At 41.7% G+C, this 72,089-nt stretch overlaps 1 protein-coding gene across 1 annotated transcript; it reads right to left on the reverse strand.

Annotated features, from left to right (window-relative positions):
* Positions 1–12,979: 12,979 nt before the first annotated feature.
* On the reverse strand, positions 12,980–34,439 carry LOC120051701 (zona pellucida sperm-binding protein 3-like). Its single transcript, XM_038998588.1, has 8 exons — positions 34,119–34,439; positions 33,913–34,031; positions 33,711–33,814; positions 33,298–33,475; positions 32,981–33,098; positions 32,696–32,778; positions 32,545–32,624; positions 12,980–13,053 (listed from the first exon to the last, which is right to left on the reverse strand). Exons 1-8 carry the CDS (start codon positions 34,437–34,439, stop codon positions 12,980–12,982), a joined length of 1,077 nt encoding a protein of 358 aa, XP_038854516.1.
* Between the last annotated feature and the right edge of the window lie 37,650 nt (positions 34,440–72,089).

Here is a 72,089-nt window from a genome sequence, read left to right on the forward strand (position 1 = left end):
CGCATAAGTGACTAATTTCCTGGAACTTCCGTCAATCGGCCTTCAGGTAAAAGTTGAAAATAGATATAAAGTATGAAGCGCTGATATGGCACCATCCGCATAGTAAGATGAAAAATGAACTCTTCAAGACTATAATGATGACTGGTTTATTAATTATCTCTTGGTATTTGGCTGCAAGACATTAGTGTCTCTTTGGCCCTTAGTGAGTGTTACTGCAGTATGTTATGTATGGTATTGATGGTAATAGTTTTGATCTGCAGGCACATTTTCATTAAGATGACTGGAGAGGATAAAAATGATGAGTTATGGCATTAATGATGAGGAGAGTTCCTCAAAGCAGCCATTGGACTCGAAATATTTTAAGTCTTCTACAAAAACACATGCTCAAGGGCATGGAACCTTCTTCAATAAAACATTTGTCAGTCATAGTGAAGTTTAGTACATCTCATCATTGACAAGTTTACCTTACTGGGTACAGTATAACATTTAGTTTGAAAGCTCACATTTTAGAGGGCCAGAAAAGTGAGAAACAACTCTAATGCTGCGACAAATCATGACTTAATCACTTACAAATGTAACAAAATGTGTTTGCCTAAGGTGTGGACCGTTTCCGGGTCTTAATATATCAGTTATGAAGATGCCACTCAAATCAGTTGTGTTGCAATACAGGCAGGTCTGTCTTAATTGAGCGCAGGTGGAAGATGGTGTCTGCAGTGGGATTCCTGATTTCCACTGAGTATCTGTGCTCACTCCAAGGTTGCTTCATTTACACTCAGATCAGTTTCCCCTGCTCTCAAGCCAGACAATTGAGAAGGCAGAGCTGATTATGGGAGGAAATTTGAGTTGAAGTATGAGTACTGGAAATCATAATAAGCACGATAGGCAACATGTTAACTTTCTTTAACAATATGGAAATTCACAAATAGCTAGACACTCACAAACACACCTGTCTCATGAAGGAGTAGTACATCCTCAAGATTCTCCAACACAGAAATGTAAAAAAACAACTGAAAACTTGGTCTTTCCAGACAACAAAATCTTGACAACTCTCTACACCCCATCTCGATAGCAAGGGTAAAAATAGGATGGTGCTGGAGACTGAATTCCAAGTGTATTTTTAGCAAGGGCAGAGGAGGCTCAAGGCACTGGGCCTTTTCACAGGAGGATTAGCCATGTTCTGTTCAGGGAGAAATATGGATAAGGCAGGTTATAATTGAGATTTCTAAAATACCAAATCCCAGACGGTCCGGGGGCAAGCTTTTCTGTTAGGGTTGCTATTTCTGCTTCGGAACTCGGCGACAGGGCCAGCGGGGGGTTCTACGTGAGAGGAGCTGGAGACAGGTCTGGTGGAAGAGAACGAGAGTGAGAGAGAGAGTAAGAGAGAGAGAGAGAGAGAGAGAGAGAGAGAGAGAGAGAGAGAGAGAGAGAGAGAGAGAGAGAGAGAGAGGGAGGGAGGGAGAGAAAGAGAGTAAGGGAGGGAGAGAGAATCTAGCTCTGGGAAATAAAAGCAGACTGCCGCTCCTCCTTTACCATCACTAATGAAGTTCTTCGGCACTGAAAGTCATCGTCTGTAATCCCCAGGACTCTCTACCTCGGGGACCCAAGCTACCCCCCTCCCTTTGTTGGAGGTGATCTGTGCTTCTCTCCGTCCTCTTCCTGCAGAGGGAGTTCAGCCAGACCAAACTAGTCCCGAATTCATTTGACAGGCTCCACCAATCATATGCGCGTCCCTCTCAGTAAGTGACCCCCCGCCTTTGCTTGGACCTTGCCCATCTGTCTTTTTTAATGAACCCTGCATTGTAACATTGTCCCTTACTCCTTCCAAGGGATTTGCGAGAAGGCATAAACTTTCTTGCCGATCGCATTCTCTCGTAATGAAATATTCATGGATAAAACACTGGATTATTTACTCAACAGAGACTTTTGTTTACCCATAAAGTGGGTTTCCTTTCACTTTGCCAGTGTCTGAATGCATATCAGGACGCTCTCTTCAGAGTCCCTGTCACTGGCCTTATGAACTATTTGCACACCTTGCTCTTAATAACCTCTCTCTCTCTCTCTCTCTCTCTCTCTCTCTCTCTCTCTCTCTCTCTCTCTCTCTCTCTCTCTCTCTCTCTCTCTCTCTCTCTCTCTCTCTCTCTCTCTCTCTCTCTCTCTCTCTGTCTGGTCTCTCTCCTGTCTCTTTCTCTCTCTCACACACATTTTACTTATATAATCATTCTTTTCAGGCCTCTGCTCAGTGGTTCTTTCCCTATCTAGATTCCTCTTGTCCCTGCAAAAACTCCCATCCTGTAATCAGACATTCGTCCTTATCTTTCCATCTTGTACCACTCATAGCTTTACAGGCACAACACAGTGATAGAAAAACAACATGGGTGTAGTTATCCCACATCTCCTCCAGTCTTATCAGCTCAAAAATAGGCTTTTGTTGGGAAAGAGAGAAAACCTCTCAGTCTGTGATGGGTACTGCTGCTATCAGTAGTGATTGATACATACCCATTTTACATTTACATGTAATCATTTAGAAGACGCTCTTATCCAGAGCGACCTACAGTTAGTGTATTCCTCTTAAGATAGCTAGGTGAGACAACCGCATATCACAGTCATAGTACATTTTTACTCAATAAAGAGGTTATCAGCAAAGTCAATGCTGGTAGGAAAATACAAGTGTTATTTAGCTATTTGATTACGAATTTTAAGACTCCTTAAAGGTTTAAAAAAAAATATATATACAGTATATATATTTGGATGATACATTGAATTTGGCATTACTGCTATTAGCCAATAGAAATGCATTGAATATCTGAGAGATATGAAAGACCAGGAAACAATTTTGATATATTTTTTTTACATGTATTTATCCCTTTATTTCAGGCACTAAACTATCTCCATAAATACTTACATTCATTTTTTAAACTGGTACTGGTTGTGAGGCTTGTGTACGGCCTAGACCAAAACGGTAAACGCCATTGTGTTCGTGCCAATCTCACTTTTCAAAAGAGTGGTCATAAACCGTTTAGAGTGGTCATAAACTGTTTAGAGTGGTCATAAACCGGTTAGAGTGGTCACCAAACCGTTTAGAGTGGTCACCAAACCGTTTAGAGTGGTCACCAAACCGTTTAGAGTGGTCACCAAACCGTTTAGACGCTACAGACGTTTTTGTGAGAAGACCAATTCTTGGGACGCAGCCCATGCAAAAAAACAGATATCTTTAGCTTAAACAGACAGATTTTAATGGGGATTTTTTTATTATGTTCCGCAGAAACTGTAGGCTAAGGATTAAGATACTCTTTGAAGAGGTAGAGTTCCACACGTTCTCTATCCTAGGTGGTTTCATGTACATTGATGGGGGGGTTGAGCTTGTAAAATTAAACAACTTCTTTACACAGCCTTGGTGGCAATACAGTAAGACACTATTGTGTGCCCAAATGTTAAAACCTTGGTTCCTTGTTGATGGATTATTATCGTAAATAAAAATGGTGTTCCTCCTTGAACTATTGTTGCTTTGGCAAGCTCTCCTCACTAATGGAGATCGATACTGCTGTGTCTCAGCTGTCCAAGGTAGCTTCCGCTCCTCATCTCTGCTCACTACATCTCCCTTCATCTTCATCTGTTTTGAAAACGAAAGATGTCAAGGGGAGAGAGCCCCAATTGCCTATTGTCACCAAACACCTTAAAAAAGCACTATTCCCTTAATTAGACAGCTTTTGGATGGTTTTGCAGCAAGATCTATTCTCCTGTGAGCAGTAATCAGTGCAACATATTCATACTGTTGCCAAAATATGTATTGTTTGTGGCAGTATTATTTTTGAGTTTCTGCCACATGTACTATTTTGCTTGAAATACTTGTTGAAACTATACTGAATAAAAATATGAACATATGAATATGAAAATATGAACATAACAAGTGTTGGTCCCATGATTCATGAGCTGAAATAAAAGATCCCAGAAATGTTCTATAGGCACACATATATTATTCTCTCAAATTTTGTGCACAAATTTGTTTACATCACTGTTAGGGAGCATTTCTCCTTTACCAAGATAATCCATCCACCTAACAGGTGTGGCATTTTAAGAAGCAGATGAAACAGCATGATCATTACACAGTTGCACCTTGTGCTGGGGACAATAATAGGCCACTCTAAAATGTGGCAGTTTTGTCACACAACACAATGCCACAGATGTTCCAAGTTTTTAGGTAGCATGCAATTGGCATGCTGACTGCAGAAATACCCACCAGAGCTGTTGCCAGATAATTTAATGTTCATTTCTCTACCATAAGCCGCCTCCAATGTATTTTTTTGGCAGTATGTCCAACCGGCCTCACGTGTACTCATTCTGGCCACACCAGAATCTGACTGGTTTTCTTATTTTGTGACCAACAGATGCATATCTGTTTTCCCAGTCATGTGAAATCCATAGATTCGGGCCAAATGGATTTATTTCAATTGACTGATTTCTTTATATGAACTGTAACTCAGTAAAATCTTTGAAATTGTTGCATGTTGTGTTTATATTTTTGTTCAGTGTAGATGAAACATGGCACACGCAGCAACGGTTCTTAAACTACAAAACTCTGTTGTTTTGGGGTAAGGAGCCCTGGTTTCCGTGTCTTCATCAGAGGCTGCTTGTTTTTAATACCTGATCAATCGCAGGCCGTCCTGCTGACTTCACACAAACTGCAGAACATCGCCCCAGGCAAGCCCAATCAAACGCTGCCCTAAGCACTAATCATTTTTGTTTGTCAGTTCCCCTGTTGAAAACACAGATTTCATTTACTACCCCAAAAATTGATTTCTCCAAGCCTCTTTTTTGGTCTCCAGATAAGGAGAAGAAATGATCATCTGTTTACAGTAGTTCAGTCCATTAGCTTGAGGAGTCTGTGAAAGATTAGCTAGTGTCAAGGGGATAACTCAGTGTTTGGAAGGATGGGTCTGGGGAAGACTCGGCTGGCACTGTGTCTACTCCTTATTCCTTAGCCGTCTGGGTTACTTATTTTCTTTTTAAGACATTGGAGGTAATTCTCTGGAATTGTGGTTGCTGATCTATCAACACAGACAGTTACAGGTCAATAAAAACCTGACAAAGTACAGAATTGGCCTCCACAATTCCTCTAACGTAAGTTCTCAATTTACCTTGAGTGAAGGAAGTTTTATTCGTTTTCATTATCTAAAGTGATGCTATACCGTATGTAATGCTTTGAAAAAGTAACTGGATTTAGTTGACTGATTTAGTTGGCTGCAGTATTCCAACCTCTTGCCATCTATTTATAAAACTTTGTCACTTGTCATCTAGGCATTTGAAATGTTACACTTATTTTGGACAATGTTTGTTCACCGTACTGGCTGTTTAACTCAAAGAAGTGTCATCATAGGACTTTTGAAACACTGACACTGCTTAGATCAAATCTTTATCTTAGCCTAAATATGCTTAGAGACCTGGCAGTTTTTGTTGACTGTGGTTAAAACGTTTCTGGAACAGTGTATTTACTTGCAGAGTCTAGCTAAACCCTTGAGACTGTTCTGTGTTCTCTTTAATGAAGGCCACTGAGACTGCATTGTGGGCCACATTTCATTATTCTGAAGGACAAACGGGTGCAGGCGATTAAACAATGTTTCCTGTGTAGTTAATATTGATGGTGAGACTATTTGACAAATGGCCTTACTCCCTGTGAACAGCAGGGAAAGAAAATTGATGAAAAGCTGCGCCTTGTTCAGGATTTTAAACATTACTGAAACCTGCGCAAGTGGCACCGCCTTTCTTTCTTTCATCTGAGGTGTAGTGGATTGGGCTCAGGTAAGGAAAAATACAAATTATGCTTATGCTCAATATGCCAAAACCTTATGAGTGGAATTACGCAAAAATGTTATTTTCGGTTGACTAGTTTGATGAAAAGATTTAAAATGTTACTTTGAAATTGTACGTTGTGAAAGTAAGAGATCCTTAATGTTGTTGGTTTTGTATGTTGTTGAATATTTAAAGGATTTGTTTTGAGCAGAGCCTGCAATGGAGCAGAATTTTCTTTCAAAACTGGTTGAATGACTCGCCACAGGTGAGATAAACTAAATCAAATCAAATCAAGTTTATTTTATATAGCCCTTCGTACATCAGCTAATATCTCGAAGTGCTGTACAGAAACCCAGCCTAAAACCCCAAACAGCAAGCAATGCAGGTGTAGAAGCACGGTGGCTGGGAAAAACTCCCTAGAAAGGCCAAAACCTAGGAAGAAACCTAGAGAGGAACCAGGCTATGAGGGGTGGCCAGTCCTCTTCTGGCTGTGCCGGGTGGAGATTATAACAGAACATGGCCAAGATGTTCAAAATGTTCATAAATGACCAGCATGGTCAAATAATAATCAGGAATAAATGTCAGTTGGCTTTTCATAACCGATCATTAAGAGTTGAAAACAGCAGGTCTGGGACAGGTAGCACGTCCGGTGGACAGGTCAGGGTAAACTACACAGTAAACTAGAATCACACGCCTCCAACCAAATTAATTTGAGCTATGATTAATTTAATCCAGCCATTTCTGTTTTACTTTGAAATTAAAAATCTCAAATTCAGTTTTTGTTAGTTCTTTATTTTTGATCCTGTGCAGTTGTAAATCAAACAAATACACGTGTAAACACTAAAAGTCTTTTCAATCTCAACTTTTTTGAGAAAAAATTGTGAATTGTGCATGGGTGCCAATATATTAGAGAACAACTGTATAACGTCCCTGGTGATAAACATGGGATTGTGACCATTGTGTGCCAATGCAACCTTCAGGTAATTACAATATCTTATTTTTTATTTTTTAAACAACAGATTTTCGGCTGCATCTGATAATAACTTCACAGACAATACCTGGGAGGATAATGTCTTTTGTGGTTTTGATTAACATGTCACTCGTACCTGAAAACATTTAGCTAGCTAGGTTGTTTTTGTAACATTCCCTCAGATGCACAGTCCTGATTAGACTACCAACAGAATGAGTGGCTTTAATCAGTAAGTGTGTCCTTCAGAAAAGTCCTTCATTTCAAATGCTCCTGATGAAACACAGCAATAGCCACATAACCCTTTCACAGCACAACTACAATTTATACTGGAATAATCGTTGTGTGCACTGGATATGAGGCATCAGTTAGGCAAATGACTGATGATAATGACTTGTGATAATGACTGATGATAATTCGCTGCAGTGGCCACTTTCTTGCTCCTTCACCCTCAGTATACTCCAACTGGTCATTGATTTCCATTACCTGGTTCATTGTCTCATTTCTCGCCTTTGACAGATTAGTGGAGTGGAACATTCTGCTGGTGAATTCCTAGGAGGAGATGGAGAAGGGGAAGGGGGTTAATTGAAAGGCAGTTCACATCAGAAAGCCCTCCTAGCGCTTTTCCAATACAGGCTAAGTGGGACATTGATGATGAGGAAAGGAACATTTGAGACTAGAGTAATGTTTACGTTACAGGCATTGAGTACAGGTGCTGAAAGCTCCCATCTAAGTGACAAATTTGATATTTTTCACTCACTCTTTGGGGTTATGATTTTATTCATGGAAGTTACATGTAAATGTAAGAACTTAAAGCATGTAACATGCATTAGATGTCATTGTACGAGTCGAGCAAAAGGTAGGGGAAATCTGAGGCCACTTTTAATTCAGATGAGTTTTTCCTACTAATTCACATGAGTTGACAAGAGCTAGGGTGAAACATGAAAAAAACTATAGTAGACGTTGGCTTTAATGAAGATGGAAGTGTTTGCCTTGCTTGGAAAGATGAAAAGGAGGAAGGAAGCTGAAGTCAAATGAATGTCCTTGCTAGGCGACAGCAAAAGCAGGCTCAAAATACTGATGAAAATTGATAGTGAAATGGATGATTTATTTCCTCCTAAATTGCAAAATCCTGGACCCATTAATAAACCTTCATTTACCTTGACCTAAGAATGTAAATACAGAAATTCATGCATACGTTCATGCACTATAAAAAAGCCATTTTAACCAATTGCTTAATCACCGTTATTCGGGGTGAGTTGGGTGGACTTAAGGACAACAAATTGAGCTGATGTATGAACGTTTGCTCACTCAACAAACTTTGCACACAGTGAGCTGAATGTGAAGAATTTTTTTTTAGTCGAATTACAAGTTCATATTTGCCTTTGGAAGGCAACACAGTATGTTGGATCAGCTATATGCCCAAATGTTGAGCAAACTGACAATTCTATTGCAGCTGGTTGCCTCACAATTGTGCATTTAATTCTTTCTTTTTTTTTACAGTGTGCAAACTAGTCACAAGCCTGCATGAAAAAATATATAATTCTTCTCTGATATACTGTTGGTTTACCTAATAAACTTTTTTGCCAAGGTTGTTCTTAAAGCTCAGACGGAACAGTAATTGGGCCACCTAGCTAACTGAACAAAGACTGACTGTGACAGTAGAATTTGATATTGACAATGTTGTAGTGTGGGGTTCTGTAGTTTGGGAAGCGTGTTTTCTGATGAAGGACTTCCATACATTGTATTACCTTCTAATTCTATTTCAGATGCATTTAGATGGGGGAGGCAAACTCCTTATTTCCAGTGAAAACTTTTGTTCCAATGATTTTATTCTGATGATCTGACAGGCACTTTTTTGGAGGTGTCTGATGGGAAAGTTTTTGGCAAGTATACCTGCCAGGAAATACCAAAAAGAAGAGGAAATCATTTTTTGTTGTTAGTTTCTGGTCACTTGTGTTTGTTTGTAAGAGCCATTAGATGCATAAATCAATGCCAGACTAGTGGACATACATTAAAGATGCCTTCCTAAGTCAGTATAGCATGTTATTATATAGTTACGGTATGCAACTTTGTTCACTGCCATGTCCCCAGCTTCATTGAAACGTTTGGATATTTGACAGCCCAATGCTTTTGTTACATCTGATGACTTTGAATGGCTGCCTTAATGACTGTTTATTTATTTATTTTTGAATGGCTGTGGTCCCAATTTTAATTGCCTCTTCTCTGAGCCAGCGACCACACAAACAAACAAACTCAACTGAGTTGAGTTGAGAGGCAGGCAGATGCACTGGTAGCATCCACAGCCCAATGCCCAGTGACAATACTAGCTCACGGGATTACCTCTGCCACCAGGGGGTTGCTGTCCCCCTATAATTCTCTATGGCCTCAGCACTTTAAGTTTACCGTTTGCAGGTTGGCTAGTACCTGTTCCCAGCCATTGGGTTTGGGCCGGGAGTGATTGAGAGAAAAAAAGTCAGTAACAGTTTATTATATCAACCCTTTGTATAAAAATATATCTGTGATTTTTATCTTATTACAGTATCTCTTTACAAGCAAGTGGGGGCAGCACTTTTCACTGGAAATGTACAGATGTTACAGGTTGTTGCTCTAATACAATTTGTATCAGCTATTTTGATTTTGTCTCTTTCATTATAAGACTCAATGTTTTTCCCTGTATTTTCTTACATAAGCAGCAATGGTTAACAATTAACCTTACATTTCTGTCTGTTGGAGATCCAAGCAAGGATATATTTTAGGCCCTAATTTATGCTGGGCAGGTGGTCTTTACACTGGATCACCATAAACCTGGGATTGGAGTAGCCATTGGCATGTGAAGTGTGTGCTCTTTTACGGGGCAATTAGCTATGGGGTTGACAAGTGATGAATCCCTTACCATATCCCCTCTTCACACACATGTACCTGTAAAGGATGTTACGCTGCTTACTTAGCAAGTACCACTTCCTCCCAATTTGGCTCATACCTGGCTCGAACTCGGGAACTGTGCCTCACAACCACATGTGACCGCCCTCCTCAAGCGTCCTAGCCGATCGCACCACCTCAAATGCTAGCTAATCACATATCCCCATGTGCTACACACCCACCACATGCACACATGCACGCACTGCCGGTTTCAGGCAAAAGCAACATAAGCGGTAGCTTAGGGCCCCCGGCTGCTAGGAACTCAGTCTGGTTCTCAACTTACTGTTGAGTGTTAGAATAGTAGAATACACAAGGTGCAATTTCAAAATGTGGTTGTGCATCAGCAGTTTTTCTCTTTCTATGTTAGTCACTGACAGACTCAATTAGCCATGTCAGCTAATATTTTTTAGATTGGTATAGTTAGTCTAGCCAGCTATCTAAACTTCTAGTAATAATGCCCAAATACTGACCGGGCACACAGGGTACGTGCCCAGAGGCCCTTACCTCCAGGGGGCCCACAATTGATTTTGTTAGTCATTCTCACACAGATATTATATTAACATGGCATAAGTCATTACAACATGTGCAGAATTGCAGGAAATTAGCTGTAAAACTGCTAAAATGTTGTCTCAACCCCATGACAAAAAGCGTACAATTGCATGTATTTTTTTATAAAAGTGCAAAGTTCTCTCCGCCCCATGGCAAAATGTGCAGAATTGCAAGAAATTAACTTTAAAACAAAAAACATTCTCTCCACAGGTGAAGAGGGGGGCCACTAAAATGTTTGGACATGAGATGTTGGGCCCCCTAATCAAACCTTGCTTAGGGCCCCCAAAAGGCTAGAGCCAGCCCTGCATGCATGCAGGCGCACGCACGCACGCACGCACGCACGCACGCACGCACGCACGCACGCACGCACGCACGCACGCACGCACGCACGCACGCACGCACGCACGCACGCACGCACACACACACACACACACACACACACACACACACACACACACACACACACACACACACACACACACACACACACACACACACACACACACACACACACACACACACACACACACACACACACACACACACACACACAGAATCTCCTGCAGAACTTCCCCAGGGGAGGCAGAAAGAGGGGCAGCAGTGCATGGGATTTCTCATTAGGCGAATGTCAGCCATGCAGTAAGCCACTCACACAGCCCAATTACAGAGGTGTAAATGAGACTTTGACTGACAACCAGAGGGGGAGGCCAGGAAATGGGTTGGAATTATCTCTGTGATGAACTGATGAAGTCTATTGTCTGAGGTGCCTGTTGGATCAACACCATCTAATTTGTTTAAAAAAAATCTCTTATTTTCTTACCTCGGCTGCTAGAGTGGCTTTATCAGAGCGAGTGTCTTTAACAGAGAGCGATAAACACAATGACAGACGCAACACCACAGAGGTGCAAATTAGAGCCATCGAAAAGTTTTCAAAACATTACTCAATAGCGTAAAAAAAATCTGAAAACTTTGTTAGCATACACTTAACACTGTACAAGTTCTGGGTCTACCTCAATAAATGTTCAATTGAATAATTTTGATGAAGCTTCTACTGTAACGTTGTAATAGTTTTCTATCACTACAAAAGGCAAAGCCATATAAGAGTTAATGAAGGTAAAAATGGGTTCAGGGTTGCTTAGAGATTGATGAGTTTCTTGCTACACCCACTGCTCAGTTATGAAAGTTTAAACGGATATCATTAATTATAAAGATCTTTCATTGTAATAACAATTACTCAGAACATACCAAACAAATGCTGAATGTAATTATTTTATAACCTCTTCGAAGTCCTTCACAGTATTTACTGTGAATCAAAAGTTATTAAATATTTAATTGTTTTATTTTTTGTCTACAAGTTTTCACCATGCCTTGAAGTTGAATATTGCATATGTTGAATTGAATATTGAATATTGCAACTTGTTTGTTTCAGTTTTTTCAGTTTTTGTCTGCAAATCCGTTGGACCCTTTCCACTTCTATTATGGTGGATCTGTTATGTATTTTTATGAATGTGTGGAGGAATAAGAGGTGTTTCATGGAGTTGTGTGAAATGCATCAAATAGAGCGTCAAACACGATTTGAAACGGAAATGGCATATTGGCAACATAACTGACACAAAATAAAAGCCAGCCAGATTGTAAATCCTCAATATCCAATACCTTCAGCAATACTTCAACACACACTACAAAAGGATCAACATAAACCTTTTTACGAAAATGTACAAATTGCAGTCACTCCGGACCTAAAGGCCAACTAAAGGTTTGTTTCAGATGTACACTGTGGTAACAGTACGGTTACATTCACAAAATAATAAGATTATTGTTAATAGTCAGATTAATACTGTATAATAGTTCAATTTCAACATTTACATGCTTTTTAAGAAGAATGAATTCCCTAATAATCCTGTTAACATAGACACATCTGAAATCAGGCTACCTGATGGGATTAATACATGCATCCAAAATAACATTTCTACAACAGTGGCCATGTTATCTTTGTGAAAAACTATTTGACTCTGAGTTCAGACACATAAAGTGTGTATGTGAAAACTATTTCTAAGATGCATACTTTGTTTTTCTGCTTGTGCTAGTACATGCACATATCAAATACACAGCTGGAACTCTGATGAATGCTTTTACATGTCCTAATCATTTGAAAGACTGCTCAGAAAACCAAGTGTTTTAATTGGCATATGCTTAATTGGATTATGACCTTACGCCAATTAAGATAACCAGAGTAAGGTATTTACTTGACTAATGCCATACTCGGCCTACTGCCATAATCAGTTTAATATGGAATTATTAGAGTACATTACTGACAGGACAAAGCAGCAGTGCCATGGTCCAAACAGACCATATGATTTAAAACATCCGCATACTGAAAATACCAGCAATTATTTGAGTTTGTAAAACAATGCATTCACAGCGCCAAAGCCTGCAAGGCCACCCTTTCAGAGGTTTGTAAATCAATACCATTACAGCTTTTTTTTTTACGCTATAGCTATGTCATGAGAAGGATTGGTAGATAAGTGGATGTCGGGGCTGGTGTGATCAGACGCACCTGCAGAGCGTTAGCTAATCAGTCAGGTAGCTGGGGATTGGATATAATTTCCTTTAAAAGCTATGTGTTTTGTGATGTTCGGGGCTGGGAGTTGAGCAGAGAATGTCTCTCTGTGGGGATCGGGCCCCTATGCAAGTGTCCATGTCTGGGGCAGTTGCTGTGATCGCACTGGACCGGTGTCTGCGGGACGAGAAGTCTTACTGGCAAATTTGAGTTAGGATGTGCGTGGCTGCGTTGATGATGAACTGGGGCTGTAGAGCTGAGTGGTGACCTGAGAGCAGAGGATCGAGAGGCATTGGTACAACGCACCAATCTTCCTCTGTTCCCCTTACACTACTCTTTCTCTCTGTACCATTTTGCCACGCCACTGAAAGACACTATTGTTTAGCACTGGAGGTAGGGCCATCGCTGATGTTGCCTAGCAGAGTCTGACTGGGCGGGTTCCAGGACAGGGAGCTGTGCGGATCTGGATATCACCATACAGAAATAAACATTTTATTTGTGGGGATATGTTTCTTGCCGGGTGGAGTAAAGGGGTTCACACTAAACTGTGACATGAAATTGAAATTGTGGATATGTTTCTTGCCTGGTGGAGTAAAGGAGTTCACACTAAACTGTGACTTGACTCAAGAATGAAAAATGTGGAGTTTCGTATTGGTCCGAAAATACAAATTCCCAAAATTCTTCGGGGTCTTTAATGATCGACATTGTTAGCATATTGCATCTCTGCGAAAGCTTCCACCAAAGAGAGTATAATAAGTACAATTTTGACACATTTATTTTGGTTTTGTTGACCTCTATTCTGTCAGGGTCAAGAAGTATGCCTTCTCTGTCGTGATAGTCGTGATAGTCTTGAATGTACTTGTCTTTGCTCTCTTGATCAGTGACCGATGAAGGATAGCCTGAAGCCATTTGCTTGCATCTCAAGAAGGTCTTGATGTACTCTTTAAAAAGTGTGTCTGAATTCCTGGAAAAGTTCCACAATTCAAAGATTTTGGCCACACGATACCCCATCTCTAGAGCCTTAGAGAATTCAACTGTGACCCATACACCTGTCAGGGCTCTTTCTTGATCTGAGTGATCACAAGGCTTTTCCTGGTTGTAGTTTTCACTGCAGGTGTGACAAAGGGGAAAGAAAAGTTTCACTTGAGGTCCCTTGTAAGGCAACACTGGTAGAAACAAACCCCTAGGAGGGTAGACAGTTGTTTTGATCAGACCAAAATAGTTTTGGGGTTAGTCAAAGTCGCGGTGAATAATTTCAGGATGCCCCATAAGATAGCATGAGGAACTCATTACACGAGGATAAAGAGATGTAAAATCTACATATCCTATTGTCTCGTCGGGTTGCGCTACATACCTCAATGTCAAAGCATTGGTACGGCCTCCAAGGCCTGTCGTGGTTCCAAGGGTTCTGGTGTGTCAAAGTTGGATAGGAAGGCTCGAACATGAGGATCAGACTTTTTGAGTGCGGTCCACTCATGCTTCCACATCACATTCACTTTTAACCCGTAAGTAGCATGTACAGATTCCAATTTGTCTTGAAACTCTTGGTACATTTCCCCAAAAGTATTTTGGGTTAGGACACACATGGCCTGGGGCACAAAGCAAGATTTACAACCGTGGAAGAAACAACCGCTGTACTCAAACACGGTCTCAACACCGTCAATCTGTGTGTATCCATCTACATGATAAGGCCCAAACGCCTTCTCATCCCTATTCAAAGCATGTTGAATAAAAATGTCTTTATCCTGGGCCAAGTACTCCAACCATTGAATGGACCCACTAGAGTATGACTTGAATTGGCGTTGTCAGGCGAGGGGATAGCTATAGATGCTGTAGGTAGAAATTGTGTACGATAGGTTTTCATGCATGCCGATGCAATAGTTGTACAACTCCAGGGGTCAATGCCTGCATCTTTGATGACCTATTCTCTGAATCTGAGGCATCCTTCACGAAGTATAACTACATCGTTGTCACAGTATGAGTCCATCTCTTTGTGGAAATCAAAAGTGCTGTAAAATACTGTCTCGTACCATGTCATGAATCTCTCTCGCTCTTTGGGATCACACCAGTACATTTCGGGGCTGGGATAAGCTCCAATATAATGTAGATTCTCCTCAGATGTGAAGAAACGGGGAAACCAGCCTTTCACAGAGTTCTCAAAACCCAAGGCCTCTGGCATTTGAGCCAATCTCATGGGTAAGAAGCTTAAACTGTCAATGTATCTCTGGTTGAAGGCGGGGTCTACAAAACACAAGATTTTACTACCTTGAGGTTTGACACTGGGTGCAACGCCTTGCTGTATCAAGGGGTTCAAAAGAAGGTAAGAGTCATAGGCTCTAGAATTGTGCTCTAAAAATGTGACGTTTCTGTACTGGGGTTTTCTAAAGTGTTTTAGAAAGAGGAGTGAACAATTGGTGCCCCTCTGCCGACCACTTATCACCCTTGAAAGTCATGGTAGATACAAAAATAGGCAAATGAACTCCTGATTGCTGATTAGTCTCAAAATCATAAAACACATATTTCTCTGAATGTTCATCTTCAGCCAAGGGCTGAATATAAAACTCGTGTGGCACTTCTTGAACCACTTCAGCATCTCTGCTTTTCAAAGGCCCTTTACAGATTGGGCAATGTATGATTCCACACACAAGAGGTTTAGGGTTGTCTATTTTAAGGTTGTAATTGCAATGGCATTTTGGACATTTCTTGTTAACTGCTTACAGATTTACAGGCCTTGGGGTGCCATGTTTCAATTTTGTGTTTTTCGTAACAGTAGGTCGAACGACATGTGCGGTGACAATCCGCACAGGGTGTCAGGTTTAAGGGTTGCATCGGACATTTTTCATCAAGATATACTGAACAGTTATAACGGCACGAGTGCGCCTAAAAACGCTGTGATGTTGGTAATAGCATAATAATGGTTGTTTTGCACATAAAATAACAGAATCTGAGGATGAGGTTGTGGGTTGTTTTGGAATTTCAAGAGAGCTGCATTAGCTCTACTGTGGTACAAAACCACAATCGTGATGTTCAGCAAGTTTTCAAATTTGTCTGTCCGAGAATGCCACCGCATCCTGTGTACCTAGACCAACGGCAATTTGGAGCTCTCTAGCCTTTTGTAACGCCGCTAGATCCGTACATCCTGGGTTGAGTAAATGTGCTAGGCCTATTGCAAAGCATAGCTTACTACCAGGATTGTGAACGTTTATGAGGTATGCCCTTTTATTGCTCATGATTTCTGATTGCATTAGGCTATCTAGTTTCCTTCTCTGCCCCCCACCACCCAGGGGTTGACGTATTATTTGCACTACAAGCTCGAGGGTCCTATCGGCTATGACGGATAAATTTGACTGAATAAGTCGTTCCAGCAGGGCTATAAAATGTTCAAGATCTACTTCGCTATTGGGTAAAATAAGAGATACAGTGTTTTGCATGCTATCTCCACAAATTTCCAATTGTAAGACATCACGAGGCTCGCCATAATCTCTTGCCCTGTCTAACAGTTTGTTCAGAGTATCCCAATATCATCACATAAAACACAGCATAGTCAAGATTCTGATTCAGCCATGTGAAATTGAAAAACTGTCGAATCTCTGTATTGCTGAATTTATTTCGGAACACAACCCGGACACTTCTATCGAGACCATCTCCCTCCTGATTTATTAGACCATTTTCGAAATTCTCAAAAACATCGTATTGCGTTTCAGACTCTTCGGACATGGGAGTTAATGGCGGGGTCTGTGTGGGGTCCTGTGTAGAAGATCTTATGCTCTCATTCATCTGGTTAATTTCTCTGGGATAGGTGGGACGGTAGCGTCCCACTTGGCCAAAATCCAGAAAAAATGTAGCGCGCCAAATTCAAATATATTACTACAAAAATCAATCTTCATGAAATCACACATGAAAGACACCAAATTAAAGCTACACATGTTGTGAATCCAGCCAACATGTCTGATTTCAAAAAGGATTTACGGGGAAAGCACACCAAACAATTATGTTAGCTCAGTACATAGCCACAGAAAAACACAGCCATTTTCCCAGCAAAAGATAGTAGTATCAAAAAGCAGAAATAGAGATAAAATTAATCACTAACCTTTGATGATCTTCATCAGATGGCACTCATAGGACATCATGTTACACAATACATTTATGTTTTGTTCGATAATGTGCATATTTATATCCACAAATCTCGCTTTACATTGGCGCCATGTTCAGAAATGCCTCTAAAATATCCAGAGTAATTGCAGAGCCACGTCAAATAATAGAAATACTCATCATAAACTTTGATGAAAGATACATGTTTTACAAATAATTAAAGATACACTTGTTCTTAATGCAACCGCTGTGTCAGATTTAAAAAGAACTTTACGTAAAAAGCACACCATGCAAGAATCTGAGACAGGGCTCAGATTTAACAACATTTCTCCGCCATGTTGGAGTCAACAGAAATACGAAATTACATCATAAATATTCCCTTACCTTTGATTATGTTCATCAGAATGCACTGCCAGGAATCCTAGTTCCACAATAAATCGTTGTTTTGTTCGATAATGTCCATTACTTATGTCCAATTAGCTACTTTTGCTAGCATGTGTAGTACACGTGTCCAAACGCTCGCGCAGATGCAGGCAAACGTTGGACGAAAACTTCAAAAAGTTATATTACAAGTCGAATAAACTGGTCAAACTTAGTAGAGAATCAATCTTCAGGATGTTGTTATCATATATATCCAATAACATTCCAACCGGAGCATTTCTTCATGTCTGTATAAGTAATGGAACGCAAGGCGATATCATGAGGAAAGCGCGTGAGCAAGAACTGGCAATCTGCCAGACCAGTGACTGAAACACCTCCCATCCGACCCCACATCAAACTAGAGGCTTCATTCAGAGTTCTACAGACTGTTGACATCTAGTGGAAGGCGTAGGAAGTGCAAACAAATCCATATATTACAGGGAATTGAATAGGCGATGACTTTAACATCGACCCTTCTCAGAATTCTCACTTCCTGTTTGGATTTTTCTCAGGTTTTTGCCTGCCATATGAGTTCTGTTATACTCACAGACATCATTCAAATAGTTTTAGAATTTTCAGAGTGTTTTCTATCCAATAGTAATAATAATATGCATATATTCGCATCTGGGACAGAGTAGGAGGCAGTTCACTATGGGCACGCAATTCATCCAAAAGTGAAAATGCTGCCCCCTATATCAAAGAAGTTAATTAACGATATGAGTGCGTCAGGGATCTGGGATAACAGGTTTTCATCGGTCGTCCCAGACTCATTCATATGATTAATTAATTCTATGAGCTCTGCGAGATTCTGGGATAGCAGGGTTTCATCTATCGGAAATTTGTCTGTTACCCCAGCCTCATTCTTCTGGTTAAGTAAAGCTTGGAGTTCGGCGGGAATCTGGGATAACAGGGTTTCAACTGTCTCAATTATGTCTGTTGGCTCATCCATTTGGGTAATTAATGATGTGTGTTCTTGTGGTATTCTGGAAGGATACATGTTACATATAGGTTTTTAGAGCCTGTATTTGCGTTTTTTAATCGGAATGCTGTTTAACAAATGGGGCATTGTTCTATGCCAGAAGGATAGATCCTGACTGTATTGCCGCTCGAGTAAAGCCCCCATTCGTTTGTGTAGCAAAACCTTTCTGGATTTTAGAGCCCTGGAAAAGGCTGTGAGAAACCTAGCTTGTTCTATTTCAGGTTTGGGTGTTTCTACAAAAGAAATGGATGAATCAAGAAGGTTGGCCGCTTCATATAACATCAAGTCGTCTACCTCTGAAATGTCATTTAAAACTTTGAAATCATCCGGTTTCTGTGTTTTATTGGGGATGTCCTGTGCGCCGAAATCCTCCGCGTGCTCTCGTTGTGTATGGTCTTCTGTGCCGTTATACGCCGGGGCGGAGTCTGAAAGAAAATAATATATAAAAAATAGATTATTAAACATAAAATATTTTAGATAAAAATGTCAAATACATTTCAGATATAATACGATATATTAACAATACATAATTAAATTACCTCGGCTTTTTTGACGCGGGCTGTTCTGACGAATCGCGGAAACAGTGGTCTCTAGACTTTTTTCACCAGGCATTCCAGGTTCTGCCGGGCATGTCTCGGTGGAGTCTGAAAAAACATTATTTGTCATTGTTTTAACATATTCAATCATAAAAATTTATAAATAATAATAAAATATGTATAACTAATAACATATATATATATATAAGGGCTTCATACCGTGTCCATGTAGCGCCGTTTCTTGAAGCAGTACGTTTCCGGCCCAGTAACACTTCTGGGGCTGGGGTGATTCTGCGCAATGCATTTGTGCCTGAGTTTTGCATTGCTTGTTTGGGTCTGGAATATGGAGCGAGTGGGTGGAGGTTCCCGCGGGAGTTGATGGGACGGTTATAGCCTCGGTTCTCGGTTTGTTTGAAAAAACGTTCATACAGAACGGGAGAATAGCATCTATTTTATTGTCTCCGTCATAATCGTTCAGAGTACATAATGCAGCCGGGATACTTCTTTGCGGTCTGTCAGCTGTAAACACAAAAATAGCTTTTAATATAGGGTGCACACTTTTTGTTTTTAATGTATAAACATTCTTATGTATTTTATTGTTGGACTTACGTCGAAAATAGTGTGATGGTGACTGGCTGCACACGTTTTGCTCCGCTGAATCCCCTTCTAACGAAGGCTGTCTCAAATCATTTATTCCCTGGAGCAACTGGGTAAAGGATGGATATCCTACAAACGTTAGATAATATTCAAATATATTTATACGAAATAGATACATTTTAACTTATAAGAATACGTGCATTTGACATATTACCTAAAAAATCATTGTCCCCCCCCGTTTTAAAAAAACATATCACGCCGGTTTAATATTACAATAATATCAAATTGTAATATCCAAACAATTCCCAGAAAATACCTAACGCATCCAAATCTAATATATTATTTTTACTAACTCACCTTCAGAAAGCTCCATTAGGACGGATTCACAGATGATCTTTTAGCTGTTCTGGGCTGATAACTCTTTGGGGCTGTTGGCCTTGTGTCTGGAGTTGCGCTTTTGCCGTTCGTACAGAATGGATAGTATCTGTTTCACTATGTCACGCCCTGACCTTAGTTATCTTTGTTTTCTTTATTATTTTGGTTAGGTCAGGGTGTGACGAGGGTGGCATGTGTGTTTTTGTCTTGTCTAGGGGTTTTGGTATTGTATAGGGTTTATTTATGTCTAGGTGTGTGTAGTTAGTCTAGGCATATGTAGGTCTATGGTGGCCTAGATTGGTTCCCAATCAGAGGCAGCTGTTGATCGTTGTCTCTGATTGGGGATCCTATTTAGGTTGCCATTTTCCAGTTTAGTTTGTGGGTTATTGTTTTTATTTTATTTTTTATTTAACCTTTATTTAACCAGGTAGGCAAATTGAGAACACGTTCTCATTTACAATTGCGACCTGGCCAAGATAAAGCAAAGCAGTTCGACACATACAACAACACATAGTTACACATGGAGTAAAAACAAACATATAGTCAATAATACAGTGAAAAAAAATAAAAAAATAAGTCTATATACAATGTGAGCAAGTGAGGTGAGATAAGGGAGGTGAAGGCAAACAGATATATGTATAAATAAATAAAAATATAAAAAGGCCATGGAGGCGAAGTGAGTACAACACAGCAAGTAAAATAAAAACTAAAAAAAACACTGGAATGGTTGGTTTGCATTGGAAGAAAGTGCAAAGTAGAGACAGAAATAATGGGGTGCAAAGGAGCAAAATAAATTAATAAATAAATACAGTAGGTAAAGAGGTAGTTGTTTGGGCTAAATTGTAGATGGGTTATGTACAGGTGCAGTAATCTATGAGCTGCTCTGACAGCTGGTGCTTAAAGCTAGTGAGGGAGATAGGTGTTTCCAGTTTCAGAGATTTTTGTAGTTCGTTCCAGTCATTGGCAGCAGAGAACTGGAAGGAGAGGCGTCCAAAGGAAGAATTGGTTTTGGGGGTGACTAGAGAGATATACCTGCTGGAGCGCGTGCTACGGGTAGGTGCTGCTATGGTGACCAGCGAGCTGAGATAAGGGGGGACTTTACCTAGCAGGGTCTTGTAGATGACCTGGAACCAATGGGTTTGGCGACGAGTATGAAGCGAGGGCCAGCCAACGAGAGTGTACAGGTCGCAGTGGTGGGTAGTATATGGGGCTTTGGTGACAAAACGGATGGCACTGTGATAGACTGCATCCAATTTATTGAGTAGGGTTTTGGAGGCTATTTTGTAAATGACATCACCGAAGTCGAGGATTGGTAGGATGGTCAGTTTTACAAGGGTATGTTTGGCAGCATGAGTAAAGGATGCTTTGTTGCGGAATAGGAAGCCAATTCTAGATTTGACTTTGGATTGGAGATGTTTGATGTGGGTCTGGAAGGAGAGTTTACAGTCTAACCAGACACCTAGGTATTTGTAGTTGTCCACATATTCTAAGTCAGAGCCGTCCAAAGTAGTGATGTTGGACAGGCGGGCAGGAGCAGGCAGCGATCGGTTGAAGAGCATGCATTTGGTTTTACTTGTATTTAAGAGCAGTTGGAGGCCACGGAAGGAGAGTTGTATGGCATTGAAGCTCGCCTGGAGGGTTGTTAACACAGTGTCAAAAGAAGGGCCAGAAGTATACAGAATAGTGTCGTCTGCGTAGAGGTGGATCAGAGAATCACCAGCAGCAAGAGCGACATCATTGATGTAAACAGAGAAGAGAGTCGGTCCAAGAATTGAACCCTGTGGCACCCCCATAGAGACTGCCAGAGGCCCGGACAACAGACCCTCCGATTTGACACACTGAACTCTATCAGAGAAGTAGTTGGTGAACCAGGCGAGGCAATCATTAGAGAAACCAAGGCTGTCGAGTCTGCCAATGAGGATGTGGTGATTGACAGAGTCAAAAGCCTTGGCCAGGTCAATGAATACGGCTGCACAGTATTGTTTCCTATCGATGGCGGTTACGATATCGTTTATGACCTTGAGCGTGGCTGAGGTGCACCCATGACCAGCTCTGAAACCAGATTGCATAGCGGAGAAGGTGTGGTGTGATTCGAAATGGTCAGTAATCTGTTTGTTGACTTGGCTTTCGAAGACCTTAGAAAGGCAGGGTAGGATAGATATAGGTCTGTAGCAGTTAGGGTCAAGGGTGTCCCCCCCTTTGAAGAGGGGGATAACCGCAGCTGCTTTCCAATCTTTGGGGATCTCAGACGACACGAAAGAGAGGTTGAAGAGGCTAGTAATAGGGGTGGCAACAATTTCAGCAGATAGTTTTAGAAAGAAAGGGTCCAGATTATCTAGCCCGGCTGATTTGTAAGGGTCCAGATTTTGCAGCTCATTAAGAACATCAGCTGACTGTATTTGGGAGAAAGAGAAATGGGGAAGGCTTGGGCGAGTAGCAGAGGGGAGGGCAGTGCTGTTGTCCCGGGTAGGGGTAGCCAGGTGGAAAGCATGGCCAGCCGTAGAAAAATGCTTATTGAAATTCTCAATTATAGTGGATTTGTCGGTGGTGACAGTGTTTCCTATCTTCAGGGCGGTTGGAAGCTGGGAGGAGGTGTTCTTATTCTCCATGGACTTTACGGTGTCCCAGAACTTTTTTGAATTTGTGTTGCAGGAAGCAAATTTCTGCTTGAAAAAGCTAGCCTTGGCTGTTCTAACTGCCTGTGTATATTGGTTTCTGGCTTCCCTGAAAAGTTGCATATCACGGGGGCTGTTCGATGCTAATGCAGAACGCCATAGGATGTTTTTCTGTTGGTTAAGGGCAGTCAGGTCAGGAGAGAACCAAGGGCTATATCTGTTCCTGGTTCTAAATTTCTTGAATGGGGCATGCTTATTCAGGATGGTGAGGAAGGCATTTTTAAAAAATGACCAGGCATCCTCTACTGACGGGATGAGATCAATATCCTTCCAGGATACCCCGGCCAGGTCAATTAGGAAGGCCTGCTCGCTGAAGTGTTTCAGGGAGCGTTTGACAGTGATGAGTGGAGGTCGTTTGACCGCTGACCCATTACGGATGCAGGCAATGAGGCAGTGATCGCTGAGATCTTGGTTAAAAACAGCAGAGGTGTATTTGGAGGGCAAGTTTGTTAGGATGATATCTATGAGGGTACCCGTGTTTACGGAATTGGGGTGGTACCTGGTAGGTTCATTAATAATTTGTGTGAGATTGAGGGCATCAAGCTTAGATTGTAGGGTGGCTGGGGTGTTGAGCATGTTCAAATTTAGGTCGCCTAGCAGCACGAGCTCTGAAGATAGATGGGGGGCAATCAGTTCACATATAGTGTCCAGAGCACAGCTGGGGGCAGAGGGTGGTCTATAGCAGGCGGCAACGGTGAGAGACTTGTTTTTAGAGAGGTGGATTTTTAAAAGTAGAAGTTCAAATTGTTTGGGAACAGACCTGGATAGTATAACAGAACTCTGCAGGCAGTCTTTGCAGTAGATTGCAACACCGCCCCCTTTGGCCGTTCTATCTTGTCTGAAAATATTGTAATTGGGGATAAAAATGTCTGAATTTTTGGTGGTCTTTCTAAGCCAGGATTCAGACACGGCTAAAACATCCGGGTTGGTAGAGTGTGCTAAAGCAGTGAACAAAACAAACTTAGGGAGGAGGCTCCTAATGTTAACATGCATGAAGCCAAGGCTATTACGGTTACAGAAGTCATCAAAAGAGAGCGCCTGGGGAATAGGAGTGGAGCCAGGTACTGCAGGGCCTGGATTCACCTCTACATCACCAGAGGAACAGAGGAGAAGTAGGATAATGGTACGGCTAAAAGCTATGAGAATTGGTCGCCTAGAGCTACCAGAGCAGAGAGTAAAAGGAAGTTTCTGGGGGCGATAAAATAGTTTAAAGGAATAATGTACAGACAAAGGTATGGTAGGATGTGAATACAGTGGAGGTAAACCTAGGTATTGAGTGATGATGAGAGAGATCTTGTCTCTAGAAACATCATTGAAACCAGGTGATGTCATCGCATATGTGGGTGGTGGAACTGCAGGGTTGGATATGGTATAGAGAGCAGGGCTAGAATCTCTACAGTGAAATAAGCCAATAAACACTAACCAGAACAGCAATGGACAAGGCATATTTACATTAAGGAGAGGCAAGCTTAATCGAGTGATAAATAAGGGTCCAGTGAGTAGAGGTTGGTAGGGGTCGTGGCGATCCAGACAGCTGGCCGGGTATATGGCTATCGGTAGCAGCATAGGATGGAGGTCTGTTTGTAGATACCTCGTGCGTTTCCGTCGGTAGGTTCCGTGTAGTGGGGTTTTGTTCAGATAGCAGCCGATAAGACAGCTAACGATTAGCGGGCCTCAGATGAGCGTTCAGGTAACGCCGGGACGGAGGTGCCGGTTGGATAAATCCCTCGGGCAGATAACGTCGGCAGTCAGTCGTGAAGGCCCGGTGGGGTTCCGTATCTGCAGCAGCAACAAAGAAACGGGTCCGGATGGTGATGGAACTCCTCAGCTGGCTAGCTCCAGCATGATTTGAGTTAGCTCCGGGGTCGACGTAAGCCAATAGTCACACGGTATGCAGCTAGCTAGCTGCGAAATCAAGGTGCAAGTGTCCAGAGGCTGCGGTTGGAATCCGGGGAAACTGAGAGAAAAAAAGTCCCGGAATGCTCCGGTCCGAGTCGCGTTGCACAAAAGTGCCGGTAGATTATCGAGCTAGAGGAATAGCTGATGACCGCAAAACGTGGGCAGCTGAAACACCAACGCTAGCCAGCAAACCGGCTAATTTCGGGGCAGCTACAGATTAGCTTCTGGCTAGCTATCGGAGTAGCTTCTGGTTAGCTTTCAGGCTAGCTTCTGAATTAGCCCCTGGCTATCTTCCACGATGGATTTTCAGATTGAGGTAAATAGTACTTATTGTAATTGGTGAAGCGGGTTGCAGGAAAGCTTTTGCAGGAAAGCTTTTGTAGTTGAGTTCTTGGATAATAAAATAAATAAAAGATATGTGAAGAAAAGGTGTAAATATATATATATACAGGACACGACACGACAACACGGAAAAATACGTCTGAACTGCTAAGCCACCTTGGTAAAAAATTGTCTATGGTTAGTTGCCTGTGTCTGCACTTGTTTATATATAGCGTCACGTTGTTTTGTATAGTTTGTTTAGTGTGTCTTCGTAAGTAAATAGAAGACTGTATTCACATCACGCTGCGCCTTGGTCTCCTCCATTCAACGAACGTGACACGCTAGCCTCACTCCGCGGTCGTGTCTCTAATGAGAGATAGTCTGTAATGAGTTTACAGAGCGGAGGTGATGTTTTTCAGGCGACATCCTGTATGCAAAAATGGTCATATAGTACCCCAGAATGTTTAGAGACCCAAAAACAACAGGAGGGATGTCTCGACATATTCTGTCTGCCGGTATTTTCTTTTGATTTCCTACAACCTCAGGGGTAGCAGCTTGGGGGGTGTCCGATGTAAATTTATAGACCGGGGTGGGGTGGCTGTTAGTATATGCGCTGATTATGGAACCGTAGGAGGTTGTCTAGACATGATATATTCTGCCGGGGTTGTTTGACTTTTTACCCCCCCCACATCCTCTGGGGTGAGATAAATACGTATTTGAAAGGCATGTGTGGTAATGAATCGAAAGTGCCAAGCCCAATTGAAGAGACGCACACACAATCCTAAACAGCCTCACACACCTTTTTGGTTTCAAATGCCCCATGCAGAGACAGACACCCCCACTCACCTTTGTTTTGAAACACACACACATACATGTCCCGCACACGCACACACCCCCGCGCACGCACAAGTCTTTTCCGAAAGCCTTTTTCTCCGGGACATGCATGTTGATAGAGCGAAAAGCCAGAGCCCCTTCGTTAAAGGTGAGATACCGCTTTAAAACCATTTATTTAATTCATAATATTTAGTACAGACCTTTTTAAAACATGTTATAATTAATACAAAACAATTTTACTGCGCAATATTGAAACATGCAATAATGTTTTTTATGTATAGACATTGTTGTACAACAGTTATACATCATTACCAGACACAGTACTACACTTTTAATAACCTTTAAATGTTTATAACATGCTGTTGTAGGCAAGACTGTATTCGTTTATTAAAATAAGACATTGTTTTGAAATGCACATGCCCATTTTCCCAAAAATACCTTTTCTCCGCGACATACCGGGGCGAGAAAGAAAACGAGAGATTCCCGTTCGTTAAGGGGTGAGATATAGCATTAATACCCTATATTTAATTCTAAATCTTTAGTACAGACCTTTTAAAACATGCTATAATTATTTAAACATTTTTACTATTCCTTTCTTACAGATAAAGGGCCCGGCTATAGGTTAGCCCTGACATCCATCCGTCTCCAATTCACCGTTGTCAAGACAGACTTTCTTGCACGCGCCATCAAGGCTCCGTAAGTTTTCACTCCATGGATAGATCAAACGTCTTGCATGTAGACCCTGGGTATGTCTTAAGGATAGAAGCGGCCAGCGACGTAATTGTTCACGATTTTGGAAAAGACTGTCCAGCTTATTCATCAGGGTTATAAATATAGGGTAATCAATCCATTTAAAGCTAAACACTGGCATAAAAAAGTTTACATCCTTGCAGGCTTTGGAAAATACATATGAACTGACAGATATCGTCGCATTTGTACTATCATATTGTTCACATGCTAAAATTGTCACTTTGGAGTCGGGGCTATACGCCATTGAAGAGATCATTATGGCTTTCAAATCACTGTGCCCGCACACAAGCTCTTCCAATGCATAGCCTGGCAGGGTTGTACCACTCAGGGCCTGTTCAATTTGACAGAGTGCCAGCCTTATCTTAAGCCATTCTCTCATACGCAGCGCAGGAGAAAAACTCCCGGGTTTTGCATGATAAAGGGGTTTGGGACCGCTGTCTGTGAAAATCTTCACAGTTGAATCCTCAGGTTGGAATATGTAAGTCATATGTCCATCACTCGTATCCAAAACTCCTAAGTAGGGTAGGGGGCAGCATTTGGAATTTTGGATGAAAAGCGTGCCCAAAGTAAACTGCCTGTTACTCAGGCCCAGAAGCTAGGATATGCATATCATTTAGAGTGTTTTCTGTCCATCAGATTTGGATAGAAAACACTCTAAAGTTTCCAAAACTGTTAAAATAATGTCTGTGAGTATAACAGAACTGATATGGCAGGCGAAAACCTGAGAAAAATCCATCCAGGAAGTGGGATTTTTTAAATGTTTGTAGTTTTCCATTGACTGCCTATACAGATTCCATTGACTTAGGACTCAAATTGCACTTCCTATGGCTTCCACTAGATGTCAACAGTCTTTAAAAATTGTTTCAGGCTTGTATGCTGAAAAAGGAGGGAGTAAGACCACTCTGAATGAGTGGACCCTGCAGTGTCCCAGAGGTTTTTTCTTACTACGCACGACCGAGAGCGCCCCTTTCTTGTTTTCCTTTTATATCGACGAAGCTTTTGTCCGATTTAAATATGATTGATTATTATGACTAAAAACAACCTGAGGATTGATTTTAAAAATCGTTTGACATGTTTCTACAAACTTTACTGATACTTTTCGGATTTTTCGTCTGCCTGTTTTGACTGCCTTTGAGCCTGTGGATTACTGAACAAAACGCGCGAACAAAACTGAGGTTTTTGGATATAAAGAGGGACTTTATCGAACAAAACGAACATCTATTGAGTAAATGGGAGTCTTGTGAGTGCAACCATATGAAGATCATCAAAGGTAAGTGATACATTTTATCGCTATTTCTGACTTGTGTAACTCCTCTACTTGGCTGGTAACTGTTTGTAATGATTTGTCTGCTGGACTATGTTCTCAGATAATCACATGGTATGCTTTCGCCGTACAGCCTTTTTGAAATCTGACACTGTGGTTGGATTAACAAGAAGTTAATCTTTAAACCAATGTATAACACTTGTATGTTTTATGAATTTTTATAATGAGTATTTCTGTTTTTGAATTTGGCGCTCTGCAATTTCACTAGATGTTGGGCAGGTGGGATGTTACCGTCCCACACCCCCTAGAGAGGTTAAATAAAGAAATAAGCAAACATGTTCGGTGTTCGCCAAAAGGCATGTGGGAGACTCCCCAAACATATAGAAGAAGGTACTTAGGTCAGATGAGACAAAAATGCAGCTTTTTGGCCATCAAGAAAAAAGCTATGTCTGGCGCAAACCCAACACCTCTCATCACCCCGAGAACATCATCCAATCACTCCGAGAACACCATCCTCACAGGTGAAGGATGGTGGAGGCAGCATCATGCTGTGGGGATGTTTTTCATTAACAGGGACTGGGAAACTGGTCAGAATTGAAGGAATGATGGATGGCGCTAAATACAGGGAAATTCTTGAGGGAAACCAGTTTCAGCCAGAGATTTGATACTGGGACGGGGGTTCACCTTCCAGCAGGACAATGACCCTAATCACACTGCTAAAGCAACACATGTGGTTTAGGGGGAAACATTTAAATGACTTGGAATGGCCTAGTCAAAGGTCAGACCTCAATCCAATTGAGAATCTGTGATATGACTTATTAAAGATTGCTGTACACAAGTGGAACCCATCCAACTTGAAGGAGCTGGAGCAGTTTTGTCTTGAAGAATGGGCAAAAATCTCAGTGACTAGATGTGCCAAGCGTATAGAGACATACCCCAAGAGACTTGCAGCTGTAATTACTGTAAAAGGTGGCTCTACAAAGTATTGACATTGGGGGTGAATAGTTATGCACGCTCAAGTTCTCAGTTTTTTTGTCTTATTTCTTGTTTGTTTCACACCAAAAAATATTTTGTATCTTCAAAGTGGTAGGCATGTTGTCTAAATCAAATGATACAAACCCCCCAAAAATCGATTTTAATTCCAGGTTGTAAGGCAACAAAATTGGAAAAATGCTAAGGGGGTGAATACTTTCATAAGCCACTGTAAATAACTTCTATGCTCGCTTCGAGGCAAGTAATACTGAAAGATGCATGAGAGCATCAGCTGTTCGGACGACTTTGTGATCACGCTCTCCCCGCAGCCGATGTGAGTAAGACATTTAAACAGGTCAACATTCACAAGGCCACTGGGCCAGACGGATTACCAGGACGTGTACTCGGAGCATGCACTGACCAACTGGCAAGTGTCTTCACTGACATTTTCAACCTCTCCCTGTCTGAGTCTGTCAAGCAGACCACCATAGTCTCTGTGCCCAAGAACACTAAGGTAACCTGCCTAAATTACTACCAACCCGTAGCACTCACGTCTGTAGCCATGAAAACATTTGAAAGGCTGGTCATGGCTCACATCAACACCATTATCCCAGAAACCCTAGACCATGACCAGCCTTTGAAAGCACCTCATGGCTACCGACGTAAGTGCTATGGGGCGGTAGTGTTTTAGGCAGGTTACCTTCGCTTTCTTGGGCACAGGGACTATGGCAGTCTGCTTGAAACATGTAGGTATTAAAGACTCGTTCACGGTTGAAAATGTCAGTAAAGACACTTGCCAGTTGGTCTGCGCATGCTCTGAGTACACGTCAGCCTAACTCTGCAATATGCTTTTTAAAAGACAGCTATCCAGATGCCCAGATATTTGTAAGCAGTGAAACCATCCAAGCACATGCACATCCGAAAGAATACTTTCGGAAAGTATTCAGACCCCTTGACTTTTACACATCTTATTAAGTTAGACCAATATTATAAAATAGATTAAATAATTTTTACCCCCTCATCAAGCTACACACAATATCCCATAATGGCAAAGCAAAAAACATTTTTTAATTTTAGCATTTTTATATACAAAAACCCCTCATATGACATTTACATAAGTATTCAGACCCTTTACTCAGTACTTTGTTGAAGCACCTTGGGCAGCGATTACAGCCTCAAGTCTTCTTGGGTATGACGCATCAAGCTTGGCACACCTGTATTTGGGGAGTTTCTCCCATTCTTCTTTGCAGATCCTCTCAAGCTCTGTCAAGTTGGATGGGGAGTGTTGCTGCACAGCTATTTGCAGGTCTCTCTAGAGATATTTGATCAGGTTCAAGTCCAGGCTCAGGCTGGGCCACTCAAGGACAATCAGAGACTGGTCCCGAAGCCACGCCTACATTGTTTTGGCTGTGTGCTTAGGGTCGTTGTCCTGATGGAAGGTGAACCTTCACCCCAGTCTGAGGTTCTGAGCACTCAGGAGCAGGTTTTCATCAAGGATCTCTCTGTACTTTGCTCCGTTCATCTTTGCCTCGATCCTGACTAGTCTCCCAGTCCTTACCGCTGAAAAAATGATGTGTTGCTGCCACCAGCATGCTTCACTGTAGGGATGGTGGCAGGTTTCCTCCAGACACGACTCTTGGCATTCAGGCCAAAGAGTTCAATCATGCTTTCATCAGACCAGAGAATCTTGTTTTTCACAGTCTGAGAGTCTTTAGGTACCTTTTGGCAAACTCATAACGGGCTGTCATGTGCCTTTCACTGAGGAGTGGCTTCCAAAGCTGCAGAGATGGTTGTCCCTCTGAAAGGTTCTCCCATCTCCACAGAGGAACTCTAGAGCTCTATCAGGTTCTTGGTCACCTCCCTTACCAAGGCCCTTTTTTAAATTTTTATTTCACCTTTATTTAACCAGGTAGGCTAGTTGAGAACAAGTTCTCATTTGCAACTGCGACCTGGCCAAGATAAAGCATAGCAGTGTGAACAGACAACAACACAGAGTTACACATGGAGTAAACAATAAACAAGTCAATAACATAGTAGGGGAAAAAAAGAAAAAAAAAAGAGAATCTATATACAATGTGTGCAAAAGGCATGAGGTAGGCAATAAATAGGCCATAGGAGCAAATAATTACAATTTAGCAGATTAACACTGGGGTGATAAATCATCAGATGATCATGTGCAAATAGAGATACTGGTGTGCAAAAGAGCAGAAAAGTAAATAAATGAAAACAGTATGGGGATGAGGTAGGTAAATTGGGTGGGCTATATACCGATGGACTATGTACAGCTGCAGCTGCACCCACGATTGCTCAGTTCGGCCGGAGGGCCAACTCTAGGAAGAGTCTTGGTGGTTCCAAACTTCTTCCATTTAAGAATGATGGAGGCCACTGTGTTCTTGGGGACCTTTCAATTCTGCAGACATTTTTTGGTACCCTTCCCCAGATCTGTGCCTCAACACAATCCTGTCTCTGAGCACTACGGACAATTCCTTCGATCTCATGGCTTGTTTTTTGCTCTGACGTACTGTCAATTGTGAGACCTTATATAGACAGGTATGTGCCTTTCCAAATCATGTCCAATCAATTGAATTTACCACAGGTGGACTCGAATGAAGTTGAAAAAACCTCTCAAGGATGATCAATGGAAACAGGAGGCACCTGAGCTCAATTTCAAGTTTCATAGCAAAGGGTCTGAATCCTTTTTAATATATTTTTTACCCCCTTTTTCAGTAGCCAATTGGTAGTTACAGTCTTGTATCATCGCTGCAACTCCCGTATGGACTCGGGAGAGGCGAAGGTTGAGAGCCATTTGTCCATCCGAAACACAACCCAACCAAGCTGCACTGCTTGACACAATGCACACTTAACTCAGAAGCCAGCCGCACCTTTCTTTATGACCAGAACACCGTATTTAACACCAGTAGTTCAGTGCAGCCTGCAATGGTGTGGTATAGGCTACTATTCTTACTATAGAATATGTGACGCTCTAACGTAACTTGCAAAGTTCCAGTCCAGTGATTCACAGGACATTTTAGGGGCTAGCTACAATACTTTGGGAAGGACTGCTTCTATGCCCTCCCCCAGAGGTTGATGGGAAATTGTGCAAGTCATATTTTGGTATTAAAAGGTTAAGATACTTCTTGTGATTGTAATAGTTTAAAGCCGTAGTCACACTGCAGGCTTTTATGCTCAAATCAGACTACAGACTGTCCAAACAACTTAGGATAACCAAATTGAACGTGTTCAGAAGGCAGTCATTTGTTGACAATGGTACACTAGTCATAGTAACAGGTTTGTGCAGTGGTGTAGGCTGATAAGACACAAGTACCCCCAATAACGCAGAAGTTCTGTAGCAAGCTAAGGTGACATTACCTGCCACGGACTTTTCCCAGTAGCTTTGAATGTTAAAATCCTATGGTGAAAATACTTATCAAGATAACTTCCAAAACAAGCTCTTTTTGGCTAGCCACAGTAACCTAGCTAGGTAGCCGTTTAGCACATTCACCAATTTGTTTGTAAACAAGCTTAGCTACCACCTCTTGTTAAACTGTCAGAGTAGCTAGCAAGCAAAAAGATAAGTACTTCATTTTAGACCTAGTTATATGTTACAAAAGCTCATGAACAAAACACTCAAGACAAAACCCTTCAAATCCATATTTTTTAATCATCCATAATGTATTTTTTCAGCAGGAAAGTCAATCCAAATGATTAAATAGGCCATCAGTCAAGAAGCTTTTCTTTGACGTTGAGAGGACCAAGCGACGCTTCTTGCTCCCACCGGAAACCTAGGAAGAGCAGAAAACCATCCTGATTTGATTTATTAGGATCCATTAGCCGACACCAACAGCTAGTCTTACTGGGGTCCGATATAGCAAAAAAGACAGAAAAAATACTTTACGCAGAGGGTGCACTTTATTCCAGCCCAGCACTAACAGAATACAGCCAAGGGCTTAGGTGAATCAAGTCTGTAGGTACTTGATTAGGACAAAAATGTGCACCCCAGGCAATCAACAGGAATGACAAACACTGGACTGCAGTGCACATGTACCTGGATCCGGTTCCCTTCTCAAGCCACAGTCTGTGTCACAGCAGCCACACGCCTGGTCTTTCCTACTGGCCTCGCTCCATCTGTGGAAAACAGTGTTGCATATAGTATGTACAAGCAAAGTTCACACCCTGCCATATATACCCAGACTTACCCATTCGAGAAGGAACAAGCCTTGTACTCATGATCAATAGGGGCTGAAGCTGTTGTGGCTTTCAGGAGGCAGGTAATGTATAGCTGTTGGAATTTGTTGAAGTCTCAGCATTGGTACCACATAAGACTTAGTAGATTAGACACTAATGCAAAGCAACGTCATGTTGGGTACAACACCAGCCATATTGGGCATAGCATTTTTGATTGAAGTTCATCAAAACAGACAATTCTATAATTGGGACATTCCAAAGCTAATTTGCAGAAGATCTCAGGATTAACTACTCACCGAGCCAGTGTTCACAACATGAAACCTAAAGGCTTCTATCTGGAACTGGAGCGTGTCATCCATGGTGCGAGGTATGAACTGGGACCTGGAGCCTGTCAGCTTGGTGTCGACCAGACAACTGAAGGGCACAAAAATATAAAAATGAGACTACATACACTGCTGAAACTCTGGAGGGATGCCATTCAAGATGGCCGTGTAGCTGAAGCCTGAGTGGGCGGGCAGGTGGGGGGTGGGGAAATGTGAAATGCCCATCTTCAGCAAAATATTAAAGCAAATAGTCTTTGAACTAGATCAAGTACCTTACAAAGGATACTCACCCACGGTTCTCGATGAAGGCATATCTTGGGACAGTGTTGGTGTTTGGGATGACTGTGGCTACACAGTTGTCCACAAAGACTCGGAGGGGCACATGGTAGAACTGGACGACAGAAGCTTCAAAGTTAATATTATCTCCAAGGACGTACTCTTTGCTGGGTCTCTCCAACTGCCAGTTGTCTGCGAAGACAAAGCAACAGTCTAATACTCATTCCAAGTCAGACCCTGCTCTAGTTTATCAGCAGTGTGGTTTTATCATGGCAAATATAACTGCCATCCTTTTGTACTCTGGGGTAGCCACCTCACCCCTACCTCAGTTGGCACCACCATAGTTTACAAACAAGTGCAGAGACAGCACTTAAGTCAATGCCTGTCAAGAGCAATGCCAATAAGGCAAGGACAAGCCGTTACTCACCAGTCATTAGCCTCAGGGAGAAGTAGAGGAGCTCCTCTGCAACCTTAGTGGAGGCATAGGGATTCCAGGTGGGCTTCACTGAACCGCTGCTCACATCATGCTTTCTGTAAAGGTGAAACCAATAGTCCAAGGAAGTGTATCCGAAGTTGATTGAACTGACAAAATACATTTAAACTCCACAACGCAGGTGTAGTCAACTCACCTTGGATAGTGGCACTCAACCCAGACCACCACTTCTCTAGTCCGAACAATGGGGCTGCTGCCCAGGGTGGCTGGTGTATAACGGAGTGTGAAGACATAGACAAGTGAATCTTCAGTCATCTGGAATCAGAGCAGCAAACGGCATTGTCAGAAAATCAATGGTAGTCAACCTAGAAAAGTCATAACGACGCTAATGCTCAATGTTACCGTCAGAGTGCTGCCACATTCGTGCAGCTCAGTGACAAAGATCAGAACTTGAGCGGAAGTATCCTCCCCAGTGACAGCACAGCCTCCCAAAGTAAGATCCGCTGGGTGAATGAGTTGGCCGATACCGAGCAGATCTCTCTTGACTTCCACACGAGCAGCAGTCTCCCCACATTGAACTGCAACGCTACTGGCAGGCACAGGCAGCGGTCTCTGCTCATCAATAGCCAACTGCACCTCTTTGACTGGATCTTCAGGATATCTCCAGGTCAAAGGCTCATTGAAGGTCTGCTTTGACTGGAGGAAAGGTTTTTGAACTTGCATCGGTGTCTGGACCCTGGCGGGCCATTGCACAGGCCTTGGTTGAAAGCTGGCTGGTTCTGGTGCAGGCCTGTACTGTGGAACAAATCTCCCAGGGGCATTTGCAGCTTGACTGTGTGATTCTTCGCCCCGAAAAATCTTCTCAACTTTAGCTGAACAGCTTATAGTAAGAAGCAGAAGGATTTTAATACAAAACTCCATTGTTCTCTATTTTGATTGCGATTTCTTTTTTTCCCCTCTACGTTATATATTTCTTGACAATTCTTACATGTTAACAACAACCACTGTGTCACTGAACTGCCATTTTGTATCCTTTTGTCTTAGTTTGACCACCCCTTGTTTGATTTACACAATGATCTTCCAGACATGTTACACAGCTGCACAGCTGTCAATACTTTAAAGCAAGGCTCTCCAAATCTATTCCTGCCATCCAGTAGGTTTTCAATCCAACACTAATCTAGCACACCTGATTATAATAATTAACTGGTTGATAAGATTAATCAGGTAAGTTACAGCTGGGGTTGGAGCGAAAACCTACAGGAAGTCACTCTCCAGGAACAGGGTTGGAGAGCCCTGCTTCAAAGTATCTTTTATTACAGGGATGGGCAACTCCAGTCCTCGGGGCCTGAGTGGCGTCACACTTTTGCCCCAGCCCCAGCTAACACACCTGATTCCAATAATCAACCTGGAGAGGGACTCTGAAGCACCAGCTGCCCCCACAAGCAAAGATGCACATGTAAGGTCTCCCAATGTTACCCCCTCCTATTCCCACACTGATGTTTTGGAAGGGCCTGCCACTCCTCACACAAAGGGCCGCACCACACCACTAGACCTGCTGCACAATGCCGGCGCCGAAGAGCAAAACCAAACGTGCAGCTCACAGCCCCACCAAACACTACGTCTGAGAGACTGAAGAGATGTAGACAATGACTTTGAGAGGAAGGTGTAAAAAAAGATCTGCTCGCTACAGGGCTAACTCTGGAAAGACTGTTGTGACACAAAGAAACATACTGTTGATGTACTTAAATGACAAATTATTGCACTGTAGTTCATGTTTACTGTAAAATGACAAGTTTAGGCGTTAGGATATTGACTGTAGTGAAATATTGTCTGTAGTCTATTAAAATGTTTGCTGAAAGGACTCAGCATTGTTAAGAGGGGAGTGTAGTGCTCGCCACCCAGTCAAGTATGCTGAAGTGTTGAGTCATTTGCATAAGGCAGCTATAAAAGCTTGTTGTGGGATGGAGTGCAGGTCTGTTCACTAATGTTATGTTCCCACGGTTGCCTATTGTAAATTGGCTGGTATCTCACTGCATGGATGATGGATCTCCCCGTTTTGTGCCAGTGATGACTAGCGCACACTCTGTATGAGACAGTTTTAGTGCTATGTATTATTTACTTTAGAAGCTGATCATCAGTAAACTACCTGAACGAATATCCTTGTTGTGGAATCAATTTGTACGCGCGAACATCACAATATGATTTAAGACGGCTTTTCATCTATCCAGATATTTGTAAGCAGGGACATGATCAGTATGGACACCATCCAAAGAACATATGCTTAAATCAGTTATTTTGAATGCATTCTCAAACTTATTTTGACCTAAATTCAATAATTATTTCAGGTTAATAAAGTTTTTCCGTAATAAAAAGGCAGACTGTAGTTCAGAGCTTGGTCATCAAGAGGGCAGGACAAAGCCTATTTCCCCCTCAGGAAACTAAAAAGATTTGGTATGGGTCCTCAGATCCTCAAAAGGTTCTACAGCTGCAACATCAAAAGCATCCTGACTGGTTGCATCACTGCCTGGTACGGCAACTGCTCGGCCTCCGACCGCAAGGCACTACAGAGGGTAGTGCGTACGGCCCAGTACATCACTGGGGCTAAGCTGCCTGCCATCCAGGACCTCTACAACAGGGGGTGTGAGAGGAAGGCCCAAAAATTGTCAAAGACCCCAGCCACCCCAGTCATAGAATGTTCTCTCTACTACCGCATGGCAAGGGGTACCGGAGCAACTAGTCTAGGACAAAAAGGCTTCTCAACCACTTTTACCTCCAAGCCATAAGACTCCTGAACAGGTAATTAAATGGCTACCCAGACTATTTGCATTGTGTCCCACCACCCCCCCACCCCTCTTTTATGCTGCTGCTCTCAGTTAATCATCTATGCATAGTCACTTTAACTATACATTCATGTACATATTACCTCAATTAGCCCGAATAACCGGTGCCCCCGCACATTGGCTACCTGGACTAACTGCACTGTGTCCCGGCCACCCCCCTACTGCAACCCCTCTTTTACGCTGCTGCTAGTCTCTGTTTATCTTATATGCATAGTCACATAATATGTACATGTAGGTACAGTTTACCTTAATTAGCCCGACTCACCGGTGCCTGTATATAGCCTCGCTACTGTATATAGCCTCGCTGCTGTTATTTTCACTGTCTTTTTACTGTTGTTTTTATTTATTTACTTATCTATTGTTCATCTAATACCTATTTTTTTACTTAAAAATTGCACTGTTGGTTAGGGCCTGTCAGTAAGCATTTCACTGTAAGGTTGTATTCGACGCACGTGACAAATACACTTTGATTTGATTTGGTCAACCGTGGGGGAAATAGCATACATAACAGTATCATGCAAGTGCAGATTACAATAGTTTTACAGACAAGTCAATGTAAACAGTACAGGACCCAGAACTGACACCTGCGGGACACCTGTCGTTATGTCCAGAAAACCATATTGAACACCAGTAGTTCAGTCACGTAAACATGCAGTCTGTAATGGTGTGGTATAGGCTACTATTTTTACTGTAGAATGTGTGATGCTCTATGTAATTTGCAGTGCAGAGATTACCACAGAACACATCTAAGGGCTAGATGTAGTACATTGGAAAGGACCACTTCTACGCCCTCCCCCTTGAGGCTCATGGGAAATTATGTAAATCACGTTTTTGTATTGAACATTCTACCCGATGCTTCCTGTGTGTCATCTTTGAGTGGTAGTCTAAGCTTAACCAAAATTGTGTGCGTGGGTAATAAGGAATCAAACCGGACCATTCCAAGACCTGAAATTTTACCTTCACCAGTCAACTTCAGCAGTAAGGCTAAGCCAGATCATGCTGGGCTGAAGCGGCAACAAGCATAGCCAGTCATTCCCTACTTGGTTGCACAGCTTGTGATTTCACCCAGTCATACCATTGGTTGAGCCAAATAGTTCCCCTTTTCACCTACTGTGAATTCCCGTAAGAACCCTGCTCTCCTTTTCACATTGGATCAGAGAGTTGAGGTACTTCATTTTAGACCTGGGAACGAGATGGAGTCCGTGCCAGGCACACCTGTGAGCTCTGGAACTCCAGCTCCTGTTTGTGGACTCTGCAAACAACGTGTCCTTGATGAAAATACCTGTCTATTTGTGGAAAAATCTCAAATAGTTTACCTATTTGCTTGTGGTTTTGCCTACACCTAGCGACCTGTTTAAATTATACTCTATGAGCAAAAAATATTCAATAAATATTCAACAAAATTAAAAGGGCCAATTTATATAATGAATATGAATTCGGAGAACAGAAATGAGAAATTACTTTATCAATTGGAACCATAATCAAGTGGAAGGGGGAAAAATTAAGGAACTGCATTAAAGATCAAAATTGTGATAAATAAAAATATACACCAGTTTCATTTAAATACCCCAAAATTGACAGCTGTGCCATATAGATTTCAAAATAGTTGGGAAGATATTTTCGATGTACCGATTCCATGGCACATTGTTTATTTATTGATACGCAATTTACCATTCCTTCTGAAAGAGGAGTAGGAGGCCCCGGTGCACAACTGAGGAAGAGAACAAGTACATTAGTGTCTTGTTTGAGAAACAGACAAGCCCTCAACTGGCAGCTTCATTAAATAGTACCTGCAAAACACCAGTCTGAACATAAACAGTGAGGAGGCGACTCCGGGATGCTGGCCTTCTAGGCAGAGTTGCAAAGAAAAAGCCATATCTCCGACTGGCCAATAAAAAGAAAAGATTAAGATGGGCAAAAAAACACAGACACTAGACAGTGGGACTCTGTCTAGAAGGCCAGCCTCCCGGAGTCGCCTCTTCACTGTTGATGTTGAGACTGGTGTTTTGCGGGTAGACATAATATTCTATAATATTATAGAAACACCATAATATTAATTAAGCTACATTTCTTAAAATCAATCCCATATACTATGTTCTTACAGAAAAGCTTTTAAATTCTCTCATCCAGCCAATATTAAAAACAGTCAAATGATTCTCATAGATGCCCTCTGGTGGACAAACTAGTACTAACTAGCGTTAACTTCTCTGCGCTACGGATCCCTTTTACGGGATCACTTTCCTAGACAACCGCTAGAATTGCAGGGCGCCAAATGCATAAATATTACTAAAAATATTTATAATCATGCAATCACAAGTGAAATATACCAAAACACAGCTTAACTTGTTGTTAATCCACCTATCGTGTCAGATTCTGAAGATATATTTTACAGCGAAAGAAATCCAAGCTTTTGTGAGTGTAGCTTACAATACTACACCAGCTAGCCTTATATTAGCTTGGTTAGCTTGGTCACGAAAGTCAGAAAAGCAATCAAATTAATCGCTTACCTTTGATAATCTTCGGATGTTTCCACTCACGAGACTCCCAGTTACACAACAAATGTTATTTTTGTTCGATAAATATTACTTTTATCACAAAAAAACGCGATTTGGGTTGCGCATTATGTTGAGAGAACCAAAGCCGTGTTTCTGTTCGACAAATTAAAAAAAGTATCCGTAATGGTCGTAGAAACATGTCAAATGTTTTTATAATCAATCCTCAGGTTGTTTTTAACAAACATAATCGATCATTTTTCACCCGGACCATAACCTATTCATTAAGAGACAAAAGGAAAATGGGGTGCCCCTCTCTCTCGCGCGCAGGAAATATTCAGAGGACACCTGACTACTTTTGAAGAAACTTGCTCATTTTTCAAAATAAAAGCCTGAAACTATATCTAAAGCCTGGTCACAGCCTGAGGAAGCCATTGGAAAAGGAATCTGGTTGATACCCCTTTAAATGGAGGATAGACGGACCAGGAAAAACAGATACAAAAAAAAAAGAGATCACTTCTGGGTTACATTTTCTCAGGTTTTTGTTTGCAGAATAAGTATTGTTATACTCACAGACAATACTTTGACAGTTTTGGAAACTTTGGAGTGTTTTCTATCCTAATCTGTAAATTATATGCATATTCTACGATCTGGGCTAGAGAAAATGTCAGTTTACGTTGGGCACGTTATTTAAAAATAAAAAATAAAATCTGACCCCTAGCGCTAAGAGGTTAATGGCAACAATGGCTGACACTTAAATAACATGCCATAGAATTCTGCGGCAGCCCGCAAGCTGTGCTGCAGTACGACGCAACTTTTACAGGAAGAACCACTGTACCGTAACCTACGAGTAGCAAAATAGAACTCTATTGATTGAACATATGTATTTCAATATGATTGAAATAGGCCTATAGCCTAACATTTATATTCGAATGCAGTCATCTCGGTTTTCATTTGACTCAACTTTATATGCGTTGCTTGTTCGTATCAGTTGCAAAGACATTGGCAAGTTATCTGCAGTCAACTTTGTTCTAAAGTTATTGGAGGTCACAGATATGGATGAACCCTGTGATTGATTCTATGTTTAGTGGAGATCTTCTGTGTATAAAGTGACGCAGGAGGGGGGAAAAAGCATTAGCGAAGCACTTAGCTGGTCTGAGGAAGGCATTAGACCACAAGCATTGTCAAGTGCAATGTAAGAACAAGTGTATCTTTAAATCTATGTAAAACATGTATCTTTCATCAAAGTTTATGATGAGTATTTATGTTATTTGGCGTGGCTCTCTGCAATTTCTCTGGATATTTTGGAGGCATTTCTGAACATAGCGCCAATGTAAACTGAGGTTTTTGGATATAAATATGAACTTAATCGAACAAAACATATATGTATTGTGTAACATGAAGTCCTATGAGTGTCATCTGATGAAGATCATCAAAGGTTAGTGATTCATTTTATCTCTATTTCTGCTTTTTGTGACTCCTGTCTTTGGCTCAAAAAATAGCTGTGTTTTTCTGTGATTTTGCGGTGACCTAACATAATCGTTTGTGGTGCTTTCACTGAAAAGCCTATTTGAAATCGGACACTTTGGTGGGGTTAACAACAAGATTACCTTTAAAATGGTATAAGATACATGTATGTTTGAGGATTTTTAATTATGAGATTTCTGTTGTTTGAATTTGGCGCCCTGCACTTTCACTGGCTGTTGTCATATCATCCCGTTAACGGGATTGCAGCCATAAGAAGTTTAAGAACTATGTTTTTGTGAAACAGCTCAGAGTTTTAATGATGCACCTATGAAGGTTCTAACGATGAACTTCACCTTCAGATGCTTTTGGAAAACCGGGCCTGACTCTCTCAATCATCTAAAAACTGTCCTCTCCTTGTCTCCCGTCAACTGCACTAAAACAACTTGACAGGTGAAAATAATATGGTGGATGCTTATTATTAGGATAGCTTACTTCTGGTCAGTTTTTCCAGACTATTGCAGATGAAGGATGTTGTGGAAAATATTGAATCAAATACTTCTCAGATACCGGAGCTTGTGAATTCAAATAGACTTTATTACAGAGAGTAACAAAGCCGAGCAATTCCATGGAAGAACCAACTCTTCATTCTTAGTAGTTGGCTTTTATACAGTCTTATCCTTGCATAACGTCATCACTTCATGAATCTTGTTGTCTTACTTAGTTTCCATTCTCTTATTGGCTCAGACATTGGGGCATAGATTCTATTGGTGGCGTGACATGCATACTCCTACTGGTGCCTATCACTGATTAGCTAATGTTCCTGTCCAAAGGTCTTCACAAGTTCAGGCCGATGTTGTCTATGTATGATTAACCCATGTGCGTGTCCAGTAGCCTTCACAAGATCAGATATGGGCCAGACCAGTCATGTCTTTTTGGTTTACCTTGCCTAATCCACACAGATTCTACTTACGTTCTGTTTTTTACATGTCCAATGGTCAATTCGATGTTGATCCAGCTTTGTACACTCACATGGGCTTCAGCCTTCATTCTGCTTACACATGTCTAATATTTAACCTCTCTTGGGTACGTGAGACATTTAATTATTTAATCCTATGAAAAATTCCCCGTTTTAGGTCAGGATCACCACTTTATTTTAAGAATGTGAAATGTCAGAATAATAGTAGAGAATGATTTATTTCAGCTTTTATTTATTTCATCACAGTCCCAATGGGTCAGAAGTTTACATACAATCAATTAGTATTTGGTAGAAATGCCTTTAAATGGATTAACTTGGGTCAAACGTTTCGGGTAGCCTTCCACAATAAGTTGCTCCTGACAGAGCTGGTGTAACTGAGTCAGGTTTTTAGGCCTCCTTGCTCGCAAGTGCTTTTTCAGTTCTGCCCACAAATTTCTATAGGATTGAGGTCAGGGCTTTGTGATGACCGGTCCAATACCTTCACTTTGTTGTCCTTAAACTTATATCGATTATTCTTTCTACTTCAAAGAGAACAGTATAGTTACTGAGAATCACCAGATGACTGGAAAATCCTCCCACAAGGAGAGGAGAGGCAAGGCGAGGACCACAGATTTTAGACAATTAAAAACGGGTCCCTGGGTGTATTTAGTGATGGCGAAACAAAGCTTCTTGAGCATTGATGCTTTCCAGCCAATTATGTCAAATAGGTTCATTACTCAAGGTTTTGATTAACACAGTGTACACTAGTGGCACCTGCTGGTCAAAATAATTTAGAGTAGCCAAATTATTATAGATGTCCCAGAGTAGCCTTTTTGTCTTATACCAAACCAATCAGGTGGTTGTTCGACGGAAATAATCTTCAGACGTCATTGATTGCGTAATTCTGATAGAATGAAACAGGTATCGGAACACTGCTTCGAAAGTAAACTGCTTAGTGATTTTTATGCATGCCTCAGCGCTCCGGTATCAAACGTAACATCACTAGGTGTACTCACTAGGAACCAAACAGAACAAAATGGGACCTACCTGGGGTATATTCACTAGAACCCAGACGGAAGCAAAAATAACAAAACAGGGAGGAACATACCTGAATTTGCTCAATAGAAACACATATTTTCGTTGCAAAAAGTTTTCCGTTGCGAAACGTTCTGCAACTGTTTGCTACGGTGTCTGACTAATGAATACACCCCTGAATTTGTCCTATAGAAACTCTTGTCTTCCATTTGAAGTAAACAGTTTGTTGCAAAACGTTTGGCTATAGTGCAAAACATTTGTGTTGCAAAAGGTTTTGCTATAGTGCAAAACATTTTGCTACGGCATACAACTAACGAATACCACCGAGAGACACATCTCATACTCCTCACTAACGTTAAATGACTAGATAGGAAAAAGTAACATAGCAGCAACTCTGTCCAGGGGTTTAATCATTACTGCAAATGGAAAGTTTCTATTGGACAAATTCAGGTACAGTAGGTTCCTCCATGTTTCATTCCGTTTGCTTCCGTTTGGTTCCTAGTGAACAAACCCCAGCCTTTTAGAGTAGGCTTCCCCCATTTTTCACCATCCATGTCCATCTAGTACTGTCAGATCAGTGCTTAGTTAATGTCTAATTTATGACATTCTTCATTTGAATCTAAGTGCCATGCTATATTGTCTTATGTCTCTCTTTGTGTAGTGTTGTCTCTCTTGTTGTGATGTGTTTTTTGTCTTATCGTTTTATTTTATCATTTTTTATCCCAGCCCCCGTCCCCGCAGGAGGCTTTTTGCCTTTTGGTAGGCCGTCATTGTAAATAAGAGATTCAGTATGTGCTAATCATTTCAGCCACCTCAAATTATAGTGACCTCCGAAAGTATTGCGACAGTGACACATATTTGGTTTGTTTTGATTCTGTACTCTAGCAATTTGTATTTGAAATGGTACAACGGCCGAGGTTTGAGTGCAGACTGTCAGCTTTAATTTGAGGGTATTTTCATCCACATCGGATGACCCGTTTAGAAATAACAGCACTTTCTGCACATCGTCCCCCCATTTTAGGAGACCAAAAGAATTGGGACAAATTCACTTATATTTGTATTAAAGTAGTCAAAAGTTTAGTATTTGGTCCCATATTCTTAGCATGCAATAAAGTTTGTGACTCTACAAACTTGTTGGTTGTATTTGCTGTTTGTTTTGGTTGTGTTTCAGATTATTTTGTGTCCATAAATAATGTATTTTGGAGTCACTTTTATTGTAAATAAGAATAGAGTATGTTTCTAAACACTTCTACATTAATGCTATTGCTACCATGATTATGGATAGTCCTGAATGAATCGTGAATAATGCTAAGTGAGAAAATTACAGAACGAGATCCTGAGGCCCATTGTACTGCCATTCTGACGCCATCATCTCGTGTTTCAGCATGATAATGCACAGCCCCATGTTGCAAGGATCTACTGTATACACAATTGCTGGAAGCTGAAAATGTCCCAGTTCTTCCATGGTCTGCATACCCACCAGACATGTTACCCATTGAGCATGTTTGGGATGTTCTGGATCGGCGAGTACGACACCGCGTTCCAGTTCCCGCCAATATCCGTCAAGTTTGCACAGCCATTGAAAAGGAGTAGGACAATATTCCACAGGCTACAATCAACAGCCTGATCAACTTTATGCGAATGGGATGTGTTATGAGGCAAATGGTGTTCACATCAGATACTGACTGGTTTTCTGATCCACTCCCCTACTTTATTTGTATTTTTATGTATCTGTGACCAACTGATGCATATCTGTATTCCCAGTCATGTGAAATCCCTAGATTAGGACCTAATTCATTAATTTAAATTGACTGATTTCCTTATATGAACTGTAACTCATTAAAATCTTTGAAATTGTTGCATATTGTGTTTATTTTTGTTCAGTGTACAATAGCAATGACTCAAATGACAAAATACAAGATTGACCATTAATTACTATTGGGCACAAAATAATCTGAAACACAACCAACAAGTTTGTAGAGTCAGAAGCTTGATGTAATCATTGCGTGCTAGGAATATGGGACAAAATACTAAACTTTTGACTACTTTAATACACATAAGTGAAATTATCCCAATTCTTTTGGTCACCTGAAATGGGGAGACTATGTACAAAAAGTGATGTAATTTCTAATTTGTTCACCCGATATGGATGAAAATATCCCAAAATTAAAGCTGACAGTCTCCACTTTAACCTCATAGGCATTGTATTATTTAAAAATGCGGGATTACAGAGCCAAAACAACAACAACATGTGTAACTGTCCCAATACTAGTGGAGCTCACTGTATATCTGATTATATGGCACCCTAATAAGTGATGATATTTCAACGGAGGCAGATTTTTAATCATGTGTTTTTATAATAGACTTATCTTTCCTCAAATCTCTCTTGCTAGAACTTTTCACGTCTATCCTTTGAACGGAATTCATTTTAAACTTTGTTTTCCCTCCCCCGTGGTTTCCAAAGTAATTGTCTAACTTTCAGCAGCAAAATTAACTTCTGCGGCCTCACAGGTCGAGGTTCTTAAAGGTCAGTGCTTGGGAATTTCTGTGTGTAGGCTAGGTCTTCATTCCAACTTCCACTACCTTCAATTTATGATGATTAATAGGTGAATCCTTACTTCAGATGTGCATGGAGAGCTTAAATGTACAGGGTTCTCACAAATCAAGATTCTTACCTTAGTGGAGGTTGGAACAAGAATCTGCATGCATAGGGGCTCCACAGGGCCAGTTTAAAAAGCTACCAAGGTAATAACATTGCATTAAGGCTATTCCAGTTATATGGCACATATTTAAGGAGAAGATAAGGACATGAGAGTAGACTGCAGCCATGTTATGAAGCCATCCTTGTATGACTATTGTCTTTTAAAAGGGCCAAAATCAGGCAGACATCTCCAACCTTATCACAAAGCATTGGATAAAGGCTTATGGTAAGGTATAATTCATTCTCACAGACCTTTGGTCCATTTACTTTATCCATCATCAAATAAAGCTACTGTAATAATGGGATTTCACAGTCATTATCTGGTCCAGACATGCCGAAGGGTACTGCTAAGACTTACTGAGTCATTGTTTTCTGGCTGATTCAGCACAGTGGATTTCTTTGATTCCTAAAGGGATTGCCATCCTGCAGCAGCAGCATTTTCTTATTCAGTGAACCGATTGGTCTAATAACAATAAAAGTGGAACATAATAATGTTTTGATTATAAAGATCTGATTAGATTGTTATTTATTTCATTTATATTCTTTACCACTTTTATTTGTCCTTTTTTTATTCACCACTCACATTCCATTAAATGAAACCAGTTAATATTTAGCACCAGTAATTACAAGTGTCAGCTTCATTCAACTTGGTGATTAAATGTGATTGGTAGGGGTGTGGTGCTGTTGAGAATATACTTTCATGTGCCTATTTTAATATTTTTCTGGGTTGGAATTTATGACTCAGGCTGACACATGGCTATAGGTGAAAGCATGCATGCCCACGCTTCCAAGTACACACACAGACCCATCCCTTCACTGGTTTATTGAATTTTGGTTGAGACTAAGGGTGTACTTTTAATAGCATAACAGTGTGCTGGTGATTCTTTTTCAAATATCTCTAACATATTATTTCTGCTTTGTGGAATTGAACCCCGCTATAGATTGAACAGACTACTGACTCTCATTATAGTGCCTGTTAATGGCCTTTTAATGCTGCATGCTTTTGCTGGCCTCCCTTGGCTATGGGTCGGGGGCTTTGATTCTTTGACACAGGTGTTTGGAAAGGGCAGTCAGTATCCCTTGTTTGGCTTAGGGACAGATGGCCAGGCTTTAAGTCTGAGGCAGACCATCCACCCCATCGTTAGCCCCTTGCCCTGGCCAACAGGAAATGCTCCCTGGGTGGAGAGGAAACAGGCCCTGGGCAGATGGAAGGCTCGTGTACAGATAGACGTAGGATCTTAATTTGATCACCCTGTTGCAGGAGAACTTTCCTGCAATGCAGGACATTTAAAACTTGTAGTGTATTTGAGGTTTAAAAGGCTTCAGAAATGTGTAATTTCCTATTTTAAATGTCTTATTTGATTTACCCTCATGAAAAATGTATCAACCCTTACAGATATCTCCATTAATTATAATCCATATAACAATTCACATTTCCTGTTGCAGCAGGATTATTTTCCTGCTGTATCAAACTGGCTCAAATTAAGATCCTACATCTGTAAGGCTTTGATGGTGCAGCCTGACTTAGCCTAGCCTAGTCCCCTTACTTTACAGCCTCTGAGGCATTCAGGCACTCATGACAACATTCATTGCCGTGGAAGCTTGGATTTGGTGTTTTAATTATCTGCTCTTCTCCTCAGCTGGCATTGTAATCCTTCTCAGCCTCCTCCTTCCTTCCACAGTTTTGGTCACAGCACACTCGAGTGCAACACAACACAGAACATTTACATCTGTGGGGAAAATAGGGATGAAAAAAAAGAGAAAAATAAATGGTGTTTGTGTTCCTTCGCTGTCAGGGAGTGTGAAAGAAGTTATGAAGTTGTTTGTACCGCATGAAGCGTGCTGTTGTTATTTCCTTCTTGGTAATTAAGCTCCAGACTCGTGTCATAGGCTTGATGTGTGAGTGTCACAGAGACGGTGCTACTGTTTGTTGAATGTGCTAATTAGCTTCCTTTTTCTTTTTTTAAATAATTATTTATTACAAATAACACAAGGAAGGGGTAACATTAAAGTATTAGAACATGAAGGACAAACACTACAGCATCAAGACACTTTCAAACATGTATCAGTCTTTCCTCAACAGAGCCATTCTTATGTGTGAGGGTGCGTGTGCATGATAGTGATATAAAATGTCATAGTTTCCTTTTTCGTGATCACAATCTTGTGAAACCTGAACCCTCCAAGATCCCCCCACAGTTCCCCAATAGCTGTCCCTCAACCATTCGAGACCTCTCCCACAGTCCCCCCCAGAATAATAAAAAAATAAAATACAATTAACCTGAGACGGTAGCGTCTCACCTCGTCAACAGCCAGTGAAACTGCAGGGCGCAAAATTCAAAACAACAGAAATCCCATAATTACAATTCCTCAAACATACATGTATTTTACACTATTTTAAAGATACACTTGTTGTAAAGCCAGCCACAGTGTCCGATTTCAAAAAGGCTTTACGAGCAAACCAAACGATTTTGTTAGGTCAGAGCCAAGTCACAGAAAAACAGCCATTTTTCCAGCCAAAGAGAGGAGTCACAAAAAGCAGAAATATAGATAAAATTAATCACTAACCTTTGATGATCTTCATCAGATGACACTCATAGGACTTCGTGTTACACAATACATGTATGTTTTCTTCGGTAAAGTTCATATTTATATCCAAAAATCTCAGTTTACATTGGCGCGTTATGTTCAGTAGTTCCAAAACATCCAGTGATTTTGCAGAGAGCCACATCAATTTACAGAAAAAGTCATCATAAATGTTGATGAAAATACAAGTGTTATACATGGAATTTTAGATCCACTTCTCCTTAAAACTTCTTTGGGGTACCCCCCCTTCTCAATTTCCGCCTAAAGACATACCCTAATCTAACTGCCTGTAGCTCAGGCCCAGAAGCAAGGATATGCATATTCTTGGTATCATTCGAAAGGAAACACTCTGAATTTTGTGGAAATGTGAATTGAATGTAGGAGAATATAACACAATAGATCTGGTAGAAGAAAATACAAGGAAATAAACATACGTTTTCTGTTTTTTATTGTTGCTGCATCATCTTTCAAATGACCAAGAACAGCCAAACATACAGATAGGATGCTGTGGATGATTTGAATGAAGAACATAAGATGGCAACAATAGCTGAGCAAAGTTTTAGACAGATAACTTCAAAGGTGAGCGAGCTACATGACATTGAGCATGAAGTCACCCAGGTGTCCCACACAAATGTACGCAAATGTACCCAAGTGGCCGAATTGGTAGAGTGATACATTTTGAAGGAAATAACTATATACAAAATACATAAATGCTATTCTAATACACCCCCAACCAAAAAAAAATATATATATAAAAAATATAAAAAATAATAATAATAAACAAACAAATAACAAGGGTAACTATTTTCACATTTTCTATTTACAATATTGTGAAGACCCTCAGTCCTCTACACAATATTGTGCTGCTGGTGCCATGGCCCATAGCAGTCTCTTTCTGCTGTAAAGCAGAGGCTTACTGAACAGGTGGTGGAGGTGATGGGGAATTTCCTGTGACAAAGGGCACAACGACATCTCCCTACTGTGCCCTTTTTGCCCTGAGGCACATTCATGCCTGCAGAGATGAATCTGGGCAGGTGAATACCACTGGTTGGAGCAGAAGGGACAGAAGGTGCTGCAGTGGACTTGCTGTAGCTAGCAAGCTCCTGGATGAGCAGCTCCCTGAAGGCTAGCTGTGAGATGGGGGGCTGTCCACAGCTCTTGGCCATTTCCTTCTGGAGGATTAAGGAATTCACCACATTAATGTCAATGAAATGATAGAAAAATGTATTGTACCATGTCATGGTCTTGTGGAGAACATTGTAGTATCCTATCAGCAGCTGGAATGGGAAAAAGCAAACCATGCAATAATCTGAGTACGGCGCTCAGACGACAAATCAACCCAAAGAGATATCCGCCATGTTGGAGTCAACAGAAGTCAGAAATTGCATTATAAATATGCACTTACCTTTGATGATCTTCATCAGAATGCACTCCCAGGAATCCCAGTTCCACAATAAATGTTTGTTTTGTTCGATAATGTCCATCATTTATATCCAAAATCCTCCTTGTTGTTCGCGCATTCAGTACACAATCTAAACTCACGACGCGCGGGCAGGTCCAGGCAGAAGTTCAGACGAAAAGTCATATTACAGTCCGTAGAAACATTTCAAACGAAGTATAGAATCAATCTTTAGGATGTTTTTAACATAAATATTCAATAATGTTCCAACAGGAGAATTCCTTTGTCTTCAAAAATGCGATGGCACTCAAGCAAACTCTCACATGAACGCGCATGGTCAGCGCATGGTCAGCACATGGTCAGCTCATGGCAGACCTTACTCAATCCCCTCTCATTTGCCCCCACTTGACAGTAGAAGCATTATACAAGGTTCTAAAGACTGTTGACATCTAGTGGAAGCCTTAGGGAGTGCAACATGACCCAATTTCCACTCTATCTTGGATAAGCAAAGAGTTGAAAAACTAAAAACCTCAGATATACCACTTCCTGGTTGGATTTTTTCTCAGGTTTTTGCCTGCCATATAAGTTCTGTTATACTCACAGACATCATTCAAACAGTTTTAGAAACTGCAGTGTATTCTATCCAAATCTACTAATAATATGCATATCCTAGCATCTGGGCCTGAGTAGCAGGCAGTTTACTCTGGGCACGCTTTTCATCCGGACGTGAAAATACTGCCCCCTACCCCAAAGAAGTTAATTCCATTCCCCACCCCCAAGAACCCCCCCCCCCAATGCACCAACAACCACGAGAATGAACTAAAGAGAAAAAAGGAAAAGACAGAAGAAAACAGCAAACAACAATGCAAAAAAAAAAAAGTTAAACAAAGGACATCAAGGACAACTGAAATCATAACAGCAATCCCTACTTTATATGTTTGTGTGCATGTCTGGCACTATTACACGTATGTGTGTGTTCTTGTATGTGTTTATTTGAATGAGAGTGTGTGTATATGCATGTGTACAAACACCTGCACGCTATCAGCCTCAGGCAAACCGGCATTAGTTGTAAAAACACTGCCACTTAGTGTCATTCAAATGTACTTTATTATGTTTTATTTAGTATTTTTTTCCTTTATCTTTTGACCATCATTCTCTAACTCACACAGCAACTCCACTCCCACTTGTCTCCAATTCCACATACCAACCCTCAGCTTCCCTCAGCCCATCCCATCTATCTCTGCTGGCCACCCACTTCGTGTTTTGGCAATACCAAAATAAATGGTCTATTGATTATGTATCCTCACAACAAAATCTGCAGGGCTTCGATGATTTTATGTCCCAATTATTCAACATGTTGTTGGTGGCAAGAATTCTATATAATAATTTTAGCTGAAAAGCACGAAGTCTTGAATCTTGTGTTGTTTTATATGTCAACTCATACACCCTGTACCATGGAATCGGTACATCAAAAACCTCTTCCCAACTATTTTGCAATCTGTATGGCACAGTTGTCAACATCCTGGTCCTCAAATGAAACTGGTATACTTTCCTATTTATGCTATTTTTATTCCTCCGCCAGTTTTGATCCTTTATATTGGGCAGACAGACCAGTTCCCTACCTCCTCCCACTGCCACTCGCCTCCTCCATTTTTGGGGCAATGCTGTAATCAATTGGTTGTACTCTTGGATTGAGCAGACCTCCATGAACTCCATGAAGGACATAACTCTACCATTACAATTTACAATATCATTTAAGAACAAAATACCCTTTTCAAACAACTTTCCCATAAATACAGGTATTTTATCAACCAGCACATTTGAGTTCAGCCATAATATTTGTTCTATCTTTTCAGGGGGATGAAATTGAAATTGTAGCCAGCTCTGCAATGCGTGTTTGAAAAAGACAGATACTTTGAAAAAAGTACCATTTTCAATTAATAAAAAATGAGACATGGCAATCTGCACAAAGGCAAAAAGGCAATTTTTAAACAATGAATGATCTTTTCTTATTAATCTACTTGAGAACCATTTAGGGTTCAAATAAAACTTTTGAATGAGTGAAGCTTTTAGAGAGAGGTTTAAGTGTTTTTATATTTAATAATCCCAACCCACCCTATTCATTATATAGATAGGCTTGTTTTATTTTGTCTAGTTTAGCGTCCCAGATAAAGCGAAATATTTTTTGCTCATATGATTTGAAAAACGAATCATCAGGAGTAGGCAGCGCCATAAGTAAGTGAGTAAACTGAGATATGACTAAGGAGTTAATCAGGGCAATTTTTCCATAAATAGACAGGTATTACCTCTCCATGGTTGCAGAATCTTGTCTATTTTTACAAGTTTTCTATTGAAATTAATTGTGGAGAGCTTATTTATATATTTTGTGATATGAATACCGAGTATGTCTACTTCACCATCAGCCCATTTAATAGGTAAGCTGCAAGGTAATGTAAAAGTTGTATTTTTTAAGGATCCAATACGTAATATTGTACACTTATCATAATTAGGTTTTAGTCCAGAGAGTACAGAAAAGTTATCTAGATCTTTAATGAGACATTGCAGGGATCTAGCGTGCAGACTTAACATAAAACTTAAATGGACACCTTTGTTTTTAAGCCTTGGATTTCTAATCCTCTAATGTTGTTATTGGATCTGATTTTAATAGCTATCATTTCGATGGCCATAACGAATAGATATGGTGACAGCGAACACCCTTGTTTAACTCCTCTTGACAATTCAAAACTCTCTGAGATGTAGCCGTTATTTACTATTTTACACCTGGGGTTGCTATACATAATTTTTACCCATTTTATAAGAGAATTACCGAAATTGAAAACATCCAGGCATTTATAAATAAAATCCAGTCTTACTTTATCAAATGCCTTTTCAACATCTGCTATAAATACCATTCCTGGCTTCATATATGTTTCATGATGTTCTATTATTTCTAGTAGTTGTCGTATAATATCTCCAATGTATCGTCCATGTAAAACACCTGTCTGATCAGGATGAACAATACCTGGTAAAACCCTTTTAATTATCAGTGCTATGCATTTTGCTAGTATTTTTGCATCACAACATTGAAGTGGAAGGAGCCTCCAGTTTTTTAGATAGACCGGGTCTTTATATTTGCCATCTGGGTCTAGTTTTAATAATAGAGACATCAGAACTTCCTGCTGAGTACCTGACAGACTACCATTTCTATAGGAGTAGTTAAAACAATCTAACAATGGAGCTTTTAGTATATAAAAAAATACTTGATATCCCTCTACCGGTATGCCATTAAGCCCTGGGTTTTTTTCCAGACTGAAAGGATTTAATAGCGTCAAAAAGTTATTCCTCTGTAATTTGGCCTTCGCACTGATCTTTCTGTACATTTGTTAATTTTTTTATTTTTATTATTTGGAAATAATTCCTTACCGTAATCTTCATTCAGTGGGAGAGGATGAGACAGAAAAGAGAACATCTGCCTAAAATAATTAGCTTCCTCTTTTAAAATATCATTTGGAGAATCATAGATGACTCCGTCTTCAGTAACCAGTTTCTGCAAATACTTTTTGTTAGCATTCCTGTATTGGAGATTTAGGAAGAATTTTGTGCATTTTTCTCCATATTCCTTCCAATTTGCTTTATTTTTGTAATAGATTACATTAGATCGTTCTTGAATAAGTTCCCCAAGTTCTTTTTGTTTTTCCTCTAACTTATTTTGTATATCTGTAGTATTGTTTTTATTGCTATCTACCTGTACTATTAGTTCATGGATTTCCCTTGTTAGTCTTGTTTCTTTAGCCAGAAACTGCTTTTTTATTATTGATGAATATTGAAATGAATGACCCCTGAAGGTGCATTTAAAGGTATCCCAAACAATAAGGGGATTTGCTGAACCTATACTGGAAAAATTATGTTATAAAGTATTTTGTCTTAGTTAAAAATAAGTTGTCCTCCAGTAAACTTTGATAAAATTTCCAATATCCCCGTCCACGTGGAAAATCTATGAGTTATGTGAATGCCAATTAGATAATGATCCAATTGCATTCTGTCTCCTATTACATTTTTTTTAACCTTTGATGCAAGAGAGAAAGAGATAAGAAAGTAGTCAAGACGACTAGCTTGATTAAGTCTCCTCCATGTATATCTCACTAGGTCGGGGTTTTTTAGTCTCCAAATATCCACTATTTCTAATGTGTCCATATTTGTGATTTCCCTAGGGGTACGGTGATGATAGTTTGTAGAGTGATTACCTTTACGGTCCATTGAGTTACTTAACACTGTGTTATAGTCTCCTACCATAATGATTAGATCATCTGTTGCCTGTAAGTTCAATAAATTGGTATAAATGTTTTCGAAGAAGTGTGGATCATCTTGATTTGGACCATATAGATTTATGAGCCAAATCTCTTTTTCGTCCACTTTCATATTCAAAAGGATCCACCTTCCTTGCGAATCATTCCAGCCCATTCAGATCAACATTTTTGTTAATTAATATCATCACACCGTTTGAGTTTCTTTGTCCATGACAAAAAATTATTTCACCACCCCATTCCTTTTTCCACGCAACTTCATCTAAGGATATAGAGTGAGTTTCCTGTAAACAGTATATGTTATATTCCTTTTCTTTTAGCCATGTAAAGACTGATCTTCTTTTTTTATAATCTGCCAAACCGTTACAATTATTACTAGCTATACTTATTTCACCCCTTACCATAACTAGATACTATTCTCAGGCTAAATTGACCATAATTAGTGCTTGTAAAGTTACTGCCATCAGAGGTATTATGAAGGTCAAAACTAGAGCTTTCAAATGTCTGATATTTAGAATTCAAGAAATAGATTCTAGCAATATTTTTGTTATTCCCTTGCCTGTTTGCCTGTAGGTTGATGTGAGTAGGTTGATGTGCATGATATTAGATATGATATAATGAGAATGTATATGATGTCGGTATAAGAGTAAGACTATAATATGTGATGTCCAAATAAATAATAACTCTGCCAATTTGCATGTTTGAGTGTCTATGTGTGTAACATGTAGTGCGTATAGCCTTAATATTAATAATTGTAATCCATATCGTATCACCATCACAGTTGCCTCATAATTACCTTTAACATAATTGAAAAACATTCCAGCATTTCCATAGCAATTGACGTTTCACATGATCATGAAAGAGACCTTGCATTACTCTAGAGACGGCTTCACTACAGTACAAATGTATTCCGTACAATATGTTATTATTCCCCAATGCCCCTATTCTGATATCTTCCCCTTGCTTGTTGTAAACATATATAAACTTGTAGACAAATACATAAAAAAGATAGACAAACAATAAACACATTCAATTATAAAACATTTCTCGACAATAGAGAGAGAGGGAGAGAAGAGAAGAGAAAGAGAGAAAGAGAGAGTGAGAGAAGAGAGCGAGATCAGGTGTGTGTGTGTATGTATAAGTCCGTATGTGTAAGCAAGCATGTAGTTGAGTACGTGTGTGTTCATATCCACTTCATAATGTTCAGATATTTTAAACAGTTCCCATACCTTTTTTTTGTAACCTGAAGTCCCTATAGAATTTAGTACAGCCACAGTGTTATGGAGCTGTCTTGTAATAGCTGTCCATCTATAAAGAGTCTGTCCACAATGATAAAGGCACGCCTACCATCCATCCTTTGTTGTCTTTGTACCGGATACAGTCTCTTATGATGTTCGTTTATCTCCTTTGGAAATTGGTCATTGAGACCGTATTTGGTCCCTTTAAGCTTCCTTCCTCTGCTTTTGATCAACTCCTTTTGTTGGTAGTGTTCAAATTTTGCGATGATCGGTCGGGGACCCTTGGTCTTGTCGCTCCGAGCTCCAAGTCTGTGTACTCGGTGGAAAGCCACCTTGTTTACAGTCTCTATAGGAAGTTTTAATGCGGATTTCATGAATTCTCTGATCGCGCCCTCTGGATTATTGGATGCGTCCTCAGGAATACCAGAAAAAAATGATTTTCACGCATGCTATGACTTTGTATGTCTAGTAGCATCTCCTTCATCACCCTGTTTTCCCTGAGTAGACCATCCATGTTGGAATCGTGTATTTTTACCTTGGCTGTGTGTGTCTTGCTTTCTCTTTGGAGCTTGAGAATTTCACTCTGGCTGAACTTCAAACTCCCCCTCAGCCCTGCTACCTCCTTACACAACTTTTCCATTGTTGCATGGATTCCAGCCAGAGCAATAGCCTCTACCTCAATGGTAAGTAACTCGTCCGTGTCTGTAGATGAATCTGTTTTTCTTTTTTTTGTTGGGTTAAAGTTATTTTGTGAGGTGGTCGGATCTTTCCACGAAGGGGTATGTTGTTCCTTCATAGCGTAAAGCTGTTTTTTTTTTTTTTTTTTTTTTTTTTTTGGGGGGGGGTTTTAGCGTAAAGCTGTTGGTACTCGTCGATTTCCCTCAGGATCTGCTTGGTATCCAGATTGGCTCTATACTGCAACCAGTTGTTTTACGAAAAGATAACAATGAGTCTTTCCCACGACGATAGGTGTCTGTAGTACAGCCAGCTAGCACTCGCGGAATCCACGCAACAACAAAAAAAGGAACACAAACTTGCAGTCCCAGCCGTAAAGGCTAACCGCGTTGTGGAATCCTTAGTAACATAACTTCAGTTCGGATTAAAATTGATTTAATGAAAAGGTTTTAACCTGTTGAGGACAGAGGGCGCTGTTTTCACTTTGGGGGAAAATCGTGCCCAATTTAAACGGCCTCGTACTCAATTCTTGCTCGTACAATATGCATATTATTATTACTATTGGATAGAAAACACTCTCTAGTTTCTAAAACCGTTTGAATTATATCTGTGAGTAAAACAGAACTCATTTTGCAGCAAACTTCCTGACAGGAAGTGGAAAATCTGAAATCGATGCTCTGTTCTAGGGCCTGCCTATAAATGGCCTTCATATATATCAGTATACATGCACTTCATACACCTTCCACTAGATGTCGACAGGCAGTGAGAGAAGAAATGGAGTGTATAACTTGATCTGGGGTCGAATAAAAGCTCTCGGCATGACGTGTCACCAGTTTCCTGTTTTCTGGAGAGCGCGTGAAGGGACCTGGTTTTGCCTTCTGAAAAGCTGCCGTTATAGACGACTAATATCTCCGGCTTTGATTTTATTTGATACATGTGACAATATCATCGTAAAGTATGTTTTTTCAATATAGTTGTATTAGATTATTGAAATTTATTCAGGACGTTAGGCGTGTTGCGTTGTGTGCCTTTGTTCAGGAAGGAGAGCTTCGCGCTACTTTGCTAGCTTTTCGTGCTAATTGACTGGAGAAGAGGACATTCTAAAACCAAACAACGATTGTTCTGGACAAAGGACCCCTTGTACAACATTCTGATGAAAGATCATCAAAAGTAGGACCCATTTTAATATGCTATTTCATATATCTGTCGAACTTGTGAAATAGTCGTTTGCGCCCAGATTTTGGGTACTCTCTCGCTATAACTAAGCTGGATGTCGTAATGAAGTTATTTTTAGAATTCTAACACGGCGATTGCATTAATGTGTGAAAGTTAAATATTTCTAAAAAAACTTTTTTGAATTTCGCGCTCTGCCTTTTCAGTGGAATGTGGGAGGAGTTCCGCTAGCGGAACGCTGGGGCTAGACAGGTTAAATAACCTGTTATGGCTGCAAGGGGTAGTATTGAGTAGCCTGATAAAATGTGTCCATTTCAAACGGCGTCGTACTCAATTCTTGCTCGTACAATATGCATATTATTATTACTATTGGATAGAAAACACTCTCTAGTTTCTAAAACCGTTTGAATTATTTCTCTGAGTGAAACAGAACTCCTTCTGCAGCACTTTTCCTGACCCGGAAGTTCAAAGTCTGAAATCGAGGCTCTCTTCCTCTTCATGCCTATACATGGGCAATGAACGTAAGAGTCTACGTACACTTCATACACCTTCCTCTGGGTGTCAAGAAGGCTGTGAGAGAAGAAAGGAGGTGATTATCTCGATCTGGGATGGAATAAACCCTCTTGGAATGACGTGTACCCAACTTCCGGTAATCTGAAGAACGCAATTTGGACGGTGGGGTTGCCTTTTGTTTTGCTGACGTTATAGGCGAATATTATTTCCGGCTTTGATTTTATTTGATACATGTCACCATATCATCGTAACGTATGTTTTTTCAATATAGTTTCATCAGATTATTGAAATTTTTTCGGGAGTTTTACCGTGTTCCGTTCTCTTCCGTTTGTTTACATGGAGAGATCCATGCAACCCGGCTAACGCGCTTGCTAAATGGAGAGAGAAAGTTGCCATTCTGAATCCAAACAACGACTCATCTGGACAAAGGACACCTTGTTCAACATTCTGATGAAAGATCAGCAAAAGTAAGACTCAATTTATGATGTTATTTCATTTATCTGTCGTAGTCGCCGGCGCCCAAGTGTTTCTATTGTGCTAAGCTAAGCTAATATAACGCAACATTTTGTTTTCGCTGTAAAACACTTAATAAATCGGAAATATTGTCTGGCATCACAAGATGCCTGTCTTTCATTTACTGTACACTATGTATTTTTCAGAAATGTTTTATGATGAGTAATTAGGTATTTGACGTTGGTGTCTGTAAATATTATGGCTGCTTTCGGTGCAATTTCTGAATGTAGCTGCAATGTAAACTATGATTTATACCTGAAATATGCACATTTTTCGAAAAAAACATATGCTATACAATGCTATACAATGCTATGCTATACATATGCTATGTTATCAGACTGTCATCTGATGAGGTTGTTTCTTGGTTAGTGGCTATTTTTATCTTTATTTGGCCGAATTTGTGATAGCTACTGATGGAGTCAAAAACTGATGGAGTAAGAATAGTGGTGTCTTTTGCTAACGTGGTTAGCTAATAGATTTACATATTGTGTCTTCCCTGTAAAACATTTTAAAAATCGGACATGTTGGCTTGATTCACAAGATGTGCACCTTTCATCTGGTGTCTTGGACTTGTTAATGTGTGAAAGTTAAATATTTAAAAAAAATATCTTTTGAATTTTGCGCCCTGCACTTTGAGCTGGCTGTTGTCATAAGTGTACCGGTGTCGGGCTGCAGCCCAAACAGGATAACATCAGGTTATACATACACTTATGTTTTGTTCGAAAATGTGCATATTTAGAGCTGAAATCAATGGTTATACATTGTGCTAACTTAGCTACTTTTTCCCACAACGCCCGGATTTTTTCGGACACTTTTTCTGACACACATATTCTGACCAAATAGCTATTCATAAACATAACTAAAAAATACATGTTGTATAGGAAATGATAGATCCACTAGTTCTTAATGCAATCGCCGTGTTAGAATTCTAAAAAGAACTTCATTTCGACATACAGCTTCGGTATAGCTAGAGTACCCAAAAGCTGGGCGCCGACGACTAGTTCACATGTACGACAGATATATGAAATAGCATCATAAAATGTTTCCTACTTTTGCTGATCTTTCATCAGAATGTTGGACAAGGGGTCCTTTGTCAAGAACAATCGTTGTTTGGATTTAGAACGGCCACTTTCCCTCTCGATTTAGCAAGCACACTAGCCAAGTGGCACGAATCTCTCCATGTCAACAAACGGAAGAGAACGGAACACGGCAAAACTCCCGAAAAAATTTCAATAATCTGATTAAACTATATTGAAAAAACATACTTTACGATGATATGGTCACATGTATCAAATAAAATCAAAGCCGGAGATAGTAGTCGCCTATAACGACAGCTTTTCAAAAGGCAATCCCACTGTCCTCCTCGCGCCTTCCTGAAAACAGGAAATCGGTGACACGTCATTCCAAGAGGACGTATTCCATCTCAGACCAAGATAAACACCCCATTTCCTCTCTCACTGCCTCTTGACAACCAGGGGAAGGTGTATGACGTGCATGTATACTAATAGGTATCATGCCCATTTATAGGCAGGAAGTAGAACAGAGCCTCGATTTCAGACTTTCCACTTCCTGGTCAGGAAGTTTGTGCCAAATGAGTTCTGTTTTACTCACAGACATAATTCAAACGGTTTTAGAAACTAGAGAGTGTTTTCTATCCAATAGTAATAATAATATGCATATTGTACGAGCAAGAATTGAGTACGAGGCCGTTTGAAATGGGCACCTTTTATCAGAGCTACTTAATACTGCCCCTGCAGCCCAAACAGGTTAAAGAGCAGCAGTAAAACAACAATAGCGAGACTATATACAGAGGGGTACAGGTACAGAGTCAATGTGCGGGGGCACTGGTTAGTTGAGGTAGTATGTATATGTAGGTAGAGATATTGAAGTGACTATGCATAAATGACAACAACAGAGAGTAGCAGTAGTGTAAAGAGGGTAAAGGGAGGGGGGGCAATGCAAATAGTCTGGGTAGCCATTTGATTAGATGTTCAAGAGTCTTATGGCTTGGGTAGAAGCTATTTAGAAGCCTCTTGGACCTAGACTTGGCGCTCCGGTACCGCTTGCTGTGCAGTAGCAGAGAGGAGAGTCTATGACTAGGGTGGCTGGAGTCTTTGACAATTTTTAGGGCCAGCCTCTGACGGTGGTGGTATGTAAACAGCTACGAAAAATACAGATGAAACTCTTGGTAGATAGTGTGGTCTACAATTTATCATGAGATATTCTACCTCAAGCGAGCAATAGCTCGAGACTTCCTTAGATTTTGTGCACCAGCTGTTATTTACAAAAATACGTAGTCCGCCGCCCCTTGTCTTATCAGACGCCGCTGTTCTATCTTGATGGTATAGCGTGTTACCAGCCAGCTGTATGTTGATAGTGACGTCGTTCAACCACGACTCCGTGAAGCATAAGATGTTACAGTTTTTAATGTCCCGTTGGTAGTTTCATCTTCCGTGTAGCTTGTTGATTTTATTCTTCAAATATTGCACGTTTGCTAGCAGAATGGAGGGAAGTGGGGGTTTAATCGATTGCCTACGAATTCTCAGAAGGCAGCCCGCCCTTTGACCACTTTTTCTCCGCCGCCTCTTCGCGCAAATTGCGGGGATCTGGGCCTGTTCCCGAGAAAGCAGTATATCCTTTGCGTCGTGCTTGTCAGAGTCATGAAATGAAAAAAAAAAGATTCTGCTAGTCCGTGATTAATCGCAGTCATGATGTCTAGAAGTTATGTTTGGTCATAAGAGATGTTAGCGGCAACATTATGTACAAAATAAGTAAACAAATAAGTTACAAACAACGCAAATAAACAAACAAAAAAAACACAATAGGTTGGGGACACGTAAAACGTGAAGTCCAGAGTTGCAGTCCCCAGTGAAGTCCTAATGACGTTGTGTGTCGAACATTCACTTATTAATCCACTTTTCCTCAATCTCCTCTCACTCTGCTTCAGGTGTCATGGGACCTCCACATTAGCAGCAGTGAATCCTGGGAGTGGAAGTTCACACTGAACAATGATGATCAGGGCACAACGAGATTCTTCTCCATGACAAGGGCCTCCCTCGTTTCATCCTCTTCCTGAGATCATGAGGCGTGATGTATTAATAAGTATCTTGCTCATCGTCATATGAAGGCTGACCTACTTCCTGAATGAGAGTAACCCAAGGCCCCCGGTAAGTCATGTCAAGTTGGATATAGTGAGAGCCCTACTGACATCTCTCTGTAATGAGAGCTGAAGTGATGGAGAGTAAGCATGAGCCCTAAGGAGGAACTCTAAAGACAGTGCGTTTGACTCTTGCATGAGTAAACCACCAGTGACTCAACAACCTTTTAAGAGCCTTACTGAATCAACCAGTAACTGGGTTTCAGGGACAAGGTTTTTTTTTCTCCATGCAATAATGTGCATTTACTTTATTATGTCCAAAATGATGTCGAATCAGATTGCACCGGGAAGAGAAACGTGTTATTTGGGCTATTGTCCTTAGAATACCTATTGTAAACTGAATAGTATAACTTCTGTTGTACTGTTATTGCTTTCTTACTATTAATTAGGTAACTTCTCTGCAGAGACATCCATGGCATCCATCTGGGCATGCTCCACACTTCCTGTAAGTATCAAGATGACAGGGTGGAACTTATTTGTCCTTGTTTTGCCAGTGTTCAGAGCATTTCAAAATCTCAACTGACCTTCAAAATCTCAACTGACCTTCAAAATCTCAACTGACCTTGGACCCAAGTAGACCAAAGAGACAAAGAAACTCACTAATGAAAGGTTACCATTATCAGAACGGCAGGATGATAATGGCATAACAACATCAGAAGCTCCGCATTGGCATAAGCATGACAAGAAAAGCAGTTCAATCCACATTAACACACCTTCAACACATTCAGTAGGGCTCAAAATACTTACAACTGGTTGGTCATCACAACATGACCAAGATAAAATCTTATACTCTCCCTGGCCTATCCCCTCTCCCTCCCTTTTCTCTGCCCTGTGTCTTTTGTGTCCTCCCTGAGGAAATAGCTGGAACATTTGGATGTTGCAAGTGTTGCAGGGTGAGGCGCTGCGGAACACTGAGGCTGCGGAATCGAGTGAGAGAGTGAGTGGACGAGAGCGGCGGCAGGAAGGGAAATTGATTCCCCCTCTGTCCGCCACCAGCACACAGGCTGATTAATGCCACGACTGTGTGGAGGGCCCCTGGAGAGATGTGTGTGTGTGCCCTTGCGCCTGTGTATTTAACATTGTGTGCTTGAGTGAGAATATGTGAGTGTGTTTGTGTGTTTGTGTTACCTAGTGTGTGAGAAGAAATGGGCAAATTATACGTTAAAGGATCGAACCCTTTTTTGAGTTTTCGCCTAAAATGACATACCCAAATCTAACTGTCTGTAGCTCAGGACCTGAAGCAAGGATATGCATATTCTTTATACCATTTGAAAGGGAACACTTAAAAGTTTGGAAATATGAATTTAATGTAGGAGAATATAACACATTAGATCTGGTAAAAGATAATAAAGAAAAAATTATGCGTTTTATTTATTTACATTTTTTTCATCTGTCACGATCGTCTTGAGGATAATGAGTGGACCAAGGCGCAGCGTGTGGAAAATACATCTTTTATTTGAGACGAGTGAAACACGAAACGAACACTTATAACAAAACGAAACAAAACAACAAACGTGAAGCTACAAACGTAAGTGCAATACAAAAGCTACAAACGTTCTACATAGACATTACCCACCAACGCATAATGCCTATGGCTGCCTTAAATATGGCTCCCAATCAGAGACAAATGAAAGACAGCTGTCTCTGATTGAGAACCACTCAGGCAACCATAGACATACCTAGACACATTCACTAAACACAACCCCATACACTAAACCCAACACCCCCTTTACCATATAACCACCCAAGACGAGACAAAACACAAACATTCCCCATGTCACACCCTGACCTAACTAAAATAAGAAAGAAAACAAAGAATACTAAGGCCAGGGCGTGACAGTACCCCCCCCAAAGGTGCGGACTCCGGCCGCAAAACCTAACACAGAAGGGGAGGGTCCGGGGTGGGCCTTCCTATGGTGGCGGCTCGGGTGCGGGACGTGACCCCCACTCCACCATTGTCAATACCAGCTTTGGTGTCTCTGGTAGATCCTGGCTGACTGGCGGCTCTGGAAGATCCTGGCTGGCTGGCGGCTCTGGAAGATCCTGGCTGGCGGTAGGCTCTGGCTGCTCATGGCTGGCTGGCGACTCTGGCTGCTCATGGCTGGCTGGCGACTCTGGCTGCTCATGGCTGTCTGACGGAAGGCTCTGGCGGCTCCTGTCTGACGGAAGACTCTGGCGGCTCCTGTCTGGTGGAAGGCTCTGGCGGCTCCTGTCTGGCGGAAGGCTCTGGCGGCTCCTGTCTGGCGGACGGCTCTGGCGGCTCCTGTCTGGCGGACGGCTCTGGCGGCTCCTGTCTGGCGGACGGCTCTGAAGGCTCAGGACAGACGGGCGGCTTTGAAGGCTCAGGACAGACGGGCAGTTCAGGCGGCGCTTGGCAGACGGACAGCTCAGACGGCGCTCGGCAGACTCTGGCCGGCTGAGGCGCACTGTAGGCCTGGTGCGTGGTGCCGGAACTGGTGGTACCGGGCTGGGGACACGCACCTGAAGGCTAGTGCGGGGAGAAGGAACAGGGCATACTGGACCCTGGAGACGCACATTAGGCCTAGTGCGTGGTGCCGGAACTGGTGGTACCGGGCTGGGGACACGCACCTGAAGGCTAGTGCGGGGAGAAGGAACAGGGCATACTGGATCCTGGAGACGCACATTAGGCCTAGTGCGTGGTGCCGGCACTGGTGGTACCGGGCTGGGGACACGCATCTCAGGGCTAGTGCGGGGAGCAGCAACAGGACGCACAGGACTCTGGAGACGCACAGGAGGCTTGGTGCGTGGTGCCGGAACTGGTGGTACCGGGCTGGAGACACGCACCATAGGGCGAGTGCGTGGAGGAGGAACAGGGCTCTGGAGACACTGGAAGCCTGGTGCGTGGTGTAGGCACTGGTGGTACTGGGCTGGGGCGGGGAGGTGGCGCCGGAAATACCGGACCGTGCAGGCGTACTGGCTCCTTTGAGCACTGAGCCTGCCCAACCTTACCTGGTTGTATGCTCCCCGTAGCCCGACCAGTGCGGGGAGGTGGAATAACCCGCACTGGGCTGTGTAGGCGAACCGGGGACTCCATGCGTAAGGCTGGTGCCATGTATGCCGGCCCGAGGAGACGCACTGGAGGCCAGATGCGTTGGGCCGGCTTCATGACATCCGGCTCAATACTCAATCTAGCCCTGCCAGTGCGGGGAGGTGGAATAACCCGCACCGGGCTATGCACACGTACAGGAGACACCGTGCGCTCTACCGCATAACACGGTGTCTGCCCGTACTTTCACGCTCCACGGTAAGCTCGGGGAGTTGGCGCAGGTCTCCTACCTGACTTCGCCACACTCCCTTGTAGCCCCCCCCCCCAAGACATTTTTGGGTTTGACTCTCGGGCTTCCAGCCTTGCTTCGGTGCTGCCTCCTCATATCGCCTCCTCTCGGCTTTAGCTGCCTCCAGCTCTTCACGAGGGAGGCGATATTCTCCCGGTTGAGCCCAAGGTCCCTTACCTTCCAGTATCTCCTCCCAAGTCCAAGAATCCTTTATGCGCTGCTCCTGCTGCTGCTTAACACGCTGCTTGGTCCCGTTCTGGTGGGTAATTCTGTCACGATCGTCTTGAGGATAATAAGTGGACCAAGGCGCAGCGTGTGGAAAATACATCTCTTTTATTTGAGACGAGTGAAACACGAAACGAACACTTATAACAAAACAAAACAACAAACGACTGTGAAGATACAAACGTAAGTGCAATACAAAAGCTACAAACGTTCTACATAGACAATTACCCACCAACGCATAATGCCTATGGCTGCCTTAAATATGGCTCCCAATCAGAGACAAATGAAAGACAGCTGTCTCTGATTGAGAACCACTCAGGCAACCATAGACATACCTAGACACATTCACTAAACACAACCCCATACACTAACCCCAACACCCCCTTTACCATATAACCACCCAAGACGAGACAAAACACAAACATTCCCCATGTCACACCCTGACCTAACTAAAATAATAAAGAAAACAAAGAATACTAAGGCCAGGGCGTGACATCATCATCTTTGAAATGCAAAAGAAAGGTCACAATGTACTATTCCAGGTTAGGTGTGATTTAGATTTTGGCCACTCGATGGCAGCAGTGTACGTGCACAGTTTAAGACTGATTCAATGAACCATTGCATTTCTGTTCAAAATGTTCTATCAAGACTGCCCAAATGTGCCTAATAGGTTTATTAATACATTTTCAAGTTCATACCTGTGCACCCTCCTCAAACAGTAGCATGGTATTCTTTCACTGTAATAGCTACTGTAAATTGGACAGTACATTAAGATGAACAATAATTTAAGCTTTCTGCCCATATCAGATATGTCCATGTCTTGGGAAATGTTCTTGTTACTTACAACCTCATGCTAATGACATTAGCCTACGTTATCTCAACCGTCCCGAGGGGGGGACACGAATCCTGTAGAGGTGAAAAAGTATCTTGTTACAAATACAAGAAACTCTATTAAACCAGTGTATCAGACTAAAATACAATTAGTTTTGCAAAGTATTGTATCTAGATAAAATACAGTTATTTTGTATTTTTCAAATGTACAAAAATACAAAATACATTTTGAAGTACTCGTGTTCACTACAACAACATTCTCTATAACGGTAACCCAAAAATATTTTGTTTGCCCCTGAACAAGGCAGTTAACCCACTGTTCCCTGGTAGACTGTCATTGTAAATAAGAATTTGTTCTTAACTGAATTGCCTAGTTAAATAAAGGTTAAATAAAAACACAAATGACAAAATATTCAGAAGTAATTAAATATGTAATTTAAATACTGCCCATCTCTGTGTGTGAGTGTTTGACCAGAAATTGAGGAGAAGAAGAAATGAGTAGTGTTTAATAAAGTACCCTATGTTTATTAAAGTCCCCTGTGTTTATAAGGTCCCCTGTGTTTATTAAGGTCCGCTGTGTTGAGGTGTGCCATCCTGTTTCTTTTTCTCTCTCTCGCTCCCTCTGATGAATATTCCTCTCCTGCTCTTGAGTCAGGAGCTGTTTCCTTTACCCAGGAGGACCGGGCACAAACACTTGCCCGGGGGAGTGAGACGCCCGTTTGCTCCATACTCCGTCTCGCTCTCTCTTCCCTGCTCTGTCTCTAATTGATTGAAGCCTATAAAGGCATCCGTACTGTTGTGTCCTGCCTTGATGTAACGGGCCCATGAGACTTCCTGGGTAGACAGTGCTGCCAGGTAGGTGGTTGGCTGGGACTAAAGCGATATGCCATTATATTTAAAGTGCACAGAGCTAGGTGGAGGCAGAATTCCCAGGGGGTGTATGCTGGGTCGTCTGTAGAGCTAGTGCTTTGCTTTTCATGTCGATACAGGAGAAGACTCCCAGCAAGAAGTGTGTGTGTTGCGAGGGGGAGCGTTACTGGGGGATTATTAGCTTTGTATTCAGGCAAACATAGTGGTTGTGAGAATACACACACATATGCACACATGCCCTAAAACATCAAATACAGAGTCTCCCATCCTGGGATCACCCAAACTAACATACACATTTACTCAACGGACACACATGACTACATTCTCTCGTACATAACAAGGTCAAAACTACCCAACCGTCATCCACCCAACATATCAACAAAGGCAACAACACACTGGCTAACATACTGTACATGTACAGAACGGATCCCTGCCACTGCCCTCAGGGCTTTGTGATCACTTATTAAAGCTGCAATCCAGAGCAGGAAAACTGCCACTTCCGTTTGCAATATTACAACAACAAAGACGTTACTTCAAACAACGAACACAGTTTTTTCCCCGTCTGACACCATTGAACATCATTGCACGCTCGATTGAACAGCAGAGTATGTACTACGATTGTATTTTTTTTACCACAATGCTGGATGCTCATGTCCTCAAAACAATAACAAATGTGCCCGGGGCGGCCAGTGCGCTGTTTCACCTACCGCGGATCGCAGATCTCAGCTTTAGGCCAGAGGGCCCCTTACTGGCCCTCCAACCCCCATCCAGCTCCTGACCAGGCCTGACACTGCTTAGCCCCCTACAGAAAAGCAAGCTGAGGGTTGTAGCGAGGGCAGATTGGCTGCTGCTTATAGCGTCAGAAGCCTGAAGTTGTGTTGCAGGTGTGCATAGAGGCAGCCCTCCTGCATGCTGAGTAAGATTACCAATCCTACCACAGAAGCCCCCACTCCCTCCAGCTGTGGGATCAGGGGTGGAGAGACGAGGAAAGGGGGGGATTGGACTCGTTGGACTGAAAGATCACAAACTAATTAAGGTCATAATGGAGTTCAAGCCTGTTAAAATTGTTTATGAATCATTAGGGGTTGGGAAACGTGGTTTTCCCCCAGTGTCCTCTATATAATTAGCCAGAGCCAAGGCCACGAACACACACACACACACACACACACACACACACACACACACACACACACACACACACACACACACACACACACACACACACACACCCTACTGGTGGTGGGGCGCCAGTCAGGGCGCCCCCAAAAAATTAATAAACTGCTGCTGCGGACAGATTGCAGCATTTGCAACGGTCCGAGAAACAGGGCTGATCTGCCTTCTGTATTAATTTCATCAATAAATAGTAGCAGCCTCGTGGGGCTCTTAGGCGCTGAAATGCACCTTCAGTGATATTAATGAGGTTTCGCAGCTTATTCAGCCTATTTATTATTCGCTAACTGAAAGGGGAAAAAAGAGGGCAACCATTTAGCTCAATGTCGCAAGAGGTTTTTGCACGGATGTCATTGAGTTTTTTCTCGAAACAGCCAATTTGGTGATGATAACAGTACATTTTAGCAGACCTTATTTATGTTAAGTGCACCAGGGGCATTACTGCCTTCTTGCTGATGGTGCGTTGTGATTGGTCAATGCTCTTTGGTGATGTCAGCGTGTTGTTTGTTCCTGGTCAGGAAGAACTGATCCCAAACCTGTAGATTTAAAAGCATCTGCTTAAGTTGGCTTTGTGAAGTGGGAACATCATCCTGATTTGACGAGACAACCATTTGTATCTCAATTAAGTTGCCCTTTCTACAATCACTCAATAGAAGATTAACATGTGTTCATTGAGAGATGAAATTAAACTGATAAAGCGGCCACAGATGATGATCCCATTCCCCACCCGTTTGATTTGCCAAACGATTCTGTGGACCAGGCCCAAGAGGTTTATTGACATAGGCAGCAGGGCCAACGTGTTAATGACTTATGGAGATCTGCTCTAACACTTTTCTGGAAACCTGTTGGTGCATCTGTTTCATGGATAGCATTGATTGGCATCTCATCCTGACCTCTTGGGGTATACAGTACGGGGATGGAGGTGGAGGCTTCGACCTCCATATGGTATTGTTGCTGCCACCCACAGGTCTGTGTCAGAGTATGGGCATGTGGATATGATAGAGCTTGCAAGTAGTAGCTTGCAGGTACAGCATGCAAGTTAAGCATTTCACTGTACTTGAGAATAAAACAATAACACATTTTATTGTGACAATAAAAACTTTAACTTTAACAAGCATACTGTACAGGCAAACACAGCCAGAAATACTGTATCAGTCAAAAGTCTGGACACACCTACTCATTCAGGGGTTTTTCTTTATTTGTACTATTTTATACATTGTAGAATGATAGTGAAGACATCAAAGCTATGAAATAACACATATGGATTCATATAGTAAACAAATCAACATACACTACCATTCAAACGTTTGGGGTCACTTAGAAATGTTTTAATTTTTGAAAGAAAAGCACATTTTTTGTCCATTAAAATAGCATCAAATTGATCAGAAATACAGTGTAGACATTGTTATTAATGTTGTAAATGACTATTGTAGCTGTAAACGGATTATTTTTAATAGAATATCTACATACTATAGGTGTACAGATGCCCATTATCAGCAACCATCAATCCTGTGTTCCAATGACATGTTGTGTTAGCTAATCCAAGTTAATCATTTTTAAAGGCTAATTGATCATTAGAAAACCCTTTTGCAATTATGTTAGCACAGCTGAAAACTGTTGTTCTGATAAAGAAGCAATAAAACTGTCCTACTTTAGAATAGTTGAGTATCTGCATCATCTGTCACGAATCCCGCTTCCTGAGTCTGGGTTTGCCTGTGTGTCTGTCCTGGAGTGTGTTTCAGGTGTCCTGGAACGCACCCTGTCTGGTTGCCGGGCGAATTAGCTCATTGGGAGATTGATGTTCACCCGCACCTGTTTCCCGTCAGTAATCTGCACACCTGTCCTGATCATCATCTCTACCCTTCAAAAGCTCTGACCTGACTTCCATTCCCTGCCGGATCGTTAGCCATGAACAGTATGTTGTGCCTGAGTACCAGACTCCAGTTGGATAGAATTTGTTTTGTTGTTTTCATTTACGTATTGCTTGCCTTGAACTTACCTCCGTTTGTTTTGTCTTCAGTTACTCACCTGGATCATTCACTCCATTCCCGCCTGGTTGACAGAGGATTCTGCTACTACATTGGATTCACCTATTTCCTCTCATCTACTCACCACCGCTGCCCGCTACGCCATCTGGATATATCTACCTTTTCACATTTCACTGTAAATAAATACTCACCTTCTTCCTACGCTCCTTGTCCTGGTCTGCTTCTGGGTTCGATCTTGAAAGATCGTGACAGAACGATCCGGCCAGTAATGAACCCAGCGGACCTGGACTCCGTTTGCCATGCCATTACCCTGCAGGAGAAGAAATTGGGACAACACAATACGGCGCTACAGGAGATAGCGAGTTCGATCCAGAATTTATCTGCTAGCTTGACACAAGTCCAGGATCAGCTCAGTTTGCAGGTGATTCATTCACCACCGGTTTCACCCATCTCACCTGCCGTGTCTGAAGCGGTTCCATTTCGTGAACCCAAGGTACCGACGCCTGATAAATATGAAGGGGATTTGGGAAAATGCCGTTCGTTTCTTATGCAGTGTGGGTTAGTGTTTGATCTACAGCCCCATTCTTACGCCACTGACAAGGCTAGGATAGCCTTGGTTATTGAACTGTTGCGTGGAAGAGCTCTGGAATGGGCTTCAGCCGTTTGGGAACGACAGGGAACCTGCACGGCTTCATATCAGGAGTTCACGGGAGAGATGAGGAAGCTTTTTGATCATCCAGTCCGAGGTAGGGACGCAGCTAAACGTTTGTTCTCTCTTCGCCAAGGAGATCGCAGTGTGGCAGATTTTATGATTGAGTTCAGGACATTGGCTGTGGAGAGTGGTTGGAATGAGGAGTCACTACAAGCGGTTTTTTACAAGGGGTTGTCAGATGAACTTAAGGATGAGCTGATTTCTTATCCAGAGCCTAGTGACTTAGACAGCTTGGTCGCTTTATCTATTCGGGTTGATAATAGAGTCCGAGAGAGAAGGAGGGAGAAGCAGTGGGGTCTATCCAATCAATCTGTAACTCGGTTACCATTCGGTTCAGGAGGTGAACCAGGACGTATTGATCGTTATTCTCCACACGGGATTAGTGGAGGAGTCTTGCCACCAGATTCTGAACCAATGCAAGTGGGGCGACACGGGCTAACTGAGGAGCGCCAACGTAGACGTGAGACCAATAGCTCTTTCTACTGTGGTAGATCGGGACATTACAACTCCGCTTGTCCACAGCGCCCGTTAAACTGCCCGGCTCGCTAAATTTGGGAGGAATTTTAGCGAGCCAGTTTCAATCTCTCAAGGATCTTGTCAGACCCCGTTTTCCTGCGACCCTTATGAATAAGGATCAGAGTTTTGACCTGAACGCTTTTATCGATTCAGGTGCCGATGGCAACTTTATGGATGCCGACTTGGTGGAACAGCTGGGGCTTTCCAAGGAGCAATTGCCGGAAGCCATTGAAGCAACCACTCTGAACGGCAGTAGTCTGGCACGGATCACTATGAGGACTGAACCGGTTAAGATGTTGGTGTCGGGAAATCATTCAGAGTTTATCTCTTTCTTCATTTTGTCCTCGCCCCATGTTCCTCTGGTTCTTGGTTACCCCTGGCTGAAGGAACACAATCCCTCGTTTGATTGGGTGACAGGGAAGGTAACTAGTTGGAACATTGAGTGTCATGCTAACTGCCTTAGGACTGCCTGTTCTCCTGCTGTTTCCAGTCAGGTCAGTGACTCTGCTCCTCCTGATTTGTCCCTGGTTCCAGAAACATATCACGAGTTGGGTGAGGTATTCAGTAAACAGAAGGCTCTGTCTCTTCCTCCCCACCGACCTTATGATTGTGCGATTAATCTGTTTCCTGGATCTGCCTTTCCCAAGGGACGGTTATACAGTATCTCTCGACCGGAACGTGAGGCCTTGGAGACCTACATCAAGGAGTCTCTAGCTACAGGTCTCATTCGGCCATCGTCATCACCTTTGGGAGCAGGATTTTTTTTTGTGAGCAAGAAGGATGGTTCTCTTCGACCGTGTATTGATTATCGGGGTTTGAATGAGATTACGGTTAAGAACAAGTATCCCCTGCCCTTGATGAGCTCGGCTTTCGATTCCTTACAGGGTGCTACGGTTTTTACGAAGCTTGATTTACGTAATGCTTATCATTTGGTTCGGATCAAGGAGGGGGACGAGTGGTTGACTGGGTTCAATACTCCGATGGGACATTTTGAGTACCAGGTGATGCCGTTTGGACTGACCAACGCTCCGGCGGTGTTCCAAAGTATGGTGAATGACGTTTTGAGAGATATGATTGGTATTTTTGTGTTCGTTTACCTGGATGATATCCTCATCTTCTCAAAGGAGCTTTCTAGCCACGTTCTGCATGTCAAGCAGGTCCTGCAGCGGTTATTGGAGAACCGTCTGTTCGTGAAGGCGGAGAAGTGTGATTTTCACGCCCATACAACGTCCTTCCTCGGGTACATCATATCCAGGGGAGAGATCAAGATGGACCAAGAGAAGGTTCGGGCGGTTCGGGATTGGGTCCAGCCCGGTACAAGATTGCAGCTCCAGAGATTCCTGGGGTTTGCGAATTTTTATCGGAGGTTTATCCGTGACTACAGCCGGGTGGCTGCACCTTTAACTGCCCTGACGTCTTGCACCAGAAAGTTCTGTTGGACTCCTGAGGCAGACCGAGCATTTCTGGACTTGAAGAGCCGATTCACCAACGCCCCGATTCTCTCTCAACCTGACACTTCCCGTCAGTTCGTTGTGGAAGTGGATGCTTCTGATGTGGGTGTGGGCGCCATCCTGTCCCAGCGTAGCTCCACTGACGGTAAACTCCATCCCTGCGCTTTCTACTCTGGTCGTCTTTCTCCAGCTGAAAGAAACTACGATGTGGGTAACCGGGAGCTTCTCGCTGTGAAGCTTGCCTTGGAGGAGTGGCGGCACTGGTTGGA

This window comes from Salvelinus namaycush, chromosome 8 (genome assembly GCF_016432855.1).
Source record: "Salvelinus namaycush isolate Seneca chromosome 8, SaNama_1.0, whole genome shotgun sequence".
Taxonomy (NCBI): domain Eukaryota; kingdom Metazoa; phylum Chordata; class Actinopteri; order Salmoniformes; family Salmonidae; genus Salvelinus; species Salvelinus namaycush.

What these genes read in the sequence shown, in the direction of transcription:
- LOC120051701 (XM_038998588.1), bottom strand. Translation starts at nt 34,439, where the DNA reads ATGCAAGTTCAAAAACCTTTCCTCCAGTCAAAGCAGACCTTCAATGAG. An exon ending in GCTTGTTCCTTCTCGAATGG is followed by an intron (nt 32,625 to 32,695) that starts GTAAGTCTGGGT and finishes TGTTTTCCACAG; the next exon opens with ATGGAGCGAGGCCAGTAGGA. An exon ending in GAGAAGGGAACCGGATCCAG is followed by an intron (nt 13,054 to 32,544) that starts GTACATGTGCAC and finishes CTCTGCTCTCAG; the next exon opens with GTCACCACTCAGCTCTACAG.